The 72,089-nt window shown below is 37.5% G+C and overlaps 3 protein-coding genes across 7 annotated transcripts in view; 2 read left to right on the top strand and 1 right to left on the bottom strand.

The window, feature by feature from the left end:
* Positions 1 to 18,488: 18,488 nt before the first annotated feature.
* On the top strand, positions 18,489 to 33,804 carry LOC129746791 (SET domain-containing protein SmydA-8). Its single transcript, XM_055740670.1, has 3 exons — positions 18,489 to 18,750; positions 32,172 to 32,925; positions 32,982 to 33,804. The coding sequence occupies exons 1-3, from the start codon at positions 18,613 to 18,615 to the stop codon at positions 33,764 to 33,766; spliced, it is 1,677 nt and encodes a 558-aa protein (XP_055596645.1). The 5' UTR covers positions 18,489 to 18,612; the 3' UTR covers positions 33,767 to 33,804.
* Positions 33,805 to 35,089: 1,285 nt separating this feature from the next.
* LOC129746658 (serrate RNA effector molecule homolog) lies at positions 35,090 to 41,796 on the bottom strand. Of its 5 annotated transcripts, none has more exons than XM_055740451.1 (8): positions 41,694 to 41,796; positions 41,244 to 41,413; positions 39,442 to 39,885; positions 38,558 to 38,624; positions 36,474 to 38,488; positions 36,299 to 36,412; positions 36,029 to 36,067; positions 35,090 to 35,221 (listed from the first exon to the last, which is right to left on the bottom strand). In XM_055740451.1, exons 2-8 carry the CDS (start codon positions 41,378 to 41,380, stop codon positions 35,146 to 35,148), a joined length of 2,892 nt encoding a protein of 963 aa, XP_055596426.1. In that variant the 5' UTR covers positions 41,381 to 41,413; positions 41,694 to 41,796; the 3' UTR covers positions 35,090 to 35,145. The 5 variants fall into 5 exon arrangements, with proteins under 5 accessions (XP_055596426.1, XP_055596428.1, XP_055596425.1 ...); XM_055740450.1 differs by lacking the exon at positions 35,090 to 35,221 and adding an exon at positions 35,352 to 35,620; XM_055740453.1 differs by lacking the exon at positions 36,029 to 36,067.
* A 20,615-nt stretch (positions 41,797 to 62,411) lies between these two features.
* Positions 62,412 to 72,089, top strand: part of LOC129744686 (bromodomain-containing protein 4-like) — a 104,653-nt gene continuing 94,975 nt past the window's right edge. The window contains exon 1 of the mRNA XM_055737331.1: positions 62,412 to 62,946. Coding sequence (XP_055593306.1) covers positions 62,847 to 62,946 — 100 coding nt within the window. The 5' untranslated portion in view covers positions 62,412 to 62,846. The remainder of the gene's footprint in view (positions 62,947 to 72,089) is intronic.

Here is a 72,089-nt window from a genome sequence, read left to right as displayed (position 1 = left end):
CTTTCAATCATGAACTAGGTGTTATTGATGGTATTGTGGTACGCCAAGGCCGCATCGTATTGCCACGAAAACTCAGACGTAAAGCGCTGGAAATAGCTCATCGTGGACATCCAGGTATCGTAGCTATGCGTAGAAATCTTCGACAATATGTTTGGTGGCCTTGCATGGACCGAGACGTCACCAGTGCAGTCGAAGAGTGTATTGGATGTGCAGCGGTTAGTAATGAGCACCCACCCGAAACGATGATGAGAAAGGATATGCCAGAAAGAGCATGGCAAGAAATAGCCATTGACTTCTTTACAGCTAAAGAGTGCGCAACGTTTCGGGTTGTTGTTGACTATTATAGCCGATTTTTACAAGTTGTTGAAATGAGAAGTATCACAGCATCCAAAACAATTGAGGCCTTAACAAAGATTTTCAACGATCATACCTTTCCTGAGAAAATTCGATCCGATAATGGCCCTCCTTTCTCGAGCGAAGAATTCGGACGATTTTGCACCAACAGAAATATCAGGCTAGTCAGAACCATTCCCTATTGGTCCCAGATGAATGGTCTTGTTGAACGCCAAAATCGTGGAATACTGAAAGCCCTACGCATCGCAAAAGTATTAAAGACTGATTGGAGGAAAGCTCTGGAAGAGTATGTTTTTATGTATAATACAACACCCCATGCTGTGACCGAAAAACCTCCAATGGAACTTCTTACCGGTCGTCCAGTAAAAGTCTTACTGCCATCGCTACGAATTGATCCTATGTGGTACAGAGATGAGAATACCAGAGAAACCGATACTATAAAAAAGTTTCAAGGCAAGCAATACGCTGATAAACGCAGGCACGCTCAAACCTCAACAATCTCAGTAGGAGATCTTGTGATGGTGAAAAACTTCGAATCCGGAAAATTGGAACCAACGTATAAGCTTGAGAAATTCAAAGTTTTATCAAGAGATGGCAACGATGCTGTAATTGAGAACAACGATGGAACAAAATACCGCCGAGCGGTATCCCACTTGAAAAAATGGCCTTCACCTTCTACCTCAAACTCTTCTGGAGGTTATTCAGAAATGGACATCGACAGCCCGAGTATTTCGATTTTCCCATACCTATATTCACAATCTCTAGTTCAAACTTTAAAGATTCTTCTACAGGTCATTCAACAGCAGAAATGGATATCGAGGCTCCCGGTACTTCATCAACAGACACCGAAGATCCAAGAAGACCGCAAGCGCAACCCACAGATGATGCACCAGGAAGCTCGTATATGGAATTGGATGCCAAGCGATACAATTTACGGAGAAGGAGAAGGATGTAGAGTTGAACATATGATAAGAGCGAGAGGAGGCTTGGTGAATCCAAATATAAGTCTTTAAACTGAATGAGAGAGACAAACTACGGAGAATCAATATTGCTACGATGACGGGAGTTAGTTTTCTACTGTTGTAACGTGTGGGTTAAATAAAGTGTCTTGTTATACTGTGAACGGTGGTGTCTTAATTAGTGGAGAAAATCATCGAACCTTTTGAAATCCTACACCGACAAAAGCGCTGTTGGCCCCATAGTTGTTCAGACGAATAGGGACGTAGAGCTGCAAATGCTGGTTTCTTAATCCTCGGGGTCGTACACTGAGAGGGACAGCCTCCAGCAGCGTGGGTGAGTCTATTCTCGATGTCAGCAGGTCAGCCACAACCAGAGCTCGAGTAGCGTTCCTACGAACTTGAAGCGTGTCCAAGTCTATAAGGCGGCAACGATTTTCGTAGCTTGGCAGACGAAACGGATCGTACCAGTTCAAGTGACGTAGGGCAAACCGCAGGAAGCGCCGCTGGATAGCCTCGATTCGTTCAGCTCCGTTCTGATAGACGGGGCACCAGACAGCTGATGCGTACTCGAGAATGGAACGAACTATGCAGCAATAAAGACTTTTAAGGCAGTACACGTCTTTGAAGTCTTTGGCCATGCGAAACAGGAATCCAAGGTTTCTAGAAGCTTTGTCAACAACATAGTTCGTGTGAGTCTTGAACTCCAGCCGTTGATCGAGGATGACTCCTAGATCGTTGATGTGTTCTACTCGGGTGATGGTTTCGCTTCCAAGTATGTACTCCGCACGAAGAGTGTGCCGCTCACGGGAAAATGATATAACCAACGGCAGGCAGCTAATGTCGCACCAGTGAGCAAATACTGAAAATTGCTGCTGTAAAAAGTCGATATCGTCTTGGTTGTTTATGGCGTGAAAAAGTTTCAGGTCGTCAGCATAAGCAAGTTTTGTGCCTTCAAGGAGCGAGAGTGCGTCATTGAAGTAGATTACGAAAATTATCGGTCCTAAATGGCTTCCTTGGGGTACTCCTGAGGGGGCAGGGAATTGCCTGGAAAAGGATTCACCAGTTCGAACGGATAATTTCCGTCCCGTTAGATAACTCCGGAACCAATCCAGTAGAGATCCACAGAATCCTAAGCGTCCGAGCTTTGCGATAGCAATATCATGGTTCACCTTGTCGAACGCAGCTGAGAGATCAGTGTAAATGGCGTCAGTTTGAGTCTTCCTGGCAAAGCAGTCTTGAACGAAATATGTGAAGCTCAGTAAGTTGGTAGTTGTGGATCGTTTAGGCATGAATCCATGCTGGTCGTTGGAAATGTGAGGTTTGCAAAACGAGAAAACAGGATCCATAACGACCAGTTCAAAGAGTTTGGATATAGCGCATAGAGCTGATATCCCACGGTAGTTGCTAACATCTCTCTTGTCCCCTTTTTTATGGACAGGAAACATATGAGCTTCCTTCCACAGTGAGGGAAAAATTGCGTTATCCAGCGATGATTGAAAAATATATTTGATGGGAGTCAGTAAAAGTGGCATAAAACGCTTCAAAAAAGTTGCTGGTATACCGTCCGGGCCCGTTGAGGTAGAATTTTTCAACTTTGCTGTTGCTTTCAAGATGGCTGCATCTTCAATTAGGAATCCATTCAAAGATGAACCCGGAGGTAAAATATTCCGAACAGCCCTGGCTAGTTGCTCTGAAGAAATGCCCACGGTGGTAAAAACGCTTGAGAATTTCCCGGCGAAGAGCTCACAAATTTCGGGGTCGGAAGCGGCTGTGCTGTTGTCCAGAAACATGTGGGACGGAAGCCCTGTTTCTTTCCGCTGATTTTTTAAATAAATAAATTAAATAAATACTTCATGTTTGGATAAAGTAAACTGGTTTTCTATTTATTATATATACACATTTCAGTCGTTTTTTTTTTTCAATAAACACGTCTGAGGTACGGTTATAAAAAAAAAACTTAATTATTAAATTTAATTGATAACTCAAGGGAACAGAATTTAGTGCTAATGTTTTAATGATTGATTTGGAAGATTTGAGCGCCCTCAGCTCGAATCTTTTGTTGGAGGCCTTTTTTTGTCTATTTGTTATTTGTGAGAGGACTTTTTTTTTGTCTATCTATTTGGTATTTATTTGAGAGAAGATTTCTCGGGTTATGCAAAAAAAAATTGTATAGAAGCCCTTCTCGACCAGAAGACTTGTTACTTTTATTTGGGAGACCCCCTCCCCCTTCCAGTGAGAAAGAGGTTCAAAGCTATTATAGGAATCTTCCCCGGCATCCAATACCTCCATCAGCCTAGTTTCACACAAATAGTTTTAGAGTCTAGTTTTAGAGTAGTAGTTTTAGAGTCTATAGAGAACAGACGGCCAGAAATTAATTTTTTTTATTAAGAGGAAATCACTGTTATTTAATTTCTCCTTAAAAAAAAAAACCTTTAATCCGTTGACACTTTTAACCTTCTTTAAAAGCACACAAATTTCCCGAAAATGGTACCCTCAGTCCATTTTTTTTACCAAAAATAAACTTTTAACACAGGTTTGCAGCCAAACGGAAAGCCAAGTGTCAGATTCGATAAACTTATCACCAAAATAAAAAAAACCCTTTTTCCCTCTAAGCGTGGCTATAGCCGACACATTTTCCTCCGACACCCGACAGTTTCCACTTTTTGCTCCTATCAGATAAGGTTAAATGTCCCACCCGCTCGAATGAAAAGTTGAATGAACATTAAATTTTCTGGGAAACATTTTCCGACGAAGGCCCAAATTAAAGACTTGGAAGCTGTTTCGTATTTTTTGCTTACGTTTTCTGCTTTTAAGGGTTCTTGAAAAGGGAATAACGAAATTTGTTTAAAAGTGGTGTTAGCAGGATTATTGGCAATTATGATCAAAGTTTAAACATTAAACAAAAAAATAGTACATTTTATAGAATAACAGAAATATAACAGTTTGAATTCTTTGAACATTTCATTACAATATCGTTAGTTAGTTAGCTGGTAATTTCAGCGAAAAATTCAAGACCTAGGTAATTTTCAGGATTTGAAAAAACCCTAGTCACTCCAACTTCAACATTTCGCGAATCCTCCGGAGGATAGGCTCGGGACTAAAGTTTGTTTCTGTGACCTTCGAGATGTTTTTCCTCCACCCCCACCAAAAGGAAAAACACCCGCACATTTTCGTTGGTTTTTTTTTGCCATCATTCCGAAATCGTAAGGATCAAGAGGAGGCATTTCGGGGGTCGGCGCGGGATAAACACTGTATTTAGAGTGGCAGCGTGGCGCCAGCCAGCAAAAAATAAAACACCGTTGCACGATGTCGGAACATCAGCATGGCGCTAAGGTACACAACTTTTGGGCAGGACCTGCTGGAAGTAATTTTGCTCCCTCCCCTCCATTCGATTCGTCCGCCCTCCCTTGAAATAGGGCGAATGACGAAAATCAACAGTGACGTTGAAGATGGACTGATGCTGGAAGATTGGTTTGCTTCGTTTCGGCTTAACGTTGTTTGGTTCTGTAGTTTTTTTTTCTTGTTGTCGTCGTAAACTAGGTTAATCATCAGGATGTTGCAATGTATCGGAAAGATACACATCTTGTCCATTTTCAGAGATTATTGTTTTCCATTGAAGGTGTTGGCTGATGGATTTCAAGATAATTGAGTAAAGGTTAAAGGTGATAAGTTAAGAGTCAATAAGGGATTTTGGAGTTGTTTATTTTTGGATTTTAAATTGGAGTTGCTTATCGAAAAGTGAAAGGAAGTCTTGCATTTATTCATGCCATAAGATTTGGCATGGTGTTTGGATAAAAAAGTTGTCAAACTAAATTGCATGTTAATCGATTATTTGTTTGTTAAAAAAACAGAGTATCTTTCTTTTAAAAAATTAATATGTATAAAAGACGGAAAAATACTCAGTTGATATTCCGGTAAACCTAGTGCAAATTGGCGAGCCCAATATTTTTCGATTGTGTGAAGTTCTGATGTGTTGATATGGTTCTTTTCCTTGGGCACAACCTGAATATTGCCATGGCCTTTTTCCCATAATGGCAGGCTGCCAAATCACGCTTCACTTGGTCTAACCAACTCGCTCGTTGCGCTCCTGTTCGTCTCGTTCCTACCGGATTCGTAGTGAACTCCTGTTTTACCTGGCAGCTGTCCGGCATTCTCGCAACATGTTCTGCCAAGCGTATCCGGCCAGCCTTCACCACCTTCTGGATACTGGGTTCGCTGTAGAGTCGCGCGAGCTCGTGGTTCATCTTTCGCCTAAACACTCCGTTCTCCTGCAACGCGGCAAAAGATGGTTCTTAATACTCGTCGTTCGAATACTCCGAGTGTGCATAGGTCCTCCTCGAGCAATACCAACGTCTCGTGCCCGTAGGGGACAACTGGTCTAATGAGCGTCGTGTACAGGTCACACTTTGTGCGAGGGCTTAGTACGTCTCGGTGGTCGAGTGGTTAGCGTGGTAAGACGGTAATCGCTAGGTCTACTGATGGCATGGGTTCGATTCCCATCTCGGTACTGGATGTTAAATGTTAATCTTAAGTTGTCCACGTCATTTATTCAGTCTGTAAAGCCTAAATCAGCTAAGACGATGTATGTCTTTTAGTCTTTGTAACAAGTGCTCGGTTAGTGTAGTCAGTGTTTATTGGAACTTTTATCCGCGAAACCTTAAATGTGGCAAGAAGATTCTTTGCTTGTGGAGAGTTTGCCTACGTCGAAGTTCGCCCCGAACCCCTAGGCAACAAGTCGACTGCAGAGCTCAACATCATGCTTCGTAACCTCACTACCAGATGACGGTGTTGTAACGCGGCGAAAAGGCGAAGCGAATTGAGGACCGGAATGGGGCGAAATAACGGTGACGTCATAGATCTTTCTACGCGGCTTCGAGGTCAAAGACCGGTCGCAAATCAGCCATTTCACTACCAGCGACTAGAACAGAAAATCGTAGACAACGTGTCGAAAACAGTAGTGAAGAATAGAATTCCGGTATACACCGATTATCAGGATATCCAGGAAAACACTAACCCCTACCTCTTAAAAGCATTTACCACCGTTTTTCAACGTCAACGTTAAACCCCATTCCGATTTCTCCAGGACCCCGAGATCTTACCTTGAATCGAATAATCGTTCTCCCTACCAATCTGTGGCCTAGCATCCGCCATTGCAACAAAGCCGTGAAAAGACGCAATAGTGAGACTCACCGAAGAACCACTACTCTACGCACGAGCAATTGGTGCTCAGGTCCGTCAACATCCCGATCAGGAGGGAAAAACTAAATTATATCAAGAGGAGATATTTTTAATACTAATATTTTTCCTATCTAAATGAGTTATTATTCAGTACTCGTAGGATGTTAAAATATCTCAAATTATATCAAAAAGTCTATGCGATCATAGCTGAATTATATCAATTTAAGATATGCTCCTTACAAGATTATATCTCGTTCAGATAGCATAGTTTGATATTGGGCAGAACAAAACCTATCAAATTTATAACTTATCAAGATATGAGTGCTTCGAGAAAATTTTCTAGTGGAATGTCAATAAACCACATTATTTGCTAAAACCATGCCCCATTTTTGGTTTCCCAAAACTTGGATTCAATTTTATGAATCTGTTGAGCGAAACTCATAAACGTACGGTTTGGGCCGTTAACTTCGATGTCCGTGTTTCAGAAAAAGTTGTACGTATATCAAAATAAGATATAATCATTTTATTTAAGGACAATCCGAAAAAAATCTTGATCACTGAAAATGAGCTCAACCCCATTCAAGTCTGTCAATCAGAATAAAATATAATTCAGATTGGAAAAACTTAAAATCGAAAATTTAGAGTACTTAATTATAACTGAATCAGATGTAAATATCTTATTGAGATACGATTGAGTTATTATTTTGATATGCTCTCCTGATCGGGATACCAAGCAGCCGCCAGCTAGAAACCACCGAGTAACCTGCCGTACCGCGTGAGCTTGTCTGACCTGCAACCCATGTCCACAGGCCTACAACCAACCTAATGTTGTGTTGGTGAACCAACAACCACTCTTTTGCTGTCCCTGAACCCCGGTATAGCGAAGGATCGCCGAGCCGGATTAGGGAATTGTAACCATGGGAATGTTCTAGCCAAGATTGTCAAGATTCGTCGCGTAAATTTGAGTGCTGGTGATTGAGTGTAGAGTGGAGCGGACCTGTCTTCAACTCAAAAAAGCCTCGAACACTACCCCCCAACATATGCGCGCAAGGATATTGGCACACAGCACCAGATGGCAGCATCTGTCACGCCTAAGGAATCAAAGTTGAACACGCCAGCAGATCATGGAGGCTGAGTTGCTGAAGAAAAGCCGGAGAAAGGTATACAGGGGCAAGAAGGGTTAACGGTTGGGTACGGAACGCCTTCGACCTTCAACAAAAACAAACTACGGTTAACTACGAGAAAGCGTAGTTGCCGTTTGTTTGTGTGTAGGGATCTACCAGGACCCCGTAATTTACCCTCGAGTTCCGATATCGGTTCCCGAGGAAGCTCACCTGGACGCCAATCCCAGCTTCCACCCAGAACGTGGACAACCCGTTGACTTCTATTCAAGGGCGTCGTGACTTACCACCACGAAGTTATCGACGTGCCGCACACCATCCATCAGCGCCGTGTGACTCCGCTGAAAGTCATCAACTACCGGAGACACAGAATTGGGACCTCAGGCCGCAAACTACTTCTGGCTAACTGAACCCACCCTATAAATTCGGTAATTTCGCCGCGCAAACAGGAGGTCGTGATTTCCAGTTCAGAACGAGGAGGGGGTGCACACAAGGAGAAGGGCCCAAAAGCAGACGCGTGAGGTAGGAAAGTTTGTGCTACTATATATTATATTGCGGATCAGTCGACAAGTGCCTTTTTGTACCATATAGCATATTCTCCCACAGCCGGGTTGAGTATAAAGGCCAGTAGTGACACGACAGCTTACCAGGTAGGCCGCAACGAGAGGCCCGGCGTGGTGGGTGATCTCTGCTGGTTAGCCAGCCTGCACAGCTAGTGACTCAAACAGAGGTCACAAAACGCGGTGAGCTTAGCCTTGGTGGAATTTCACGGATGTTCGGCATCTGAGTAACCCCGTTATACAAAGTAGGATGTAGTCTAAGGAGTGAGACGAACTCCATTGTGCACTAAACCAAGACCCAGTTAACCGAAAGTTTAACTTCAATAAACGTGGGGGTTTCAAAACGAGTGTTTTCTTGGCTAGCCGAGTCGCTATTAGTATAAGCCAACCCTGAGACATTTTAAGGGGTAGTTTCAACATCGCTGAACCCACTAGCTTCCGCTCATAATTCGCCACCGAATCTCACGGCTGGTGCCATTGTCTGCCGTCACCAGTGAGTCGAGATAGACAAAGTCTTCGAATATATCCAGCTCGTCACTCTTAATCGTGACCTCGTTACTACTGGACAAGCGGGCTCGGTTGGTCTCGTATCCACAGACCAGCAAATACTTAATCTCAGAAGTATCAATCATGAGCTCAATCCTTCATGTTTCGCGTTTCAGTTTGCGAAAGATCTCTCTCACCGCCGCAGATTCCGACTATATCAATGATTCTAGAGCCACGTTAAACACCATGCAGGATAGACCATCGTTTTGAGATTCGAATGAACTCGACAATTCACCCGAAATCCACACACAGCACTGCGTTCCATCTATAGTTGCATTGATTACTCTTATCAGCTCCCCGGAAAAGCTGTTTTCATCCATGATTTTCTATAGCTCGTCAAGGTTGATCGCGTCGTATGCGACTTTGAAGTCGATGAATATATGGTGTGCAGTGACTTAGAGTTCACGACATTATTGGAGGATTTGCCGTAATGCGAAGATCTGGTCCGTCGTAGACCGTCCCTCCACGAAACCGGCCTGATGGATCTGTTTGCTTGTGGCATCAGGCGGCGGAGTAAGATTCGGGACAGCACTTTGTAAGCGGCATTGGGGACATTGATCGCTTGGTAGTTCTCACAGTCCAGTTTTTCGCCCTTCTTGTAAATGGGGCATATAACCCCCTCCTTCCACTCCTCCGGTAGCTGTTCTGTGTCCCAGGTCTGATTTGTTGCTATTCAGCTGGCGAATGGCTTTCTTAACTTGACTTATTGTTGGGAGTGGCTTTTCTACGTCTTTGGCAACGCCGGCGATGTACCTTCCTCCACCGTCTTGATCTCCTGCATGTGCACCGTTCAGGTGTTCAACGAAGTACTGCTTCCACCTTTTGATCACCTCACGATTGTCCATCAGGATGCCTCCGTCCTTATCCCCGTGTAGTATCGTACTAATGATGACAACCCTGTGAATAGCACCCCGGTGAATAATCACCTCGATACAAATGTAGGTGTATGTGCACAAGGAACAACGAGTAAACGATGCCGAGCCATCGGGGAGTCAGTTGTATTCTGTACGAGCGACGAGCAAGACGTGGCTCTTACGAGGGATACTACACCCGGCACATTTCGGCTTGCGGCATGAAGCCTTTACTCGATGCGTTGAGCTTTTGATAGAACTTTCGTGTTTCCTGAGAACGATGCAGCTGCTCCAGCGTTTCGAATTCCTCCTCCTCCAGGCAGCGCTTTTTCTTCTGAATAAATAGGACTGCCTCTTCCGCTGTTGGTGATTTTCCACGTTTCGACGGGTGCCTCTTGTACTACTGCCGGTGCCGCCCGCGCGGCGTTCTCCTCGTCCATCACCCTTCTACACTCCTCGTCAAACCGGTTGTTCGGTCGAGTTCGTTCCACAAGCCCGATGATGTTCTCCGCAACACTGTTGATGGCTGCCTTGATGCTATCCCAACAGTCCTCGAAAAAGGCTTCGTCAAACTCGTCTTTGTCGAAAGCGCTGCTTTGAGTGATTGCGCGTACTATGCCACAGCCTCACGTTGCTTCAGTCGTGCGATATTTAACCATGGCGTGCGTTGGTTTCGTATGTTATTCAGTACAGAAAGTTTTGGGCGCATCTATAACAATCTGTGTTGTGCTATACGTTTTGCTATTGAAAGTGCAATGGCAGACCATTGACCCCGTAGCCGCGTAGATTGACGTATAAGACGTCACCGAACACGACATCTGGTGGTGGGGTTCCCAAGCGTTGCTGCGTAGGTTGGTGCGTAGGAGGTCTGGGGTGAACTTCGACGCAGGCGATGATCTCCGATGACGATCTTAATATCATGCTTTAAGCAGCTGTTGTATTTACGCTGCGCGTAGAATTCGTCATTATCGACATTGGTATTTTAGAGGTAAGAGTTGTCCACGTACAGGATCGAATAATACTTAGAAAAATTCACATTCACCAAAATCACCCTGGAACTAGCACATCTCTGATATTAATCAGAGCTAACTCTATCACAAAATAGGTATATCGTTTCTAAATTGCTACGAATATAAAGATTTTTGATTCCATGCCAACGATCAAGATTTTCTAAAATTTCAAGGCATTTGTTTTGAAACACTTGTAGCTTATTTCGGTGAAACTTGGTGGCGCAATTAGACCATACTGGGTAATCATAAGTTGATAAGAATACAGCTTTTTATAATGCAGTACCCGTATAATAATCGGACAGGCCTGATGATTGGACGTGTTTGTAACCTGAGATATTAATATATTGTGTACATATTGGGACATCTTGTTCAAATAATATAAGTTTTTATTCAGACCCCACTTGATTCTGGCATGGTTCGATTTTGGTACTTGCTTCATAGGATTCTGTATGGGGCTTCACTAGAAAATTTCAGGCCACTATCTGTAACGCCGATGACCGTTCGAAGAATGCGAAATGTAATCCATTGCTTCAAATGGCTTTGGTTGTATCTGGAATGGAAACAGAATACTGGCTTTTTGCACAGTCTATTAATTAAGCCATCCCTTCCGGTTAGATACGACTGAAATCACTCCTGCAGGCAGTTTTCTTTGATTTTTTTAAATTTAACCGTAAAGTTCCAACAATTGGCATAGCACTTTTCGCGACGAAACCAACCAACTGAACGAATTGTTATTTTGTGTCCTTTTGCATGCACGGCAAAAAACGGCGATGAAAAAATTCGCAAAACCAATTTTCACTCGAAAATAAAAAAATAAAGTTCTGATACGTCTTAAATTCAAATCATTTTGTAAAAGTTGATCAAACGAAACCAAGTTTTTATCAAACACAGAACGCATGTTTATCAATCATTTGCATCCAATAACTCAGTTTTGTTTATATTGATTCATACGACCTAATCAAAACAAACTCTAGAATTATTCTCGGATTTTGCAGGACCAATATAAATTTTTCTCCACAAAAAATATGCTTTAACATAGAAAAAGGGACAAAGTACTCAAAAAAACAGAAAAATAATAAAAATTTCATAAAATTCAAAAACAAATATAGAAAGGCTTAAAAGACAAAACAACCAAAAAAGTATAGTAAATCTTAATGACAAAAATTACAAATATGAAGAAAATTACAAACATTATTAACAACACAGAACAATATCTTCAAGTGCCCAACACATCATGGAAAACAATAAAAAACGACTAAACATTAACAAAAATTTCCGGAAAATGGCACTAATGATAATACCAGTTGTTTATTTTTTTTAAATAAAGAAACAAATTAAATTAAATTAATTTTCTTCTAAATATTACCATCATTTCCTTCTCAAGAACTATTTCGATAAAAAAAAATGGTTTTTAAGATACACGCATTATTGACTGCCCCATTTCAAAATTACTTAGCTTTGAATTTTGTCGCAAGAATAGTTGAGGGATTCAAATAGCATGAGATCGCAGACTTCTAATTTTAATTTTTAATTCAATTTCAAAATATTAAATTTTAATCAAAGTCAGTTTGTATTCACACTTTAGCTGAAAATTACAAATTTTATGTAGAACTAGCTGATCCCATACGAACTCCGTTTCGCTTTCAACTTGGAATATGTCATGAACAGTTTGTATGAATGTCAATAGCCAAATATTTTCCAGATGCATTTCCGAATTAATTGTAAACAATAATTGCAAAAATATTTGACGAACACCTCTTCTGTCGTCTGCTACTTCATTTAAAATCAGAAATTGATTGCCCGAGCCAAAAAAAAACCCCGTGTAAAAATTTCGAGTCGATTGTCGCATAACAACGCAATTATTGCCAAAAAGTTAAACTCCTTTTGGTGGCCTCTTATACAATCTTTGATATCTGAAGTCGATTGTCCGTCTCTGAAAACTACCGTGTGCAAATTTTCATCCCAATCCGATCTATAATAACGACGATATTTAAAAAATAATGTAAGGTTAATATGGACGAACCCATTGCCGGCCCCTTACGCTGAATTCAATACCTGAAATCGATTGATCGTCCCTCAAAACTCTCGTGTACCAATTATCATCTAAATTCGATGTATAATAACGACAATATCGCAAAAACAGTGAATAGTTAATATGGACGACCCTTTAGGCCGACCCCTCACTTTAATTTGGATAAGTGAATTCAAATGTTTGTCCCAAATAACTCCTTTGTGCCTATTTTCAACCCAATCCGATGTATAAAAACGGCAAGATGACTAAGATATTGAAAACTTTATATTATAGACCCCTTTAGCCGGCCCCTTATTTTGAATTTGATACTTTATTTTTTTTACAAACATAATTTCTTAGGAAGCTTGAATAGATTTGGCCTAATAGTTTTATCTTCAAAAGATTAAACTGCTTTTTTATCTTTTCCATCCCTTATCTAATGAAAATATCTGTTGAAGATTATCCCACTTTTCAATATGGATGATTTTGTTGAGCATGTTGGAAACTCACTTTGCATGTTTTTAATTGCATGTGTGTATTTTTTTCGCTTTTCAATTTCGCACTGTTTTATTATTAGTTTTTCTTAAATGTTGGAAGTTTTACTAACAGTTTTTTGAAGTTATCGAAAATAAATCATCTCGAAAACACCATTTTTATATTATGTAAAAGGTTTTTTATGAGTTCTGTTTTTTTTTTTCATGGGCACAAACATCCCATTAATAGATGGTAGAATTGACCACATTGGTCATCAATGGTCACTCAAAAGTTAGAAATTGGTCAGTGAAATCGAATTGTATTAAAGAAAACTAAAAGCTAAAATTTTTTTATCTTATCAATTTTCAATTCCCCCATCAAAATTCCAATTGAAGCGTTAAAATCGCAGCCTTGAATTTATAACTCTAAATCTAAAAAAAAAATTCTTTCTCTATGAGGAATTCCAAAAATATAAAATGGTTGACCCTTAAAGCCCCCAGCGACGGTAAAGAGCACTTTGAAAGCCACTACTATTCTAGTCAATATGTTCCTAACAGGCTAGTTGTATTTTTCGATCAAAATGTAGGCTTATAATTGTATCCAAATATCTCGTACCGGTAGCATGTGCTTTGAACAGTAGAAGGTACAAAAAACACCCGCCAAAATTTTCACTTTCAAATTTTTAATGCTCAGCAAGCTTCGATTTGCTATCCAGTACATGTGAGCTCTGAAAATAATCCCGCCAACGAAACGAACGGAAATGAAAGTCGGTTCAAAAAATGGGTGCCATGACTTTCGGTTCGGGGGAATAAAACCGTTGTTGTATGGACGACCGGCTTCAAAAGGGGCCATCCGAAAATCTAAAAACATTTTTCATCATTCCTGGTCCTAATGAGCACTCATGCCAAATTTCAGCTCTCTAGCTCTTAAGGTAGCTGAGCCTATTGAAGACAAACATACAAACGAACAAACAAACGGAAATTACTTTTTATATATATAGATTTGAGTTTATTTTTCAAATTTTGTCTAGTGGAAAATAATCGCCACTAAATGTCAGTTAAGGAATTGATTTTTATAAACAACATTTGCTGGAGTGTTTGATCTGGCTAGACATTTGGAGCTGCGGCCGAAAAACCCCGGTTTTTTTGTGAAAAACAAGACCATGGACTCCGAAATGTACAAGGAGGAGTGCCTGAAAAATGTGTTTTTCCTTTTGTTAGATCTCACAAAGAACCAGTAAAGTTTTTGCTTGATTTAGCTAGCTGCCACTACAGCGAAGAATTACTACAGTGGTATCGGGCCAACTGGTGGATTTTGTCGAAAAGGACGTGAACCCACCCAACTGCCCTCAATTCCGCCCTATCGAAAATTTTTGAGCAATTGTTAATCAGGAGATGAAGAAGAATGGTAGGACGGCTCGGGATGCAACAGAGATGAAGAGATTGTGGAACAAAATGGTCGCTGAGGGCAGTGAATAGGGTGCCCAAACTTCGATGAGTGGTTCTCGACGAAAAGTACGAACTTTCATCAAAACAACATCGGAATATTTTTTTTTATTATTTTTCCTTAAAAGTGCAGTAAAAACCCTACAATTTGAGCACAAAATATTTTTATTTCGTTTACATAGCTCCGAGATAGACCCCTTTTAATGCGTCCAGATTTGTAGTGATCCATGCTTTAGAATACGTCTTTTTTAAAGAATGTTTATGCTCAAATCAAATCCACATAAATCTATCAGATTATTTCAACCACCGATGAAATATATTTTGTTATTAAAAAATAAAGGCTTTGCAAATTTAGTTAACGATCCTAAATAATTTAGGACGTATTTTCAAAAGTTTCAATTGAATTTGAAAAAAATGATAATATTAAAGAACTTTAAAATCTATATATATAAAAATGAATTTCTGTCTGTCTGTCTGTCTGTCTGTCTGTCTGTCTGTCTGTCTGTCTGTCTTTCTGTCTGTTCCCTATAGACTCAGAAACTACTGAACCGATTTACGTGAAACTTGGCAGATGGGGGTATTGGAGGCCGGGGAAGGTTCCTATTATGATTTGGGACCCCTCCCTCTCTCATGAAGGGGGGGAGGGGCCTCCCAAACAAAAGACAATTTTTTGCATAACTCGAGAACCAATCACGCAAATGGTATCAAATTTGGCATGAGGTGGTATTTGGGAACGGTGAATATTTCAATGAACATGAGGTACCCCTCCCTCCTCTCAGTGGGGTGATAGGAAGGGGGGAGGGGGGCTACCTCACAATTTTTCATATAACTCGAAAACTAATAAAGATATTGGAACCAAATTTGGCATGGGAAGGTATTTTGATACGAAAAATATTTCAATGTTTATTTGAGACCCCTCCCTCTTTGCAGTTGAAAGAGGGCGGGGCTTCTTTCATATTTGTTTACATAACTCAAAAACTAATAAAGCAAATGGAACCAAATTTGGCATGAGAAGGTATTTGGATACGAAAAATATTTCTATGATTATTTGAGACCCCTCCCTCTCTCCAGTAGGGAGATATAAAGGGGGGAAGGAGATCTCTTTTTAATTTTTTTACATAACTCAAAAACTAATCAAGCAAATGGAACCAAATTTGGAATGGGCGGATATTTGGAAACGTGACATGTTCTAATGATTGTTTGAGATCCCTTCCTTCTTCCAGCGGAGAGAAAGGAAAGAGGGAGAGAAGTTTCATACAATGTTTATTGCATAACTCAAGAACTACAATAGCAAATGGAACCAAATTTGGAATTGAACGATATTTGAGTACTAGAAATGCTTCTATGAATATTTGGTATCCCTCACTCCTTCAAAAAGGTGAATTAAAAGGGGGAGAAGAGGTCTCCCTTACAATTTTCAGTATAACTGGAGAGCTGATCGAGCAAATTGAACCATATTTGGCATGTGAGGATATTTGGATACGAGAAATGTTTCTATTATTAATTGAAGCCCCACCATTTTTCAGCGGAAAGATATAAAGGGGAAAAGGGGAGCTTCCATACAATTTTTTTTGCATAACTCGAGAATTAAAAGAGCAAATGAAATAAAATTTGGTATCAAAAAGTATTCGAGTACAAAAAATACTTTTATGAATATTAAGTTCTCACCCCTCCATGCAATGGGGAGAACGGAAGTGGGATGGTACTTTCTTTAAAGTTTATGCATAACTCAAGCATTTACAACGCAAACAAAAACAAATTTGGCATGGGATGGTATTTCAATACGAGAAATTTGTTTATGTCAAACAATTCGTTTCTTGCAGTGGGATGACGGAATTGGAAATAAAGGAAAGGAAAAGGAAAGCTTACATTTAACTTTTTTTTTAAATAAAATCCGAGAAATGGACAAAACTTAACTTACAAGATATGTTTCTACGATTGTTATAGACCCTTACGCTTTAGCAGGGTGGGGGTCTCTATTATCAGTTTTTTAGCATAAATCCAGAACATATCAAGCAAAAACAACCATTTTTCATCAGTTGGATTGTTTGCGTACGATTAATTTGAGGCCCTCCTTTTTTAGGGCGAAGCTTAAAGAAACAGATGAAAATTATCAGATCTTAAACACAAATTTATAGATCAAGATTCAGAATAATAGTTTAAGTATTTTTTTTGTGTTGCAATCCAAAACTACAGGTGCAGCTTTCATTTTATAGCGGTTGCTTATGAATTATGTTATAATTTGATTTAAAATAATGCCATCAAAACAATAAAAATTTGAATAAGTTCTGAAAATTTCATTCGATTTTGAAAGGTGTAGCAAAGCACACCGGGCCAGCTAGTGATAATATAAAATGATAATAATCAAATAGGAGGTAACTACTAAAATATGTTTTAGAGTTTCTTTTAATCATGCATTTTTTAAGCGAAAAATTTCATAAGAAAAAATTAGTCGCCAAAAACCCCTCACTCTCCTCATCTGAACCCCTCATCCCATCTCAAGAGGCGGTTGCTCCTACGGCCCTTACCATAGCACCCACTAAATTATAAATATTTTCATTTTCTTCTATTTTTTTTATCTAGTAATCGTCTAATGAATAGGAAATGTAAAAAATGGTGGTAGTAGAAAGAGTGTTTGGTTCGGTAAAAAACTAAAAATAATTGCAATTAGAGTTTATATGCCTTATTGCCTTTAGAGATGAATTTTTAAAGTTTTCATTTATTTTTTCTTGAATAATTAAGCTTTATGGGAAAATCATTAATTATTTCAACTTTCCCAAAACTTTCCGATTACAATCAATTTTACATCAGTGTCAGGTCATCGAACATCTTAAAGTACCTACAACAAGTTCATAAAAGTTTTCACGAACGCAATTAACAGTGCTTTCTATGAAAGTCTTTTAGAAAGACTCTTTGATAAGAGATTAAAATACTGTAAAAAATAAATTCAACTACGCACAACCTGTCCCCAACTCCACTCCACTTAGCTTTGATTGCTGGCTGTCCTGTGCAGGTAAGCTTTTCCTTTATTTGATTCTATCGCTTTGATCGTTTCATGCAGCCCCACCATCTACTTCCCTCTATGAATGTAGACAGGAGTCGAATCGCGGGCGATAAAATATAAAAGGATACCGGCGACCCCGCGAAGTTATGAATGGCGTTGCGTGGGCGTGGGCGTAAGCTATATTGCGGTAGATTAGGCGAAAGCCATAAACAAGTTCATTTGTTATTCAGCGCTACTGCTGACTGCCTCTGGCTGTGAAGCATGGACTCCATGGAGATACCTACTACTAAAATTTATGACTCGATGTTATTCTCTATCGTTAAAGGTGAAGGATTCAATTTCTTACCGAAATTCGGGGTGATTAGACATTGGGTGCTCCTTTATTCGCGCGTTCGTTCTTCAGAATCAAGTTAGATAGCTCTTTATCGATATTGGATATCTTTACTTCAAGTGAAGGGTAATCGACATTTATTTTCTCGGGTTTCACGATATAACCACTTTATTATCGGTCCATAGAAAGGTGTCGAAAATGAGAGATAAATAACGGTCGTTTATCAAATAAATTACCTTCCATTTCTTGCTATTACCACGATAAAAGGTGTATGTAGAGTAATCTATCGATAAAAGGATTTATTAACGCTCATGAGAATGTTAATACATAACAAAGTATTGTTATGTATTAACATTCTCATGTCAAATATAGAAATAAATAATAACAAAGTGTAGTGTTAAATACACAATAAAGTCTATTTTTGAAACAGTTTGAACATTATCCTATCATTGAAGTTATTAAAATTAGTATTATTGTTCATGAAAACAAGGAAAAGTGATTAATGGTTCTGAATGAGTACAAATCTATGTTTGTGAAAAACTAAAAACCCAAATGCAATGAACGAGCACCCCAAGTCTCCGATACGCATGCGCAAGCTGCAGGCGTAAAATTTTCATCTCGAGTATTGCTCAGTATTCATTCAATCGGCTCGGAACATTACCTTTTCTGCGGTAAAGAAAAACGTGGCGTTATTCAATCGAGTTAGAATTTTCCCGGGAAAATCCGTTCAATTAACACCGCCTTTGATTAAAGAGTTAAAGCTAGAAAATGAGTAGTTGCGAGCTTTGCGGAATTCCGTCGAGCCTCAAATGTGGAGGCTGCAAAGCGGTCGTGTATTGCAGCCCGGATCATCAGAAGAAGCACTGGAAGCAAAAACATAAAAACGAATGCAACAAACCTTATGAGGTAAAAAATTTACAAAATCCTATTTCTTTATTAGAAACTGTAAGAAGAGGATCTTAAGTTGATTTTCTGGATTGTTCCTTTTCAGCAAAAGAAAATAGGTCATTGGTTCAATAGAATTTTCTCGTTAGAACATAATCGGCATATGCATTTCTCGTTTTCGGTTAAAAATAGCATTGGAGCAGCTGAGAGCCCTAGGCTTGAGGTAAACATCTCTATCACCGAATGCTCTCTTGCAACAGTGCCGGTTTTTCTGTTTGCCAAAACATGACGGCGAGTTGTATTTGGAGTCAATCAAATTTAAATAAAAAATCTGGATTCTTATTTTCTGGCTGTGGTCCTGACTCCTGTGTTCAAAGTTGTAATATGGCGTTATAAGGATGTAAGAGTTCGTATTACAAAAATCTGAACTGCAAACACCAAGGTACAAAACAAAAAAATGGAAAAAACTGGAATTAAGAATAAATTGTCAATTCCAAAAGTAGCTAATGGACTAAGTAGAGCTCCTAAGCATTGATGTAAAAAGCTTCCTCAGAGTGTGAAGGCAACGTTTTAGTTACTTGTAAAATTTAGAAAAAACCTTCGACTTATTTTAGATCATCAATTCTCGCGTGATCTTTCATTACGTCGTATAAAACATTTTTTAAATTCACAGAAAACTGCTGGGAAACTTATCAAAACAACTTAAAAATTGGTATTACATATATAGAATATGTTTTCCAGGCTACAAATATTCAAAAGGGAAAAAAGTTGCGACCAGTTTATGTCAGTTTTTGTTTTTTTCCGTAATAAAACTGATTGTTTACATTTTGTTTCATACGCGCGACGTAATGAAAGCTCACGCGAGAATCATAGTTGAAGACACAAAAAAGCTGTGCTTCTAATTGTTTTAGAAAAGAGGTTCTGTGAAAATATCCGATTTAAAATATATTGATAGAAATACAAACAAATTAAAATTTCATTTTATTCAAATGTTCAAGGACAAATACGTTGTACCTCTTCGGGTTGTGATATAGTTCAGTTCAAGTTAGTTGCTTCCAGTGTTCTGAATATCACTCATTTTCAATGAATGTTTCTGATTGCACTTCGCACCTGAACGTACAGCGGTCGGGTTTCGTTATTGATTGCTACTGGACCTACCCGATCATCGATCGGTCAATTCATCGCTAAAATACAGATCACCTCGCACGATGCTTGCTGTCAAAACAGTGCAGCACCATCATCAAATTGGAATATCACCAATGCGCAATGCATATGGCGAATCTTGTTGGTCTTCGATCAGGAGTGAATGGATCAGGCAGTGAGTGAATGATACATGAAGCCGATCATTAGCGTATTTTGTTTGATTTGATATAAAGCAAATTAATAAATTTATTTGTTGTTATAACGTTTTTTAACATCAGTATGATCAAAATCAAATTGCAGTTGTGTTTGTGAGGGAAAGATGTTCACTTTCGCCGTGTTTTTCAATTTTTACAAGTTCTCTTATTAAACTGTCGTCCGTCACGTTAAAATTACTGAGAATTTATGGTGTCCCGCACAACTGTTTGGTTTTTCTCGTCCTGCAAAAAATAATTTTGAATTTCATATAATTCAGGCAGATACTGAGTGAGCTACATTCAGAATGGATCAGTTTGTATCTCACTCATCTCCGATATGCGATGTTTGCTGAACCGATGATTCTGAATGATGCGACTCGGTTTGCATAGCTGATAGGAGCGCTGATCGAGATTGCATACCAGCCAGGCGAAGCAGTAGCGAGAGGCGCTATCCCATTATACAATCGGAATGTTTCCAACAGGAAACGCATCCTGAGTGTTTGTTTTGATTGATTTTCGGACCATTGGTTGCTTCCTGAGCTCATGTCCGTGAGTTCGAGCCCAAGAGTAAACATCGAACACAGTTGTACCGGATAAGTTTTTCAATAATTGTACGCCAAATGCAACGTTAATATAAAGTCGCGAATGATAAAACGACTATAATCGAAACAAAAAAAGTTCTACCTATTTACTTCGAATTAGAAAAACAAATAAACAAACCCCACTAAATGCAACTTCACGCAACAATAGAGATGTTGTAAGGACTGATTTTGAAGGAATTTAAAAACCTAAGTTCAAACTCGACGTTTCAAGAAAATCTGGAGATTTTGTTTATGACATCTATTCTTGGTAATACAGCAGCGGTCCAAAGAATGAAAACGCCTCAGTTTTACGCCATTCGATAATGACGGAGTACAACAAAACAACCATTAACAAAACTGATTTTGAATTTGAAATTGATTTTGTAACCGTCCATATTTGAACGTTCACTCGTTTATTTGAAATTCCTCAATTTTCTTAAAATTATTATTTTTAAATATAAGGTAAAATCACACTTCTACCGAGTAAGATAAATAGGGTAGTTTTAAGAATAAATAGCCAACCAACAAACTAAAAGTGCATTCAAAAATTTACTAAAAATAAAACAATAAAAAATAAAAATCCAAAATATAGAAAAAGTAAAGAGAAGGTTGTGGCACAACGTTCTTTTCAAATTCAAAAACACAGTACACTGCTAGGTTTGTAGACAGCAGCAACAACATCACACTCTCCACAAACACCGGCGAACTAACACCAAAAGAGGTATAATATTGCCCTATGGTAAAAGTTCGTCAAAAATACTGAAAAACGGAGTTGGAAAAAAGGAGACTTCCGCTGATCTTCCACTTCGTTTCGGACCAGCAAGAAAGCAACATCCTACGCTACAAAAAGGTGTTTGTTCCAAAGTTTACCTATAAATCGTCCCTTAACTAGTTCCGGAAGTTTTTATCCGCGTTAAGTGACTTCGTTGATCAAAACCTTTGGCTTAATCCGTGGGTAGCGCCAATTTCTACCAGGATAAGCCTCGGTAAACTGTCTGGTCTCGAAGAAGGCTGAGGTAGCATTCCTCAATTTTGGGAATTCCGAAAGAGCGTTCAACCAACATACGTTCTAACAAACCTCGTGGTCGGAAGTTCCAAAAAGAGCGTTACAACAACCTACGCTCCGACGGCGCTGTGGTCAGACGCACTGGAAGCTCTGGTGTGGGATCCCCCATTGGTGGCCGAACCGATAAAAACCTAAAACCACAGAGAACAGACGTACAAGCTAGCCCACGAAACTTGTGTAAAAATCCCAACACCCTTTTTGAACTAATTTTTGTTTTTTTGTTACGATTACGCCTTTTCGAAAACTGGGCACTTTAAAGTTGATTTGTAACTCTTGAACGGCGCAATGGATGGCACTGTTTGCAGTCAGTTTCTAACGTATTTTTTTGGTGATAGCATTTGAAATTTTACACACTTTTTTGACGGTTTTTTGTTCGAGCTTGTACGTCTGTTTTCTGTGCTAAAACCTCCGAAGGCAAAACCGATTTCCCGACGGCCTCGTGGTTTCGTTTCCAAACCGAAGAAACTGGTCCCGGATTTGGGCGAACTCAAGCAGACTCAACCCTTCCGAACGGTGTATCGGATCTCCCAAGCAGACCTCCCGGCAGCGGTGGGCCCAGACACTAACACCACACACATAAAAAGTAAGTGCTCAATGTTAAAACTTAGCTAGGGACGTTAGGGCATGTTAGGGATTTATGTGCCGAATAAAATCATAAAATTCGGTAACTAAGTGTGATTTCTACCTCCTCTTATCACTATCCTAATTACGGCAAGCTTGAGCCGACCCTGGGAATCTTGGGGAATCTCTTGTGACTGAGCGGGCGTAACGAAAGGAGAGTTACAATTTTAACATATTGCCTACATGTTCTAGTTCCCAGAATATAACATCAAACATTCGTTTCAAATATGACAAGTTAAAGAAAATTTAACAGATAAAAGCATAATTATTTGTGCGTACCTTTTACCAGAGAACGATTCAGAGTTTTTGATATTGAAGATTTTAAATTATTTGAAACAAAGTTTTGCTTTTTTAGATGAAAAACTTGAATCTTAAAAACTAGAACTGTTAAAAAACAACTTGATATATTTTAAAAACAAAATTAAAAAACCATATTAATTCCTATAGGGGAGAATGGGGATACTTGATCCCATTTTCTTATTTATATATCTTTTTAAAAAAAACAAAAACTCGTCGTCTTTCGCATTTTCCAACAGCGTGTAATTTCAAGTTTATATGCTCCAAAAGTAAGAATGATACACGAATTCGTAGATGAACTAGAAGCATTTTCGTGGGACTAAAAAAATTATGATATTTTTTAAGTTACAGAAGACTTGATCCTTTACTAGAGGACACTTGATCCTTAATTCAGGGTGCCCTGACCCTAGGCAAAAATTTAGTAAAATTCGAAGATAAAAGGTCCGTAACGGACCGTCCGTTGACTATTTTTTGCCACATTAGTTCTCATTTCACAGTTTTTAAGTACCAGACAAAGAAAATTCTAAAACTTTCTTTATAAAATATGTTTATCAGGATTTTTGACCATAAATTAAGGTATTTATATGCAAGTAGAACGTGTCAGGGGACTTAATAATTTTTTTTAAATTTTATCTTGAAACTCAAAGGTATGGTCAGTATGGTCAGTGGTAATACGGTGAGGAAATAATTATAGGCCCTAATCTTAACCGAAAATGGTTTTTTCAACTTTATTTATTGTTATTTTATTCTTTTCAGTTTTTCACACCATCTTCGCCTATAATTTATAAAGGAAAATGCTTTGTTCTTATTATTTGTATAAGATAAATTATAGTTTTTATATTGAGCCATGTGTATACTTTTAAAATTTTAAGTTGAAATACTGAATTTTACTGTGGAAATCCTGCTTCTGAGTTCTAGATGCCTGAATCTATTTACCTGAATTCTGGTAAATTTATCTTAATTCTTAGCTTGAGTTTTTAGTCCTATCTCAAAAATGCATGTTTTCATTCGATTCCTCAATTCCTCAAATTTAATTGAAAAATGTATACAGGATTCACACAAAAACTTGGTAGCTTGTCACACATTCGGCCTTCTGTGCGTTTACTAATAAACCAAATAAAATTAATTTTTTTGTTCCCGGCATTTTTCTCGCATGGGAAAATTCTCGATTCTAAAAAGCCAAAAATGAACTAAATTAGAGGAAAATATTTTCGAAACCAAATAAGATAAGTTCTTCGAGGGAATGTCGTTCGTCAGAAATTTGATGTTTGGTTTTTGAACTTATGTTTTGATACTATTTGACAAATTGTAGTGGGGTGGTACATATAACACAAACAAAGAAATGAGATTTTTTATTTAATATGTTATCAATGAAATGAAAACTTGAGGTAGTGTTATGATTATTTTTTTAATTTTGATTAAGGTACCGTAAGCTCAATTGAAAACAACTGAAAATAAGTAATGTCACGTCAACTTCAATTTTCATAGTTCAATTTTACATAAATTGAAACAGAATTTGATCATAAGATCTTTGTTCAAAAAAGCTTTTCAGAAAATTAATTAATTGAGTTAGGAAGATTAACTGAACTCTTATGTCTCTTTTAACGTTCTATTGACATTCAATTTTTTTCATCAAATTAATGCGATATTTTTGCCAGACTCTTCCAAATAACTCCCCCAGTTTAAATGTGTTTGTTAGATTTCTGCCAATTTTTTCAAGCTTCGTTTCAGCATTACGTGTATTTCTGAAAAAAAGAGCTCTTGATGCAGATTCGAACATTGTCAATTCTGAATTAATGTATAATAATTCCATTTATAAGATAGATGTTAAGCTTAAGTAAATCATAGTTCTCAAGAAGTGGGTTCAATCGAAAATTGCCTGATTTCAACGTATGAATCCACATCAGAACTAAATAGTCGCATTTGAAACGTTTGAAATTTTTGTAAATTCCTTCCAAGACTTAATGTATTAAAACTTCACAGTTGTGAATAGTATTTTTAATTTAAAAACTTTGTTTACATATGTGAGCTAATAAGTGGATGATCGAGAAATTTTTCTAAAACGATTCTTTGACAAATGTATGCGCTGTGTTCAAAAATATATTTTTTTTAATGAGATCCCTGGCATTTCCAGGCATTTTATTCATTTATCCCGATTTTCCCGCTCTTGCTTCACAGTCCTGAAATAAACGACTATTGATTGTAAAGCTTCAGAGACAAAGTTTCGTCATGCTTGAATGAAGGAATTTCAGGGTTTGATAGATTTATGTATGGGAAAAAATAATCCATGAATAATTTTCCCGGTTTTGATTTGAAATTCCAGGTTTTTTTCCAGGTTTTCCCGGTTCGTTGGCCAGCCTGATACCTACAGGCACAATTTTCTAATTTTTAGATCAAATCAGTTTTTTTAGTTCTCTTTGTCAAGTAGTTGTGGATAAATATTCAATATTTTACAAATATTAGTAATTAAATTCTTAGCTTTGATTATGAATAATTCAGAAGAAAAATATATCTTTTTTACTCTAGGGATCAATTAAACCCATAACATACATACATTTTGGAAAACTTTTACTTAAAAAAAAATTAGAGTTTATTATATTGCTTTGAAAATATGGCATCATGAAGTTCATATTATACTCTAACGATTGACATAGAGGAGATCAGGGCATAATGGCCACCTTAAGAAGGACGCTAATTCAACCATAGAAAACAGCAATAATTTGTGAGTTACTTCATTCTTTCCTGTTCAGCCACTAAAAAGTCTATTTCCTAACGGGCTAAAACCTAAAAAAGTAAATGAAATCGTTTAAAAATGCATTTTAAAAATTTATGCCAAAAGCTGATAATCAATCACTGTAGTAGCAAAATGAGAACCTTCACTGGGGCAGTAATCGCCTCGACCAAGAATCGAGCTCGAGTCCCTGATTACCTTTCCGACACCTAACCAACAGGCCAAACCGTCAGATGTAAACTAATCAAGCTGTGGCTCTATAATTAAGATAACTTCATCGAGTTGAATTCGCCGCTCGAATTTTGTTAATTTTTTCAAGCAAAGTGGAATAACTCAAAAAATAAAACATTTAATTTTTTTTAGATAACATAATTGTTGCTTGGTCCTATTTGGCAATTTTTTTTAGAACATTTGATAATTGTAAGACATTCCGGTTACGAGACATAGCGAAGGAATCAAGTACCCTCAGGGATCAAGTATCCTCATTCTACCCTTCGCTGATGGACATACGTAAGCTATTCGACACCTTTAGGGTTCTGTTTAAATATTCGTTGTTTCAACATATTCTTTCTTTTTAATGGAAGAAGATTTGAGTATAGGAAATTTCATGTCCTTAGATAGAGAACATTGCCCAGAATTTATTCACACGACGTGAAAATCGGTGTGGAGAAGTTTTTGAGGCCGGGAATGGTTCCTAAGAAGATTGAAGCCCCTCCTCCTCCTAGAAAGGGGACCATAAACATTTTGGGTTTCCACAAATTTAGTATGTACATTCAGGTGGCCCAAAATTGCAATTAAACCATAAACCAATTAAAAATAACTTTTTGATGCAGTTTTATGAGAATTTTAGAATCATTGGGCCAATAAGATTAATGTAATCCATTTTGTTTTTAAATTTTATTGAAAAAATATTACTTATTCTAACATTACGAAAGGACGTTTTAAAAAATTGGATTTAAAAAAAAATAATTTAAATAATACCTTAATTAAAGACTGCAAATTTCATTTAGGTTTGAAATTTCATCAAATTCTGGTTTTTCTTAGAACTGGAAAAAATCATAAAGAAAACTAATGTAAATTTTTCTCAGAAGTCGAAATAACTTGAAGTCATCGAGAAAGTTGACTATTGACTTGAAACGAGGGCACTAATTTATTAAATGAACTTTTACCTATTTCTAATGATTTAACTCAAGAATCAACTTTTCCGAAGACTGCGATAGATTTTCTTCTGAGAAAAAAGTTATTGAAGTTTTTTTCTAGGAATATCTTTTCAAATTATTTCTTAATGACTTACCTATAAAGGCATTGCATTGAAAATTGATTTCTGATTTATTCTGAATCGTAACAGTAGAATTTATCATTATTACGAGTTGTTGAGATAGTCATATGTAGAACAATGATTTTGAAATCAATTTCCTTATTTATTGTGCATTTTTTGTATTGTTATTATCTCTAGCTGAATTTGAATTTCGAAACCCCACAACCTCCCCTCCCCCCATTGACCCCCCTATGTACGTGTACGAAAAACGTTAATCAGAGAAAAGAAAAAAAAAAAGATTTAAGGAATAATTAAGTCTCAAACACTGATTGCTGAGCTAGAAATGAATTATTAGTCACGATTGACAAATTATATTTAGTTTTGAATCTTATATTGATGATAATTTTTAAATGCTTGTTAATTTTCTAAACTTTAAGATTAAGTTTTGAAATAAAAATTAAAGTTTTTCAACTCGATTCTCATAATAAAGAATATTTTTCATTTTATATATACCCCAACTATGAATTTGTAAATAGCGATCGAAAATAAAAATAAATATTTAGAAAAATAAAGCCATATTTTTTTTACGTAAAATAGTAAAATCGTTATTGAAGAAATCAATAAATTTAAATATTTTCATTCGAACTTCGGACTCCAAGTGTTCAAAGAGGATTATGTAAACTAAGTTGAATAAAATTTTAAGAAAAAAATCAATAAGGTTAATTTCATAATCATCAAAATATAATAATCAACAAAAAACGTTTACTTACAGTTACACTACAGTTGAATTTAAATGCACTAAACAGATTTAAAAAAAAAACGAGCGCTGATGTGGTCTAGTGGATAGGCTGGCGCGAGTCTGGTAACCCAGGAGTACTGGGTTCGATTCCCGGTATCGGCAAGAAAAACTTTTGGGTTCGAATCCCATAAGTTGCCGACAGGTAAAATGCGTTTCATTGTATATTAGACTAGTTCACTTTTCGGCTTTTTTCGCTGATCACAACGCCACTTACAGGGTTTGATCCTCATTCATTTTCAAGTACTCTGGCCGAATTTGAGCTCATTTGAGTATGTTTCCAGCGTGCGCTAGAAGTTTTATTGAAAAAAGTCAATTTTTCTGGAAAATTTTCTTAGATGTGCTCTAGCAAGCTGTTGTTAATATAAAATGATAATTTTATAGTGCTCGGTGATTGGTATGACAAGCATTCGTATAGACCTGTTTTAGATAATTGACTAAATCAAACCGAAAAAAATTAAAAATTCATAAACTACCAAATTCATAAACTACCAACACCAGTTACAGAAAATTTACTTACAAGTTAAGAGCTTAAAATCAATAGTAAATAGAAAAAAAATATTTTCGATATAAACTTTTCATAAAAAGATAGCCTTATTTATAACCTCTAATTTGATATATAACACTTAATTATCGCAACAGTACAAGCAAAGATATTCAAACATTCACATCACATTCTTTGAATCATAATGTTGTCTCCATTCAAGTTTTAGCATCATGCAACCTGCAAAAAGTGGCATCAAGAGGACTTGCTTACAACTATAGATGTACCGAATGGTGGTATTCGGCGAACGGCCGAATACCGAATAGTGACCTTTTCAACTATTCGGCCAAACGAATATTCGGCTGAATATTCGGCCGAATATTCGATCGAATATTCTGTTGAATTTTCAATACAAAACAAAACAATAAATTCGTTTTTCTTCTTTTTCTGCGATCTTAATGCCTCTCATGTTTTTAAGTCGATTATTTCCAATTAGATGTATAATTCATCAGATCTTTTTTAAGTAGAGATCTCTTATATTTTCAAAATGTCACATCAGACATCAGGACATCAGATGACTTGTCGTTTCAAGGACGTTTATCACAAAAGAGATTGGGTTTCAGTGAAATCGTGGACAAAACATTTAAAAACAGGTGTCTAGCTATTTGATTTTTTTTTTTTATATCGAATTTGATAAATGTCTAATTTTTGATAGATGTCTTAAAAATATTTTCCAAAAAGACAGATGATCTTTAACCTTAAGCATACCACACTTTCTACGACACGTATCCACACGGCTGGGTCGGGTCTTAACGATTCTTTGAAAAACTTGTAATAAAAAGGAGAATCTAAACAGAAACTACAGTGAGGGGCAAAATAAAGTGTCCAAATTATTTTTTTTCAATTTCTTTTATTTTTCTGGTTAAAATTCAACGAAAACACATCGTAATCATTTTTAAAATATTGTTTATTATGTTCTTTTCAATTTTTGTTAATGTTGCGCTGGACTGATAAAAAACGCACTGATAGATAAAAAACAGTTAATATTCCAAAAAAAAACAGGGGCAAAATAAAGTGTCCAGATCAGTACAGCTTCAAATAATTCAAACTGAAGGCAAACAAGAACGATTTAATAATGGGTATGGCCTCCTTCAGCCTTCAACACCTCCTGCAAGCGCTTCGGCACACTTTCAACAAGGTTGTGCAAGTGTTGTGGGTCGAGTTCCTCCCACGCATGCTCCATGGCATCAAAATAAGTATTTTTAATTTGTCACACCAGTCTTATCAATCAGAGCATCGAGGATGGCCCACAGATTTTCGATGGGGTTCAGATCAGGACTTTGTGAAGGCCATTCAAGGGGTTTGATGTGGCAGGAACGGGAAAATGACGTCATCAGATTGGCCGTATGCTTCGGATCGTTATTCTGCTGTAAAACGAAGCGCTCTCCGAGGCCCGTCTTGATGAGGGATACCTCGAGGTTTTCCGGCAGGATATTGCAATATGACTCAGCTGTCATGATTCCGTCAATTTTTACCAAATTGCTCACCCCACCCCAAGAAAAGCACCCCCACACCATCACGTTACTTCCTCCGTTGCTCCGTGCTCGATACCAATCGAAAACGCTTACTGAAGAAGATAGTAAGTTGCTATCGAAATACCGGTATCTGAACTTTTCATTTACCGTGGTTGAATTAAAAGGAATCTTTCGATTGCTTTGATTCAGAGGAAAACATTGTTGTGGGCCGACGAATCCAAATTTGAGCTATTCAACCGGAAGAAGCGGGATCATATGTGGCGCAAGTCGGGTGAGGAGCTCCAAGACCGCCATATCCAAGGAACAGTCAAGCACGGAGGAAGGAATGTGATTGTGTGGGGGTGCTTTTCTTGGGGTGGGGTGGTAAAAATTTGGTAAAAATTGATGGAACCATGACAGCTGAGTCATATTGCAATGTCCAGCCGGAAAACCTCGAGGTATCCCTCATCAAGACGGGCCTCGGAGAGCGCTTCGTTTTACAGCAGAATAACGATCCGAAGCATACGGCCAATCTGATGACGTCATTTTCCCGTTCCTGCCACATCAATTCCCTAGAATGGCCTTCACAAAGTCCTGATCTGAACCCCATCGAAAATCTGTGGGCCATCCTCGATGCTCTGATTGATAAGACTGGTGTGACAAATTAAAAATACTTATTTTGATGCCATGGAGCATGCGTGGGAGGAACTCGACCCACAACACTTGCACAACCTTGTTGAAAGTGTGCCGAAGCGCTTGCAGGAGGTGTTGAAGGCTGAAAGAGGCCATACCCATTATTAAATCGTTCTTGTTTGCCTTCAGTTTGAATTATTTGAAGCTGTACTGATCTGGACACTTTATTTTGCCCCTGTTTTTTTTTGGAATATTAACTGTTTTTTATCTATCAGTGCGTTTTTTATCAGTCCAGCGCAACATTAACAAAAATTGAAAAGAACATAATAAACAATATTTTAAAAATGATTACGATGTGTTTTCGTTGAATTTTAACCAGAAAAATAAAAGAAATTGAAAAAAAATAATTTGGACACTTTATTTTGCCCCTCACTGTAGGTATAATTCTCAAACATACAAAAGGAAAAGAAATAAAATTACTTGAAATTTAAAGTTTTTATCGAATCACAACAGCAGTGTTCAAATCGTATCTAACGAATAAATTTACTCTAAACAATCGTTTTGTAAAGAAAACTTAAAAATTTTCAAAAATTCATTTGATTAGCATGATTTAGCAAAAATCTCAATAAAACCGGGAAAAATTCGGAATGTTAAAAAAAATATGTGTCCATCCCGGTCAGATTTAACTTTTCTAGAATTCTTTATTTGGTTTATGAACAAGCCTGAAAATATCAAAAAATATAATCGATATATGTATAAAGCTATCTACAGTGAAAAATACACGGGTACACCTAAAATGTTTTACTGAAAACATAAGTTTTTGGTTATTTTAAAGCTTTTTCAACATTACTTATGGATATTTTATAAATAATCCAACATCAGTTAAAAAATTGAAAAGTCTGTATTTGTTTAAATTTAAAAAAAAAATATTCGGCCTATTCGGCCTATTCGGCCGAATACCTAGCTCAACTATTCGGTGAACCGAATATTCGGCTTAACGGTTTTTTTGCGGTATTCGGCGCCGAATATTCGGCCGACCGAATATTCGGTACATCTCTACTTACAACTTGATCAAAGCGCGCGCTTTTTTTAACTCCTGGCCCCGTCATGGGGTACTTGATTGAATAAAATATCCTTTCTTGTGCACAAGTTGGTGTGGAGCAAACTTGAATGAAAAATATTTTATCAAATCAAATTTGTTGCATAGATATTTGAATAACTTTGCTAGCACTCTTGCGATCATTAAGTGTTATACATCAAATTAAAGGTTATAAATAAGGCTATCTTTTTATGAAAAGTTTATATCGAAAATATTTTTTTTCTATTTACTACTGATTTTAAGCTCTCAACTTGTAAGTAAATTTTCTGTAAAAGTTGGTAGTTTATGAATTTTTAATTTTTTTTGGTTTGATTTAGTCAATTATCTAAAACAGGTCCATACGAACGCTTGTCATACCAATCACCGAGCACTATAAAATTATCATTTTATATTAACAACAGCTTGCTAGAGCACATCTAAGAAAATTTTCCAGAAAAATTGACTTTTTTCAATAAAACTTCTAGCGCACGCTGGAAACTTACTCAAATGAGCTCAAATTCGGCAAGAGTACTTGAAAATGAATGAGGATCAAACCCTGTAAGTGGCGTTGTGATCAGCGAAAAAAGCCGAAAAGTGAACTAGTCTATTGTATATATAATTATATATTTCAGAGGGAATGCATCTGGGGTAAATCTGAAGAGACAATTGCAAGCGTAGTGGATTGCCAACCATTGTAGGTCTCTGAAGGTTGGATGCCTTCCTTCGACGGATCATCGGCCGTGGAAGCCTGAGAAGCAATTCGAAGGCCAAGCCACACAGACATAGGCTGGACCTTGCTACCGATGGGGGAACCATACATACATACATACCATACGTACTAAACAGATGTAAAAAAAAAAGTAACATTTATCGCGCAATATAAAATTTTTAATTTTTTAAAAGAAATTTTAATTTTTGAAATTTAACAGTTAAGATCTGGATCAAATCAGAATTTTATACTTTATAATAATAAAATTTTAACATATGTAATCCAACTTTTTTGTAAGGTTTTAAAATATCGTTAAAATCCTCGAAATCCATTTCAGCTTTCACGAAGTGCGAAACTGGGCCGCTACTTCCAGGCCACCAGAACGATCCCGAAAGGTACGGTCCTGTTCACGGAAGCCCCCCTAGTGATTGGCCCCAAATGGAACCTAGCCGAGTACGAACAGCGCTCGATCATGGTACCATGCGTAGGTTGCTTCGCCGATTGCCAGCTGGGTTTGTATACTTGCCCAAGCTGCCGCTGGCCGGCCTGCAAACCCGACTGTCCCGGATTGGAGAATGCCAATTTGCATGGACTGGAATGTGGCATTCTGAGGATTGGCGGAGGTCCGAAGATGAAGGATGATACCGAGGCCTTTTTCGATTACTATCGGTATGATACGCTGCTGGCATTGAAGTGTCTGGCTCTTCAAATTAGGAACCGAGACATGTTCGATCAGTTGATGCTACTCGAGAGTCACTACGAGGCTAGGAAGGGTACCGTGTATTTTGAGGAAGCAGATCAACGCACCGTCCAATATCTGATCAAGAACTTTATCACACCGTTGAAAAGGCTGGAGGAACAGCAGGGTAAAACAGTGCTCCCGATCAGTGATGCCAAAACACTGCACAAAATTTGTGGAATTCTGGAGGTCAACGCAATGATCATTCCGCTTACCAATGGACGGGAGATTTGTGGACTTTATCCTACCGGATGTATGATGGAGCATTGTTGTCTGCCAAATTGTTTCTACACCTTTGACTGCACCAAAGGAATGAAGCTGACATTCAAAACTGGAAGAGAAATTCAGAAGGGTAAGGCGGTATGATTGTTTAAACCCTCGTGATTTTCAACAATTGAATTTTTGCAGGTGAACACTTGTCTACGACCTACACCCATTCGCTTTGGGGAACTCAACAGAGGCGTGAGCATCTTAAGGCCCAGAAATATTTCTCGTGCACCTGTGTCCGTTGCTCTGATCCCACCGAAATGGGAACCTACATCAGTGGTCTACGTTGTGTTGGCATTGAAGAAGGTGGTTGTGGAGGTATCCAACTTCCGATCGACCCCCTGAAGGACACGAGTGACTGGAAATGTGACAAATGTCCCGTTCAACTTGAGGTCGATCAGGTTAACTTCCTGCTGTCAAAGATCGGCGAAGAAGTCGATTCCGTTATGGAGCGTAAATCATCGGCCCGGGAAGTTGAAGATTTGATCTTCAAACTGTCGTCGTTCTTGCACCCAAATCATTATCATCTGCTAACGCTGAAGCATTCGCTCATCCAGCTATACGGACATCTCAAAGGTTACGACACTACCCAGCTATCGGATAGGCTTCTGGATGAAAAAATTACAACCTGTCGACAACTGACAAAAGTCATCGACATTCTGGATCCGGACTCGTTCCGGCTTAGTTTGTACTCGGGTGTCATCTTCTATGAACAACAAACCGCCCTTTTGGAAATCAATGCTCGCAAGCTGAGAGCTGGCGTTTCGAAGGAGGACGCAGTGGTGGTCAAAAATTACAACGAGGCGTTGCATTGTCTGATGAGAGGCAAACAGGTGTTGGCCAACGAGATGGGAACCGAACAGGGCAAGAAACTGCGGGAGAAGATTGTGGAGGCTACGACACGGGTTGAACAGATGATGGTTTGAGGAGACTATTTCTTTGGATTTAATAAAGTTTTCGATTGATACGCTACGAGATTATTCTTTTCATCAAGGGAAACTTCGCATGTGGTTCATGCCTTTGATTACAAATAGTACGTACAACTCCATTATCGTACGACATATCGTACTTCTCACACCTGGTAAAAATGGAACCAGCAGATCGAAGTGACTTTCTAGAGGTAACATGAATTCTAGAGGTAAAAGATTTCCATCTACTGTTGACGATCCAGCGCCAGCGTCTGCACTTGATGCTAATTGATCACCTCGTCAACAAATCGTATTTCTACGGTTAGGGTGAGCCGCCACCAGTTTCTGGGTCTGCCTTTTCTTTATACACCAAGGTTTTTTTACACGGCTTTTTTACACGGTTTTCGGGAATTAACACGGTTTTTTTACACGGATTTCGCGAATAACCATGGTTTTCGAGGGAAAATATTAGTCCTTTGCAAAGGAAAACACTTAGATTATAACCTTTTTGAAGTTGGGAAAATCTTAGCTCTGAGACTAAGAACGTGATACCTGAGACCGGAGACCTGAGACCTGAGACTTTCGACCTGAGACATGAGATCTGAGACCTTAGACCTGAGGCCTAAGACCTGAGACCTGAGACAAGAGATATGAGACTACAGAGCTTAGCATTGAGTGGAAGATTCGGATTCATACATGTTTGCTTTAGCCTTCTGAGTTTCGCCTTTCTCCGATCATCGAACATCCTCCAGGTTTCATCCGACATCCATTCACTTCTTCCACCCACTTTCATGGCTTGTCGCGATTAAAACATTCTTGATTACACCACCACTCGGGGTTCAAGCCGTTCAACATACGCCCTTTTCTTTCTATCTCACCAAGGACGAGGTGATGGTCAGATGCAATGTCTACCTTTCGTTTGTGGCGGACATCGAGAAGGCCCCTTCTCCATTTTCGGTTGATGCAGATGTGATTTACCAGTTCGAGTTTTGGTGTTCGGTACGAAAGTCTAGCTTACTCTAAGAGAATAATTTCGGATGAATAAAGCTTCCTTAAAAAGTCCATTTAGGGGTTGTGAGGATAGTAGATCTTTATTGCGACATACACATTAACACCCCACGAATACTCATTTTGTATACCTAATTATGTTTACTGTTAGAATGGAACCCAAAGAAACCCCCTACGCTACGAAGAGATGGATGGCTCGAAACCTTACATTACTGGTGATGAAAAATGCTAGCCATCCATAACACATGAGAATACAGATTGTTCAGAAGTCAAAATACTACAAAAAGCTTACGACTGCAACAGTTTAGTCAGACACTAAGCTTCTTTCACCTGTTCTTTTTTTGAGGTGGCGTTCGGCGAAATAATATAGGTGGTTGTCATTTGCTGATTTAGATGAACTCATCCGGTTCACGCGGGGCGTCCAAGTCGCGGTAATGGATCACCGGACGATACTCGGGTGCCATTCTGTAACAGATCAAAAGGTTGTAGACATTGGTTTTTCACGCAGCCAATGAAATTTATCATGGAATATTTTTATGTTTCAAGCGATAGAAGATAGATAGTTCGGACTAAAAGGAACAAGATAGTAAAGATCTTCTCTCCAGTTAAGTGTTTTATTGACTTTCTTGAAATTGTATGCGATTCTTAGAAAACCTGCGACAACAGAAGGGTGGAAAAATGTGTCTTTGTCTTAATTGTACCGCGAGCTGTACAGTTTGCAAATCGCTTGTCAGCATGAATTGAAACAAGAAGGGTCAGCGAACGGAAAGCCAAAATCCGATTTAAAGAAAGCTATCATTGAAATTCGGCATATCCAAATCACTGTACGCCACAATCGGTCGCCGAACGTCAGCCATTGGGTCTCTGCAAAGACGGAACACGGAAATCAGTCGGTTGTCTTTGGGTTTTGATGGTTTGGTAGAAGGAAATTTTTTTTTTGGATCAATAGAACAGTAGTTTCCAAGATACACGCAATGCAGTCAAGTGGAAGTACAACAAAGCAAAACTGTGTGAGGCTACTCGGGACGTCTAGAGAAAAGTCGGAAAAAGGGTGGTGATTAGAAAGGCCGACACAAATAGAAACTACTCATCTAAGAATCCACCGAGATAACTTATGTAAGTGTACCAAGGTTGATGTATACTAGGTGTTTTTCTTCGTCAGAAAGGCGAAGACACGCAATCTCAAAACTTAAATATCAACACGCAATAGTCTACGAAACAATTGATCAACGATTTCAAACATTCTTGGATTAACATAATCATTCTGCTCACCTTGACATATTTAATCTTCCTCTGATGGGAATAAATGGTCTTTGAAAGAAATTGATAAATAAAGTATTAGTTTCAAGGAAATAACTTTCGGCATGGAACATCAAAGAAGATCTGAGGTGCTTAGAAATCAAGTAAACTGTGAATTTTTATAGAATTTAGGAAAACTTTAACGTGGTATTTGTGATTATACAAAGAATATCAACCACCGTTTGGTACATTTACACTTAAATATAGCAAACTGTACGGTATAATGCATTCGTAGTAACTTACCTTCCACCTCTTCCGAAGGTTGGTCTGGGTCGACCAGCAGGGGCCATCATGGGACCTGAATACGGAGCATACATTTGGGCGTAGCTCTGGGACATTCCGTATGACGGGCGATATCTAAAAACGATAGAAATTTTTGAAAAAAAAATGCAGAAGAAACAAAACTAACTTAGCTTACCCAGCGGCTGGCGCAGAAATCTCTGCCGGAGATTTCTTGACGGTGTTACCCGGATGTTCGGGTAGCTGTGGTCGCTTCGGATCCTTCAGGTAATTGTTGAAGTATTCAACTTCCTTCCGAACTTCGTCCACTTTTTCGCCATGCTTGTTGAAGATGTGCTTCCGGATGAATTCCGGACCCTTGAACTTTTTACCGGACAGAGGACAAAGCCATTTGTCTTTGGCCAGTTCCTGCGAGTTGGCTTGAATGAATTTTTCAACCTCGGCTTCGGAGTCCTTGGAGCCAAGTTTTTTCATCTCTTCTTCCTCCAGCTCAGAGGCTCGAGCAAGGAAGGATCCCATCTTGCCTTCGAAGGTGCGGATGTATTCCTGGATTTCGTTGACAGTAACTTTGTTTTGCGGTGGTGGACCTCTAGCGTGGATGATGCCGCAGCGGTTGGGCATCTCATCTTCGTAAGGATATTCACAATGATTGTAGAAGTCAACAGAGTGGACAATACGAAGGTACATAATCAGCTTGTCTAGAACTTCGATCAGTTGAGGGTCTCTTTCCACTAACTCCCCGTCGTTGTTTTTCTTAGTTTCAGCATCGGTTAATCCGAGTAGTTCGTCTTCTTCAGCGGATGCCTCTTCGATGAGGTAGTCTGTTATATTTTGTAGAACCGGATTCCTAGAGCGTAGTCCGAAGGATTCCCCATTGTTGTCTTCACTCGGTCCGTCGGATTCTTTCCAGAGTGCGGCCTTCTCATCCAAGTTATGAGCAATTTTAGCACACAATTTAATGTCACTACGTACAATAGTTTTGTGGCAAGTGATACCGTTGATAGGACGAACACGTCTGCTCAAATCTTTATTAACAATTGCCCCAAGTTCGCAATCTCTCAAACGAATATTGTTGAGATTCCAGCAAATCTCCTTGATGTTAACGTCTCGTCGGAAGGTAACCCAACCTCGGCGGAACCACCGGCGTTCAAGCAAAGGATCAGCAATGGCCACACGAAGGAATCCTTGATAGCGTTTGCACATTGCCTCAACCTCAGCTTTAGTGATTGCAGGTGCTAAGTTTCGAAGGAAGATTGAGCTGGTTCTGTGCAAATAGCGAGGAGCCGTTGACTGGTTTCCATCTTTAACCAAATCGATGGTCTCAGTTTTATCACTTTCATCCTCGTCCATCCGAGTTTCGCGAGCTGAATCTTCTCGAACCGAGTCTTCTCGAGCCGAGTCTTCTCGATCTTCCTCCTGCTGTTCCTTATCTTCCTCGTGCGATTTTTCAGCAGTATCTTCCGTTTCCATATTCTCTGGTTCCTTATCATTCTTTTCGGAAGATGGCTCGTCTTCATCTCCACTCTTATGGCCATTGCTACCGGCTGTCTGTTCCTCTTCCGCAGGGACAGGACTCGTTGGCGCTTCTTCGCTGTCTCCCGGCTTCGCTCTCTCCTCATCATCTTTCTTTTCTTTCTCCTTTTCGTCTTCAGAATCGCTAGAGCTAGAAGACGAAGAAGAAGACGAACTGGATCCCGAATCGGAACGACTCCTTTTTCTACGACTCTTCTTCCTTTGAGTATCCTCGGTACCCTCCGTTTCCTTCTCAGCCTCCTTCTCCGATGACTCTTTCTCTGCTCCGTCCTTTTCTGCACCATCTTCTTCGCCCTCAACCTCCTTATCAGCGGTCTCGCCGTCAGCGATCACTCCGCCAGCCTTATCTTTATCCTTCTCCACTTTGGCGACCCCATCATCGACCTTTTCCTCCTTGATGGTAATCTTTTCCTTCTTGATACCATCGTCCAGGGGTTCCTTCTTAACTTCCACCTTCGGCTTCTCGGCCGCCGGGATGATCTTGGGCGGAATCTCGACCGGCTTCTCGTCCAGTACCTTCAAATCCTCCTCGGTTCCTCCTTCGAGCTTAATGACGGCCGTATCCAAAAGTCGGAGCAGGGCATCCGAGTTGCTCGTATCCACCGATATCTTGGTGATTTCGCCACTATCCAGCAGATCCACGAACACATCGCACCGGTGCTGGAATGGAAGGAAATAAATCATTCATAAGATTGCAAGAATTGCGTTCATGATTCAACACAAACTAACCTTCAAAAATCCTTGCTGTTCTTCTTTTCGCTTCAACGATTCCTCCGGATGGTACTTGATCTTGAACCTATGAGTTTAGAGAAAGTTTTAAGAACATGGAAAAGCCGAAAAAAAATCAAAGATTAGAAACATCATTTGAAAAATTTACAAATCAAGAATGAGAGGAATTTCTAAACAAGTATCCGGCAGTAATCAAAGTGCCGAATAGAGACTGCAAACAATTGCTGACTAACCATTCAAGTTATTTTCAAAAAAAATTGTATCACATATCAATGAATCGATTGATTGTAACCATTAGTTAGGAAATACATAATATACCTCTCTCTTTTTCGCACACAGTTCATTCAAACGTACCCGGTAAAAATGTTCGAAAAAATAACCTAAGCTATAATCTCGCATCCCGAAAAGAGCTCCCGGCATTGCTCGCCGGAAGCTCAACGCAAACGCAAAAGTCCCTAGCCAAGATGGTTTACGCGCGAGGGGCACTTGTTCGAGTTAAAGTAATTCGCGGTTGTGATTCAGATTCAAATTGAGGGGGGGTAGCCTAACTAAAGTTTCTCTAAGCTGAGCGTTGGCCTATAACTCTAACCACCAGCCGGAGCACCGCAATCAGGAGAAAGCAGTAGCATCGCTAGTGATCGATTGTTGATGTGATTGGGTTCGCTTCTAGAACAACATTCGACAGCATTGGACCTGGGATTCGGAACAACAGAACCCGGCCACGGCTGTCCCATTCTAGTGCTGTTAAGGAGAAGAATCAATTATTAAGATATACACTCGGCTATTGAATGCAAAAAAGTGTCCACATCTGAAAAGATCCATCTCCAGGGGCCTAGAAAAAACAAACAAACATAAAGACCCGCTAACGAGGTCTCGATTCTCACCATTCCTCATCTTTGTGTGCCACAAAGAATTCGTTCAACTGTTGCCGCTTGAATTCCAGCTTGTAGTCGTTGTACTTCTGGATGGCTTCCGAGTCCGAGATGGCATCGTCCTGGGTGGCCAAGAACTGCTTCAGTGTCATCATGCACGGTTGCGTCTGCATATCGCCAGCGGCTTGGGCTTCCCGTGCGTGCATTGCCGCATGATGCCCATAGCCGCCCGGATGCATACCGCCACCTCCGCCTCCGCCGACTCCTCCGTACGGATCGTGACCACCGTAGCCTCCTCCGTACATGCCGTAGCCATCGTGGCCCATGAAGCGACCACCCCGGTCGTCTCCCCAATCGCCGCGCATCCTCTTCATAGGAGGGCCTTCCCGGCCCGGGGAATATCCGCGGTCCCTTGCCGGAGGCCGGTAGTCGCGGTAGTCCTGGCGGGGTCTACCTCTGGAAATTGAAGATCAGATGGAAAATGGTTTGATGTTCAGGTTTAGAAATTGTTACCTCTATAGTAAGAAAAATCTGTGACAGAACACCAAATTCGGTATGAGAGGGTATTGAAAAACGAGAAAAGATTCTATGATTTTCAGACCCATAACTTCTTCCAGTGGGGTGTAGGAAGGGAGGAGGGGAGCTTCCATGCCATTTTTATTGCATATCTTCACAACTATTAGAGCATTTGGCTTGAAAGGGTATCTGGATACGAGAAATGGTAATATGAATGTTTGGTGCCCCTCCCTCCTTCCAGTGGAGAGATAGAAAGGGGGAGGGGTCTCCTTTACAATTTTCGGCATACCTCGAAAATTAATCAAGCAAATAGAACCAAATTCGGTACGGGAAGGAAATTTAATACGAGAAATGTTACTATGATATTTTGAGAACGCGCAGCGCAGTGTTTTTAGTGAATATTTTGAAGAAAGTTGTCAGATTGTTTGTTTGGGCCTGAACAACGATTTCTAGAAGAATTTGTTTTTTATCAGAGAAAAATTGAATGTTTGCACTTGCCCAGGTGTACCTTTTTCAAAATTTGCCTTACAATGAATTTGCACAAAATTTGGTTTACAGTTGGGCCAACTACCGAACTTAACTGAAAGCTGTTTAAAATTTTCATTTTTGAAGGCAAAGATACAGGCAGGCAATTTGCTTCGGTTTAGTTTTTTTTTTTTTTAATATTTGGAAAAGGAACTTCAGAACAGGTGTTTACTTTGTATAAAAAGTAATCTTTTGGTGTTATTTTATCATAGGAAAAGCTCATTTCTGTGAAGAGTTCGTTGTTTTTTTTTTGGGTTGTTAAGGCAATTATCGCACACAGTAAGTTTCGGTCAGAACCAAAGGCAGATTGAGATTTCTGGAAAATTTCACATACAAAAAAGTAGATATCTGAATATGAAAATTGATTTGGATCTTACTGTTTCAAACTTACTGTGTGGGTGATTATAGCCTAAAATACAAAAAAAAATATAAAAAAGCTAAAATAAACTATTCCTAAAAATGAACTTTGACGAATTTTGAATATAAATGAGTCATTCCATATAAAGTTATCTGTTTCGTCCCTTCTTCCCCGTGACTTTTCGTTGGAGATTTCCATTTTATTTCTACACGGAATGTCTGATACTTGGAATGTTGGTAAATTTCAATCAATCCTGTTTTTCTTGTGAATTCGCAATAATTCAGAAATACATCTAATTCATCAATTTCCTACTAAATTAAGATTTTCTCGATTTCCCGGGAAAGTTTTGAAATTAGACTTCCGGCTCCGCACCTTATGTAAATGAAAAAAAAAAAAGAAATAAACCCAAAGTTACCTCTCAGGCCAATCTTCCCGGCCGCCGCGGGGGCGATCGGATCTGTCCGCCCCACGGGCATAGCTATCGCCGGAGCTGCGCTCTCCCCGGAATTTGTCGCGCCGCTTGCGATCGTACTCGTCATCGGAATCGCCCATTGCTGTGCTGCGGAAACTTTCGGTGGCGAGGTCCTGGAAGGAATAACGTAACATTAATTGCTGTTTTTTATGCAGCTGAAAATGTTTGAACGCTTGTTAGGTAAATAACGCGTAATCGTGACATATTTAGATGAATTTAGGAATTAACCTCAACACTGGAACTGTAAAATTTATCGATTACATGCTTCTATAGAGAAAATTTAAAACTAAAAAAAACTGCGTCAAACGGAAGTGCCGTCTCAAAAATTTACCCTTATTTCAAAGCTTATATAATGAACTACTTGCTTAAATAAAAAATAACGATTATACTTACGATTTAATAAAATAATTTGACGATTTTTTAACTGTTAAAGGGAGGACGCGTCCACATAAACTTTCGCTGGTTCACACGATGATGGCGGCTGTTAACGTCAACTGATGTCAAACCCCGTCAATCGACAACGTGTGTACCAGAATACCACTACGGATTCTGGCTGTCGGTTCATGTCTCGGCTAGGAAGCACACTGATGCCACTTTGCCAATCTTTAATTGAAAAAATCAGCTTTGAATTATTGTGTATACAGGTTGTTAGATTGAAATAATTGCTAATAATGGCATGAAAAACGATATTTTTCGGACCGTTTTGTAATTTTACTTTAATTTAAAATAGTTCTCTCTGTTAGATCAAGTTAAAAGTGTTATATTGTCGAGCATCCTTTAAAGTTTTTATCCAACTATACGCAGATGGGAAGTAATTTAATTTATCAAACAATTATTGTGTTGAAGCTGCATTTCGTTCATTGGTTATTGAATTTATTTGGCTAAAGCAAATTTACTGATTTAAGACTTCACAAATTTTCCGTCACTTTATTAGGAGTTGAGTTCAAAGCATACATTTAGGGATTTTCCCCGTAGTACAGAAGAACCCGGCTTACCCATGATTTGCGTTATCTGAGCCACCGGATTCATAGTCCTATTTGCCGCTGGTAGTGTTAGTGATATTATGCTGGTTGCTTCACCAACACTTTTCAGTTTTGGGACAATCAACCTCAAAAACGACCATGTGCGTCGACCGGCTGCCCGTTTTTTGTACCGAGAGTTTTTTAGGTTAATTGTCCCGTCTCATCTGTACACGCTCAGCAAGTGTGCGTAAGAAATGTCAAAAACAAGTTCCTACTCGCTAACTTTCAGCTACTCAGTTCAGAGTGACGGCTACTCAGTTGTCGCCAAAACCGCACCTACTCAGTTCTGACTAAACGGCTTTTACTCAGAACTGACTAACAGGTCCGAATCAAAAATTCGGAAAATTGTGTTTGTTTACATTTAACAACCTGACGATTTTTTTTTCTTTTTTTCATGCCCTTTGACACCTCATTCACGCTCATTCAAGAATACCTATTTCGGTTTTATAGCGAGGTTTTAAAATTGCTGTAAAGTGGACTTGAATGCCAATAAATAGACGGTTAATTTAATTAATCGTGAACTAGATAGGGGTTTTAAAAAAGGTTTTATTGTCGTTTTGTATCCGTCTCGCAGATAGTTTATATAACGATCTGCGTAAAATAAGCTTTAAAGCTATCAAGGCTTTTTTAAACCCCCTTAAAAACATCCCCCTTTTCTTACAAAACCATAAGGAGTTTAAAATGTTGCTTGGGATAGTAACCACTGTATCCTTAGTTACCTAGTTTGTTAGGAAAATAAAACTATTCAATCTTTGACGAGCATTCAACCAAGTTGGTTCAGCTGTGTTTCACTCTGCTCAATTAATTTGGATGCTGAAAATAAATGCAGCTATCTCAAAATTAGATTCTAAATTAAGTAAAAGTGGATGAAAACATCAAAACCAAACACTTTCTGTTTTTGTTAACAAATATCAGAGAAACGGGTGGAGCCAACAATTATTTAGTTAAGTTAATGCCAGCTAAGATTTATGAAAAGATAAATTCTGCGCTTTTATTATTATTGTGTGGGTCATCAACGTGTCCGTTTGGGTGTTTTTTTTTAGATTTATACCCTCAAATAAGAGATACAACGCCTGACGGTATACTATATTTCATCAGACATTTCGATATTTCGGGCCTAACGTTGGGTTGCCATCCGTCTCGCAAATTTTATTTTCTAGGATCTTAACTCTCTCGAGTTATTCATCTTGAAATCCGTCTCGCAAAATATTTTTTTCCTTTTTTATATGAATTCGTTGAATAAGTTAGCAAAATGCTGTGTTGACTTTCACAATCCTTCATTTCGAGTAAACTACTGAGGTAAATGCCGATGGTCTTTTTTTCTAGGATTTTCATCCTTATGGATGAATCATCCCAAAATGCCAATAGTTTTATTCATAACGCTTCTTGTGTTTTAGGTTTTTTTTTCTCACAACCAACTATGAACAAACTCCGGTAGTCCGACCTTTGTTTTGCTATTTAATTGACGATTCTGTGAGCTTAAAGTCTAAACTTGCTAAAAATGTCGATTCAATCCTTGTGTTCTGTCGTGACTGGTGGGTTTCTGTTCTCATTTTTTTTTAACTTTCACTCTTCGAATTCGTATTTTCTTTTTATTTATTTCCACTTCGAAAACATAACGCGATTAACATATTAAATGAACTGCTCTACACAACAACTCTTTACTAACTACTTTTGACACGGTCGGTCAGACTTCTCCTCTCTTCTGAGAGAGATTCTCAACCTTCGTACAATTTTCTCATTTTTACCGATTCGCTCCCCGTTAGCATTCTCTTATATTTATTCTCAAACGTTGTTGCTGTACACATACTTGTCCACATTTTTGTATTGAACTGAACCTTCAAAGAGAATTCACAATTCAAGTACACACTAAATAGTTTAGTCACAGTTTTTATGAATATTTTTCTTTCAATTTCTATCAATTTCAACTATCATATCATATCATATCATTCCCTTAACATTTATCACATAACTTGAATCTCAATCCAATTAAACCCATATTTATTATTCTATATCCAATATTCTCTACATGTTCATCGAGTCATGCGCCTTGATGGTATGCAATATCATAGGAAAAGTTTGGTCAGTGGGAAAAGTATAGGGTTTGTCAATGTCAACATCGTGTAGTCCGAGGTTACACTTATCCGAGCATTTCAAAACATGAGATTCAGCTCAAAACTACAGCCGATGCAAATACGGTTGAACAAGAGAAAATATTACTGAACGTTAATTGACGAAAATTTTAAATACCGTCAACTGGGGCAACATGCAACAATTTTAAATTTCATTGGCTTCTAAAAACTTTATGTTCACAGTTAATCATACCTTTTTTGCATTAAAAGTTTCAAGGTTGACGGGACATCAAATTGGCGTAGTCAGAAAAATTATTGGTTTCTTCAGTTATTTTTAATTTTCTAAAAACATGCGATTTTCATCCTCCTCAGAAAATGGGGTAACTTGCAACAAACTATGTTTTTGATAAGAAATCTTATGCAAACGTATGAAAATGTATAGTTTTTAATAAATTTTCGATGAATTCAAGATCATTACGCATGAAAATACTATTTGCAGGGATTTTTTGTTTTGTGAAAACTTATTTTCACATTTTTCTGAAAATTAGGGTGTTGCATACATTTAGGGGTAAAACAATAGTACTAAAAATTGAAAAAGCCGAAATCATTAAAAAAAAAATGTTTGGATGGTTGAAATTTCAGTGTTAACAAACGCGTGATGCAAAACAATCATATTCCAGCATTTGGATATGAGATTTACAAGGTGTTTCTTTGATTTGCATTTTGTTGCATTTTACCCCACACTGGTAACTGAATTATAAAAATATTTATTTAAAAAAATTGAGTGATTTTACGAAAACTATTTTTACATCAATAGTGTTGGTATAGGATGAGGAAACCAGTATAAAGTTTGTAGGTGATACTATCAAGCCAATCCTTCGTACTGGGTATAGTTTTTTACGGCATCGAAAAATGTTGAAAATAGTACATTTATTGTTCAATTTTTTAAATTTTATATGAAAATCAAAAACTTTAAAAAACTATCTCAGGATGCTTGAAATTATGTCATCAGCATGTTGTAATCATTAAAAGATATCTTTATCTCATTACATTAAATTAAAAATTGAATCAGTGTGGTGTTATCTAAATGTTGCATCCAACCCCGCTATTGCATGATGCCCCGTTTGACGGTACCCATTATTCACTGGAATTTGTATAAGTAAAAAATACCTTTAAATTGGAAGACTTTTAACCCCTGAATCTCTGCACCATAATAAATCATTTCTCAAATAAGAGAGCAAGAAAAATTCGTAATATTTGTAAAAAAAAAACAGGAATTCTGAACGAAGAAACATGTACACTATTGATACTTATATGAATATATGAATTATACGCTTTATTGTTCCAATTTTTTTCAACATTACCTAATATTTTCGTTTTTTTATGAGATTGAGTTTTTTCGAATGTTATAGTGACAAACATTTCACGCGAACCTGCACCTTGATAAGAGTTATAATGGATTCAAAATTTACATCACTGTCTTCGTTGCGTCACATCATTCCATTTACCTCGATGGGATTTTTTTATTTCTTAACCAGTTTTAGTTCTGGTGGTTAAAAAAATTTGAAGAGAATACGAATTTTCATTACAATATATCAACAGAGTACGTTGACACGCTAAATAAACCTCCAAACTTCGTTGCTTCGTAACTTTAAATATTCCCCTTTTTCCACCCTCTATAAATTCAAAATTTTAAAAATAAGTTTCAAACGCCTTGACATATTGGAAGAAGTTTACATGCGCCATCCCAAGTAACCAAAAGCTACTTAATCGTGTGCATTCAAAGTTCACATTTGGCTGAATAAAACGTACTCGAGAGAAATAACCTCAATTTTTCGTAAGTGCTCAATTTTGACTTCTGAACGAACGTGAAAAGTTCATAGAAGTATCATGGAACTTTTTTGTGCGTTCTACGCGACGTGGAAAATTTGGAAATTATATTTAACTATCGTGCTTCCTGAACTTATTAGTTCTATGCGGAATTTCTAAGAAACTTTAAAGTTCCACGTGGAACTTCTAACGAACTTTTAGTTCCATGCGGAACATCTATGGAACTTTTGTGTTCTTGGAGTTTTGGCGATAGTTTTCACATGATTGTTTAGCATTCGCTTGAAATTTTTTCAAAAGTTGTCTTAATTGATAACAGTAAATTCTATCATGATCATCTAGACTTTAATTGATAACAATGCACATGATAAATATGACGCTTTCTCTTTACAGTCGATGGAAATTTCAACAGAAATGGGTGGAGGGAGAAACAGAACCGAATAGATTAAGTGAAACTAATAGGTTGGTTTCATAATATTATTCTGATTTTGGTATAAAATTTCATTATATCTAACAAACTGAACCACATGTCCTCGTTGACATTCAGATTTTCCATTTTTTTTTTGTAGCAGGTAGTAGATGTCACAGCTGAGGCAATAATGATGGCTCCTACAGCACTTAGAGCAATCCTAAATCGGCCGTGAGCTACCGCCACCAGAAGCAATTAATTCTTCAATATCAACTGGGCTTCAAATTTTTAGATTCCACTGAGAATTAAAAAGAAATAATAAAAAATAATACAAAATGCTAATAAATTGGAATAAATTGCACGAAAGCTTGTAAGCAACAAAATTGCATACTATATTATTGCACAAAACCTATAAATCAAGTAATTTTTTATCGAAAAATTTAATAAAACTAAGAATATAATGACTGATAAAAGTCTCATCTTCCACAATTTGATTTTTGCTCTTGTAATCTTTCGGATATTTGATAAATTTTTCAAAATTTCCATACTTAAAACTTTATTTATTTCCCCCTACGTGTTTGTAACCGGTTGGTTACAAATCGTTTGATTTTTGTTTTCATTTTTGTAGTATTGTATATTTAGCTTTAGAAAATTCATGTTCCTTGTCGAGTCTCACAACAAGATAGCACCACAGTAGGCTACATTTTACTGCTAGCTGCTGTCAATTCACAGAGGAGGAAAAGGAGGAAAGAAAAAGAGAACATGGAAGGCGAAAGAGAAGCTTGCTTCAGGAAAATTCGCTCTCTTCTAAATCAGGCGTCCGTGTGTGAAGTCATAGTTTCCGTTTAGTGTCTGTGACATTCTAAGGAATTCACCCGATAACGCCGGTTGGCTTTCTCACAGGTCGGCTCACAGATCCCTTGTGGTCTCGCGCCTTATTGTAAAGGATCAGCATCAACAACGTTCTCGGGGTCTGAGGACCTCTAAATATAAAGGAGAACTTCCCTTCTCGGTCTGTCCGGATACGGGGCACTCTCGTGGGCAGACCGATTAAAAGCCTATGAAGGAAGACGCCTGCAACGACCGAGTCCAGCAACGCCCGCTGGCGCCGACGGTTTCGGCACCCCGTCGATACGCCCTTAAATCGACGGCCCTCCTGCTTCCGGAACTGGGATTCTGGAACCGCGACGTCGCGACGCTACAGCAACTGCAGCACAATCACGGTTAGTGAGTCAAATACACGCCACAAATAACACAGAACATTGTTTTATACACATAGACAACACGCCACAAGAAATCTTTAATAAAATAACAAGTAATATGAAATTTCCGATTTCTGTATTTTATCCGTAAGTCCTTGGTTACCTGTGGAGTCCCGGTTCTGAACCCTATTGAGGTCCAAATCCAGACTGCCGCACAACTGACTTGATTGCTTGCTACACTCTACAAAGGTCAGTTGTGCTATCGATTGCTAAACATCGTCGTCTGGTCGTATGGTCTGTATGATGGGAGCGCAAAGACGATTTATATCAAGATACCACATTCTCCCCGTTCTCAATAAGGCTGGAACAAATATCAATTTCTTCTTTTGTCACCCCCCGCTTCGAAATTTCCAAAAACCCGAAGGGGGAAATAAATAAAGTGTTGAGTATTTCATGGAAACTTCGATGAAAAATTCAAGTATTCGAAAGATTACGAGACCAAAAAACAAATTTTGGAAGGTGGAAGTTATTTTACCATGTGTGTTCATGATTTTATTGAATTTTTCGATAAAAAAGTTACTTGATTTATAGGTTTTGTGCAATAATATACTATTTTTTTTTGTTGCATACAAGCTTTTGTGCAATTTATTCCAATTTATTTTTTTTTCACATTATTTTTTATTGTCCCCCCCCCCCCCCCTCGCGATGTTCCAACTCCGAGTGACAAAAGAAGGATTTGAAATTTGTTACGGCCTAATTGCTTCATTATTATTATCATCATATTATTTTTATATTGCCATGGGCTGAACCCGGCTCTTAACAATATACCGACGGCCATGGGCTAAAACCCGGCTAACTATCGGTTGCCATGGGCTGAAACCCGGCTCTTATTCTTCTACCGATGGCCATGGGCTAATACCCGGCTTACTATCGGTTGCCATGGGCTGAAACCCGGCTATTCATCTTTTACCGATGGCCATGGGCCCAGTAGCCAGCCGGCCCTGAGGTTCCGTACTCTTAGAGTACCCTGCCTTGGCTGGTCTAGCCGCTGCTTATCTAAATGTAACAGGTTTTTTTTTTGGAAATTTTGAAGGGTGGGGAGAGAAATTTAAAATTGTTTCGGCCCAACTTCAAAATAAAAATAGGTGGTTATCAAATTTCAAAATCAGATAAAATTTGATCCTTTTTTTTAATTCTTTTATTCAAGGTCTCACGTGGAGGCTGAATAACCTTTTTCTCAGCTTCTATAATGGACTTTGAAAGTATCGATAAGAACTTAAATTTTCCGCTGAGTAGAATGCTATAGAAGCAAAAAGCAGAGGTAAATAAGTTTTGAAGAACCCGTCCTATGGAACTTTTGGTTACTTGGGATGTTCTTGAGTGCAGTTAAAAATATCTTGAGTATAACCCGTGTAGTAAGAAAATTTATCAACAATCATCAAGATAATTTGCTTTCAGCTAAAGGACGAAATTTACGGGTGGTACGCAGTAGATTGCAAAAAAAAATTAAATTCCTTTTTGAATTACTTAAAAGTGTGGAAAATTTCTCCTAATGCTTCCAAAACTCAACTTATTTTATTTTCCCATTAACCAAGCTGAATTTTTAAAACCTAATGAAAATCATTCCATAACTTTTAATGGGGTTTCATTAGAATGGTTTGATCACGTGAAGTACTTGGGACTTACACTTGATCGGAATCTTACTTTTAAAAATCACATTGAAGATATTCAATCTAAATTTAATAAATACACTAAATCGCTTTATTCTCTCATCAACAGGAAATCCAGACTGTGCCTGAGAAATAAGATGCTCATCTACAAAAAGGTGTTCCGACCAGGGATAATGTACCGTCAACTGGGGCAACATGCAAAAATTTTCAACTTCAATGGCTTCTAAAAAACTTATGTTCACAGTTAATCGCATCCTTTATACATCAAAAGTTTTAAGGATGCTGGGGCATCAAATTGGCGTAGTTAAAAAAATTATTGGTTTCCTCAGTTATTTTTAATTTACTAAAAACATGCGATTTTTACACACCTTAGAAAATGGGGTAACTTGCAACAAACTTTGTTTTTAATGAAAAAGCTTCATAGTTTCATAGTTTTTAATATATTTGCGATGCCTTAAAGACCATTCCGCATGACAACACCAATAGCAGTAGTTTTTGGGTCAGTAAAATCAAATTTTCACATTTTTTCTGAAAATAAGGATGCTGCATACATTTAGGGGTTAAATAATACTACGAAAAATTCTATAAGCTGAAATCATAAAAATAAATGCTTGGATGAATGAAATTTAAATGTTTACAAACGCGTGATGCAAAACATTCATTAACCAGCACATGGAAACGAGATTTACAAGGTATTTCTTTGATTTGCATTTTGTTGCATTTAACCCCAGACACCTAACTGAATTTTAAAAATTTTCATTTAAAAAAATTGGGTGATTGTTCGAAAAATATTTTTACACCAACAATGTTGGTATAACATGAGGAAACCTGTAAAAAGTTTGTAGGTAATTTTATCAAGCCGATCCGTCATACTGGGTAAAGTTTTTTACGGCATCAAAAAATGTTAAAATTTGTACATTTATTGCTCGATTTTTCAAATTTAACATAAAAATAAAAAACTTAAGACAACTAGCTTAAGATGCGAGAAATTATGTCATCATCATTTTGTTATCATTAAAAGATAACTTTATTACAATACATTAAATTAAAAATTTATTCAATGTAGTGTTATATAAATGTTGCATCGAACCCCGCTGTTGCATGATGCCCCGTTTGACGGTATGTAGTTCCGATTTGGTCTATCCAACTGCTGTGCGACGAGGAAGAAAGTCATCCAGAGGATTCAGAACAAGGTTCTGAAAATGATTTTGCGGCTTCCACCTTGGCACAGCACCGAAGATCTTCACCGGATTGCGGGCATTGAATCTATCGAAGAGATCACCAACAACATAATCTCCAACTTAGGAGGTAAATCGATGCAGTCTTCCATCGCAGAAATTTGTTCACTTTATAATAAGTTTAATTTTAGGATAGCTATAGTTTTTAGTTTTAAGTTTAAAATATTTTTGACATTACAGGATGTTCTCCTACATTAAATACTTGATTGCGCTCAGCAAATTTAAGTCTTATAAGTATTTTTTTATTATCTAGTAAACTATAGGGCTCTGAAAAGTTCATTATTAAGCTGAACACTTAAATTAATGTAATAATGTAATATAAATGTAATGATGAATTTATACAAATAAAGACATATTTAAAAAAAAATAAAAATAAAAATAAACAAAACAAAAATTAAAAATCATCAAAAACTACATTCATGTTATTTAAAAGTCGAATTTATTTTTATTAATGCAAAACAGAAAGCGCCTTACAAATGGTGTATTTGATTTTGAACAAATAAGAAAAATAAAAGAAATACATATTTTGTTGTTGAAAGGCGCGTGGAATGGGTCATATTCCATAAAATTTTAACAATGGTTCCTAAATTTACGGAAATAAATGATCAACTGGGATCGATCAACTTTAAAGTATTTTTTTTTTCGTTTAACATTATTTTATATGATAATAGTGAGTCCTGGAAACCGATTTGCACATTTGCCAATTAAAACTATGATAAGATTTTGTTAAAGTGTGTTACCATTCGAAGCAGTTCGAATTTTTTTATTTCTTCCTTGTATCACCAAAATCATATTAGAAATGCGTTTTTACCACAAACCAAACCTGCAGATGTGGAATAAAAAAAGTATTGATCTCAGTTGTAGATTTTGAAAGTAAAATCGAAATTAAAAGGAAAAATACTTTCTGTTGCTTTACGCTGAAATAATTGAAATTTCGGAAACTACGCCCAATCGATTTTGCGGACATTTTCACTAATGGAAAGTATTTTTTGATAGATTTGTTTTGTGTAGGAGGGATGATATTGATTCTCTTCGTGGTTTATAAGCTTTTTCCTCGTTGTGCAATGTTGTTAAATTTTACTATTTAAAAACAGCCAATGCTCAGAAACAAAGTTTCCACCTCTTGCTCTTCAATTCAAATAAATATTTTACAAAAAAAAACAATTATGTATTCTTTTAACCCATGATTATAATTTGATGACTGATTCAAATTATAAAGAGTAGGTAATCTCAGCTAATGAGTAGTTTTGTTTCCCTTAAGAAACCTATCCAACCCTATTAAGATAGAATCAATCACAGGCAGATCCTGCTGAGTAATAGGAAATTCCCGACTGAAATTAATTTATTTCACTTCTCATCCCGCATTGCCATTGTGGTTAACACAATCTAGCCTGCTAGCCGATTAAGCTTGTGCGTTGAACTTAACCTCCAAGTAGAAACCCAAAAGGTCGACCTGTGTGGGATTTGAGACATCTTATATAGAGGCAATGTGTCGCGGTACTCTTTGCGTATGTACGTATGTACCTTACTCCAGATGGTTGCTGCCCAATATTTATTAAAAGCGGAGCCGGCTAACTAATCTCAGGTGCTGGTGAGAGGTGAGATGAATTATTTTTATGATGTCATACCGGCATCATTGCGCAAAATCCGCTATTCCTAGCAGCTACAATTAATTCTGATCGTGAAAATGAGAACCCACGTACCGGCTGCTTAGCTATGTGTCTATAGAGGCAAAACGTGCAATTCCTGAAACAGAACGGTTGAGTCGAAATAAATCATCACCGTAAATGACTTTCCTACAGTTAGGTTAGGTGGAGCCTCTATCTTCTCTCGTTCTGAACCGTTCCCTGCAATTTTGGAACGGTGCTGCAACGGTCGCAGGTTGGCTACCTTTGAGCTCATCCGAGTCATCTTAATTCCTGAATTGGCAACAACAACGAAAAAAACTTATAGGTAGGTGAGTTATTTGTGACTCGTAACGCCTTCGTGTTCGGCATGATGGGATGGCAAAGTTGTTTCCTTGTGGCGCTTCTGATGGAGCATCTTGTGCGACGCCCCGTTTTCAGAATATTGACGAAACTTCGAACCAATCCCCAAAGCGTGACATGATGGATCTCTTTGTTTGGAAGTCAATCTTTGAAATTGTTTTTTTGTTAAAGTTGCTTTGTCAAAAATTCCTATTTAGTATTCCTCCGAGAGGAACAAAAATGCTAGGTCATTTATCCATGAAAAGTAAACCATAAATCTTCGTTGACCGCTGCTTGTGGTCCGTTGTTGTTTTTTAAATAGAACTATATGGATGGTTAATTGATAAAAGCAACTAAAAGTTGTGAGAATGTGATGAGTTCTTTGGGGAGGTCTAAGTCACAAAGCGTTACTTGAATAAAGAAGAAAAAAATCAATAAATCACAAACGGTTGATATTCAGACCATTGATCCATAAACTGAAACCAAAAGTTACATAAAAACAGGTACGAAAAATCTTAATCAGTCCCATCGTTGATATAAAGTAGGTTCTATGCAACCCAGAATTTAAGCTCCTATCAACACTTTTAAGTTCCAAAACAAGCCTGAATGACCTTTTATTCAGCTATCAGCGGCCTTCTAATTCAGCTTGCAAAAAATCATAAAATGAGTAAAAAAAATTCTTTCCATTTCAAATTCACTCTAGGCATTAGTTCATTTCATCTTCTCTTCATAATTAACTATGTTTCATGGTGCCACCATGATGCCGTGTTTAGGATCTCAAACTCGACAAATTGCGATGTTGCTGAATTTGTTCCTCGATTGTTTCATTCTTCCATTATACATATGTATATGGCATCAGAATGGTCAATCTAGTTATGAAATTACTTTAAAAAAAAATTGTCTGGCTTCGGGATCGAACTCCGATCTTCGTTTTGAAAATCGAACACGCCACCAAGAGGCCACGTCTAAATAGTATGCTGGTTCAGTGGTTGGCTACCTTTTGAATCGGAAAAGCAAAAATTAATCATTTTTTAAATTTCAAAGTTTGAAAGAGCCGCAGTTTTATTTTCTTGACAAAATAAAGTGTACATATATCGTGTCCTGACTGTATAATCAGAAAATAATCTTTTCAGTCAGATAGTCAGTTTTCTTTTTGCATTAGGGGAGAAGCGGGCCATATGCGCCTATTAAGAAGAATACTGATTAATCAAATATTACATCGAATATGTGTACAAAAACTATATACACATGAGCAGACATCTGTTTTCTATACATTGGAGTAATTTTTATGTTTAATTCTCCTTCAGTTTTTAGGAACGGATTTATTATAACTGTTTTAAAAATTGCCGAACCTCAAACCGTGCGGGCTAAATTCACCTATTTATGTTTTAAGCAAAATTTCTGTTTTCTGGCAATATTTTCGAATAATTTCATTAGAAATGCTGGAAACTGATAACTTTCATACGACAAAGCTGAAGTTTTATAAAAATGTATTTCTTTTATTATTTTATAGAATGAAACAAAATGATGCCATATTATGAAGGCAGTTCATCCATAAGAAAAACTTTATCAAAACTGTTTTGAGATCATCAATTCTCTCTTACGGTTATTAGAGCTAAAATTCGAAGTATTGATGATAAAAATCATATATTTATTCTATTTAACCTGTTATTTTATTACATACAAAAAAAAACATTTTCTTATTCCACTATATAATCGTAAACCTCCCTAAATGCATAAATGTGTTTTACTTATAAATGTTTTTCAAAGTCAAAATATTACATTGAAATGTATCAAAACCTTGTATGATTTTTTAATTATTTTTTTTGAGTTGCTTTATTCATAAAATTCTTCCTTGCTTATGTTTAAAGCGTATCAGGCCGATGACATAGTGAGTGCGATGCTATGCGAACCGGCGAATGCGATTCAATGCGGCGAACCACATTTGATGAAAATGTATGTGAATCGCTTAAACCTGGCATACTCAACGCGGCGAAGCAGATGTCAATTTGTTCCGCCGCACACAGGGGAAAACGATGTAAAAAGGTGATCAAAATTGTTTACGCCAAAACGGAGCGTTTTAGACCCATAGTGCCTTCGGGACATTTTACCTACATTCAAAGCACTTTAAAATGAGCTTTTGATAAAAACGATTAAATTACCTAGCAGTGAGATAGAAAAATTATTTTTTGTATTTTGCATTTTAGAGCACTTATGTCTTTGGCAAGTTTTTAGATTGTAAAAAATGTAGCAATTTTGTTGAAGACGTCAACATCGTAGAAGCTAACCCAAAAAAGTTAGAAGGGTTCAAAATAAAAAAATATTTTTTTATCAAAATTTTCAGTATTTTAACGATATCTTTCCAGGCCGAGCTTATTCGAGCAAGATATGTTTGAAAGAGTTTTGAGTCACTTAAAATCAAACAGTTTTGTGGAACACACTTAATAAAAATATTTAGACTGAAACGAGTTAGATCGGAAAAACTAAGAAAAAATAGCTGTTTTCGAACACCTGTATCTTTCTAGTTCGGTTGAGTTCGGTTCATTTTTTGGTTGCATTTGAATCAGGCAGGTTTCAACGTTATAAAAACATGAAGTTTATAACGTTAAGTTGTTTATTTTGTAGCTTTATAAGTGATTAAAGTTAGCTATTTTCAAGGAATCTAGAGGACAAATTCCAAGTTTATTTATACTGACAATTAGCAACCGTTTTTATTTTGGTGAAACTTTAGCCAAATCATTCTCTCGCTCGCGTATGACGTTTTTAAGCCTGCATTGACGAACCTTATCATCTACCTTTCCACTTACAATACAATATACTTGATGAGTTTTTTTTCGATTAGCTAGTTTTAAATGCAAAAAAAAATTCCTATAGAATTCCTTGAAAATAGCTAACTTTAATCACTTATAAAGCTACAAAATAAACAACTTAACGTTATAAACTTCATGTTTTTATAACGTTGAAACCTGCCTGATTCAAATGCAACCAAAAAATGAACCGAACTCAACCGAACTAGAAAGATACAGGTGTTCGAAAACAGCTATTTTTTCTTAGTTTTTCCGATCTAACTCGTTTCAGTCTAAATATTTTTATTAAGTGTGTTCCACAAAACTGTTTGATTTTAAGTGACTCAAAACTCTTTCAAACATATCTTGCTCGAATAAGCTCGGCCTGGAAAGATATCGTTAAAATACTGAAAATTTTGATAAAAAAAATATTTTTTTATTTTGAACCCTTCTAACTTTTTTGGGTTAGCTTCTACGATGTTGACGTCTTCAACAAAATTGCTACATTTTTTACAATCTAAAAACTTGCCAAAGACATAAGTGCTCTAAAATGCAAAATACAAAAAATAATTTTTCTATCTCACTGCTAGGTGATTTAATCATTTTTATCAAAAGCTCATTTTAAAGTGCTTTGAATGTAGGTAAAATGTCCCGAAGGCACTATGGGTCTAAAACGCTCCGTTTTGGCGTAAACAATTTTGATCACCTTTTTACATCGTTTTCCCCTGTGTGCGCCGCTCGAGTTTGCATTGGCCGCGTTCGCCGGTTCGCATCGCCTCGCTCTCACTACACGCTAGAAATTATTAAACCATTTAAGATTCAAAAATAACAATTTTATGACATTTGCCTCAAAACTTCCAATATGGTTATTTTTTATGAATTTTTCCATAATAAATTTCAACCATTTTGGAACTTCTCGGGTATAAACCAGAAAATGGTTGAATAATTTGACGTCTTTTCATCGCCATTTTGAAAGCGACCAACATCGCAGCCGAACGCGTATTTAAAAATCTATTTTCCCTCGTAACTCAATCAAGTTTTCGAGTTAATCATATTGAATCCTTAGGAGATCATGAAAAGTAAGTAATTTGCTGTAAATTTTCGTCATAACAATATTCTTAATAATCAACAATTAAAAATTTCAGGGCATCGAATGGACATCGCTTCAGGTGGACTAACTGCATCGAAACAATCAGATTGCGAGGACTCACTAACGTTACCTGGCCACAGAAGCAGCAGACCAACTCGAAGACTGGGAGATACTTCCGATGATAACTATATTCCCATTATTTTTAGAAGGTGATAGCCCTTCTGCAGGATTGACAAGGTTGGTTACTTAATGATTTTTTTTTTGTTTTTCAGAACATGTCAGTTATGCCAGATGATTCCAACCTCAACAAACTAATCAAAACGCTCCTTCTAAGCCGCTTCCGTTAGGGCAATCCAACAGCACAGATCCTCCGGCAGCAGCAGGTGGTATAAAAGTGTTTCTGTTACGAACTTTTTTTACAATCCGGAAGAACGGGCCATCATTTTTGGAAACACATCACCTACCGCTCGTAGATGAACCTCCTCAAATAACAGCAGATTAGCAGATTCCGCTAGAGCTACGACTCAGTCATCACTCAGCTATGGCTCACTCACCAAGGTACACGAGATCACCGCTTCCGTCACGGGGGAACTTCTGCTACCGCGGGTGTTAAGGCTATTAATTGTTGCTGTTCTTTCATAGCTTGAAATTTTGTGTTCACGCTTGAAAAATCATATTTTTTTTATTAACATACTTCGGTGAAAATATTTTTATTAAAATGGACAATAGTATTATGTATTTACAAGAAATAAAGAAACAAACACGAAAACCCGTTTTTTTCCTAATTATGTAGATAATTTTAAAATATGCAGGTCGCTAAAAACTGCCCTGTAGAATACGGTTGAAAAATAACCTTTTTTCAACTTCTCCGCTAGAATCCCATTCGGTTGAAAACTAACCATATTCAAACTTCTCCTTTAGAAGTCATTTTATGACTTCTCATGGAGAACTCATAAAATGACATTTCCCGGGAAAAGGTGAAAAATGGTTATTTTTGAATCTTAAATGGTTTAATAATTTCTAGCGTGTATGTCATCGGCCTCACCCTCTAAATGCATTGATTTGATCTGGGGGAGGAAGACTGAATAAAAATAGAAAAAAATCTTTCAAACGTCAAATTTCTCTCATCAATCTACCGAGCAGTGCGAAGGTTCAAAATTTTACTTTCTTATTTAGTGATTTTTAATTAAACTTTTTTGATGCTGAAAAGCTCTTGTTTTGCATAAAACAATTATTTAATTATGTTTTGTTTTGCTCTGGCAAATTCTTGTATGATTAGGCGTATAGAGTCGCTCAAATTTTGTTAAATTTTTGAAGCTGATAGATAAAAATGGTTTGATTAATGGTTGTTCTAAAAATAGCTAAATCTAAATTTTGCACCTAAACAACTGAGTTACATGACTCGCTACACGAAACTGATCTTCTAAAGTTAAAATTTGAACGATTACATATCTTTTCAACAATTGCTGGCTTTTTGCCGAACAGTAAAAAACGATACAGCAAATTTCAGTCTTCCTCCCCCAGGATTAGATATGTTGTCTTGTCAGTCATATCGTCAAACGGCGCATTTAATCCGATAGGCCCATTTAGGAAAACTTTCCTCTACGTACATAGATACATCAATGGATTATCCGGAACTCTTCTAGATTAGTTTGTAAAAGTGAAAGATATGAATAAATTTAAACTATAACTATAATTTAATATTAGAATATTGTAAAAAAATCTGAATATACAAAAACTGTAAGTTGGATTAGGTTTGCCAAACAATAACGTTGAAATATAACAAACATCAATTTTCTCATTATCATCAAAATTGTCTATGATTTGAGCTAGAGGACCAAAACACAATTTATCTCCTGATGATAAACATTATAGATGTGATAAACATATCAGCACCAACACGTGAAAGGGGTCTATGTTCATTTGTTACGTTTCGAGAAAAACGCGTTTGAAAATTTGCAACCTTTTTTCAAGCGCTGATTAAAATTCACAAGGAATTTTCCAAGTGTACATGGTCAAAACGGTGCAAAGGATGATTCTAAATATGTTTTTATCGATACGCAGATATTATCATGGAAAAATTGCTCGTCATTGTTTTTGGAACCTAGCTGGAGTATGAATTTCGTCTAAACGTTTTACACACCCTCTGCTTTGTACTGTATGTCTCATATGTGTCAGTGCAATGGAGATAAAATTAAAATTTCCCCTTTTTTTACAAAGGTTTATGGTTCTCTCTATACGAGTTAATGAAAAGCTTTCCGCATTATTCCCATTTTAATGTTTCACATCTAGACTAGACCGTTTGCTTTGTTTTGGAGTAAAGGGTGTATAAAACAATTTGTATGAGGATAATGTCATTTTATAGCTCTAAATTTTATAGATCCTTTGCTCAAATTGCATTATGAATCTAACGAAAACTGATAAACTAAAAACGGTTTTTGTGTTAAGTTGAGCTCATATAGGGCTATTTGAATCCGCTGAAAACGGATTTTGCTCACCTACTTTGTCTTTACACCCTTTTCACATGTTCGTGCTGATATGACTTCTCATTGATTTTAACTGAACGAATGTATTTGAATATTTGTGAGATCAGATGAAATCACGTGGTCGAAAATTTTCTTGTTCTAAAATTATGCCTCAAAAACTTATGCCATTCAAAATGTTATTCAAAAGATATAGGAATTCAAGTCGCTGAGAAGCTAAATTCAATTGATCATTCAGACTACTCCATCAAAATAATAGCAATGAAATATGGCGTTCTTTGCCGAATAAACAGACTTTTGACTTTCTGGTCATAAATTATTTATTTGTTCGTTTTTCAACCGGGAGTAATTTCGAGGTTATGTTTTGCTTTCGGTCAAGAGTTACAACACTTTTTGTGTGCTCTTCATCCAACGTATCGAATTTTTATTTATTTTTTGAAAGGAACTAAAATAAAGCATAAAACATATTTTTTGTGAAACGAAAAAATGTTCACTTTATTACAATTAGATACAAAATTCTGAGTTGATTAAACCAACCTAGCAAACATTTAAGAAGGTATTTCCCCACTATGGGGAAAGTGGTGGCCCAAAATCGAAAAATTTACTTGCTTTGAATGACGTGTCTTGTATACCATTTGATAGCCAGATAGTTCAAACCTAGATTCCCAAAATTTCAACCGTCTGTGATGAAAACTCATTGCGCCACAGACATCAGACTTAGCAAAATTGTGAAAATTGTAGAAAAAATGCATTTTAAACAATGGCAAGTTTCTCAGCGAATGATGGTCCAATTTTTGAATTTAAAACACCGTTGGAAAGGTAATCCAAACCCATCGTTGACCACGCGCCAAATATTGGCATCCTCGCACATCCTCCGCACGATGTTTTCCGCTGTCGTGTCTGGTCCGCAAGCGGCAAGCATGTTTATGCGTACCCCTTCGAACCTTGGACAGTTGAACACTACGTGTTCTGGTGTCTCAACTGTGTCACCGCAGGTTGGGCAGAATGGCGAGGCCACGTGTCCAAACCGATGGTGGTACTGCATGAAGCATCCGTGATAAGTCAAGAACTGTGTCTTGCAGAAATCCACCGGCCGCGTTTCGAGCTGTCCCATTGGTGCTGCCAGCTGGACATCGAGGCCTCTCTGGCGTGCTTCCGCACATCGGACATGTGCCTGTGCTCGTAGCAGAAGATATCTCCCTCTAGCTAGACTGAGATGGGCATGACCCCCGCCACAACATCAGGACACCTTCCGGTATGCGCTGATGACTCGCAGAATCATCAGCCGCTGTACGCTGCCGAACTTTTGCAGATTGCACTGCTTGCTCAAGGCTGCCACTTCTTACCGCAAAATGGACGAGGTCTCACTCTCCAGGACCCTCCTTCTGCTGCAGCGGATTACCGGATTGTTTGACATGGCCCATAAGAGGGCTGCTGTCGCCTTTGCCGCTTTTTTACAGGCGTAGTCGACGTGGGCCGTTAAAGCTCAGCTGGTCGTCGATCATCACCCCCAGGTACTTGATCGCGTGCTTGAATTCGATTGCGCACGGTCCAGCTGCAATCGTCCATGATTGTGCTGAAATCAGGTTGGTCAGCACCATCTCGGTCTTGTGGGGAGCCAGACGCAAGCTCTCAGAGCACATCCAACTTTCCACCTTCTCAATCGCTACAGTGGCAAGTAGCTGGACCTCTCCGGTTGATAGGCCCGATGCCAGGAGAACCACGTCGTCGGTGAATCCAACAAGTCTCACTCTACTGGGGAGACCCAGTCTCAGCAGTTTGTCGTAAACGATGTTCCACAATACCGGGCCAAGTATCGATCCTTGTGGAACCCCTGCCGAGACCCTCACTGTTTTCAGTCCCTCACTGGCCGGAACGCACGTTCTGTAGAGCTCTTCCAGCATACTTCGTGCAGCGCTACGATGTCGAATATGCGGTTTTTCAACTCGTTGGAGAGCACGCGGGTACTGTCCAAATAATTTAGAGATCGGCAGTTCCATGTCCCAATCGCTGCACTGGTCCTTTTTTGTCGCCTAGGTCTTTGCCGGTTTCCATCCGAAATTCTTTGCTCACTATGCCCGCAGATAATCCCACTATCCCGTAGAATGGCCGTCGTGATGTTGCTGTTTTGGATCACGAACACCACCAGGACGTTGTTGCACTCCGCATGGGCACCCCTAACATGGAGAACAGACGCGTACAAAGCCCCCTTCCTGAGCGAGCATACGTTAGGTTAAGAACACAGTTTTCATGTCTATTGGATTTAATGCTTGTTTCAACTTCGAAAATTTTAACAGCTTATCGAATTTGCCAAGTTTTTTCTACACTGAATTACAAGAATTTGTTTTCAATCAAGCCCCCACTTAACGCTAAACAGGCCAATATTGAAAATAAGAATTTGTTTTGCAAGATCATTCTAAAAGTAATTAAAAACCGTATTTAATTCCAGAAAACATGTGGTCTTAAATACGAAAAGAAGTCACGATTTAATACAACAATCAACCGTTTTTGCTGATCAATAGATTCCATTTACGTAATTAATCGATAAATTCACAAATCAATCTAGGGAGAGGGTTTCCGCCGCCAAATCCCCAACCAAACAAGCTCTAAATATTCACTTTCAATCATATAGTTATTAATTATAATGTTCGAGGCGCAGATAAGCCGCTGCTGCTGCTGTATGTGATTAATGCACACAGAAACAGACAGACACTGAAAATGCTCTTGGCATGATTTATGCAAATTGGCACACATCTGCCTTGCCTTATAGGTGGGTCGATGGAATCCAACCCGGGGTGGTGGCGGCCGGCGTCTAAATATTGATGATTTAGAAAACTGGATGCACTATGGATGGACTGACTACGTGAGCCTTTGTAGCTAATTAGCATGATAAGCTTCTCCGGTCCGGTCATGATCATGACTACCTAACGTGAAGCAGAATATGTGAAGTTGTTGTTTTTTCCCCTAAAACTAAGAGATTTGGAGAACAACAGACTTATCAACGAGTCAGAACCTCCGAAAGTCGCCGGAACCATCTCGTGAGCATTGCTGGGGTGAGTTTTTCTTCTAGTCAGCATTCAGCATCTCAGTCAGGCAGGTCACTGGAAGTTGTTTACTCATGTTGGTTGCTCCACGTGATGCTGTGATTTAAATTCTTACCGGATCGAGAGACTTTGGAAATCGAGAGCATGCGCTTACTGTAAGTAGGATAACAACAAACCTTCAGGTGCAGACGACTCTCGCGAAATCTCTCGGGAGATAAACAAGCTCAACCCAGCTACAGAGACAGAATACGAGTTTGATTAAGATTTCGAGTAGACACAGACTCGACACATTCGAGTTACTTGAACTATACAACCTACCAAAGACGAACGTCGGGGGCGCCAAATTGAAAATGTTTTATATTTGAACATGATTGCGACATTGCGAACCGTTCAGTTTGATTTTGCACGTCGCCGGGAACACAGGTGTCGTGGGGTGTTGTGGATTTGCGAGAAGAACTTTGGAGTTGAGTCGACTTTTTTCATACGAAAAAGTGGAACCTCGTCGTATACGGGAGCATCTGAAGAGAAGTGCGTCGCAACAAGATCGATAATCATTTTTGGGATGGTGTTAACCGTTTAGTGAATTGAATAGTGCAACAAGTGGGTGATAAAAGATCAAAGAAGGAAAAACCTAGTGCTCATAGGTGACTCAGGAGTTGTGTATTTCTTATCGTGATTGCGCTGACGTTGAGGCGTATCTATACAGTGCTTGAGGCGTGAAAGCGGCGACACAACAATGAAGATCCGGGAGCCGAGGATGGCGTTGTTCTTTGTGCTATTGGCGGTGCTGCTGATGGCGAATTCGGTTCCTGCTCAACAGTACACGGCTGTCAAATGTAATTAGCCTGCCTTTATTAGTTTTTTTTTATCTTGTTCTGTTCATTCTTGTGAACAACAGCACATCTTTCTTGTTCGTCATTTCATTATTGGGATCATGACTTATAATCAATGTGAGAATGGTGTGGTTAAAAACCGGGAAAAAAGGTTCATGGAGTTCTTCTGGAGGAGGCCGGGTATAGCAAGGGGGAATTTTTAATTATACGAGACACAATTTTTCATAACTCTTTCTGCGCGGAACAGAATCAAGAAGATATCAGAAGAAACCATAATAAATCGTTAATAACTTCCTGCCTTCTATCAATCTTATAAAGTTGACTTCAGCTTGACTGTTTACTTACTTGAAAGTGAAAAAAACGAAAGAAAATAAGCTGCCAAGAAATAAAGTTCAAGGTGGGAAATTATTTTATAAGTGATTTTGAATTTGAAATATGGGTATAATAAGTTATTAAAAAAAATGCCTTCAAAAAGCAGAAAACAGTTTTTTTTTATATGTGTTGCGAATATTGCGATATTTTTGAAAATTTTAACTTCATGAAAAATTTATTAAGAAACAAATGAACCTGGTTAAACCGCTGAAAGTTTGAATTAAGTTAGCAACTACCAACGCAATGGTTTACCGACTTCCGGGGTAAGATAGTCCCGAAATTGACGCTCTTTGTTTTGTTGATGTTTTTTTTCATTCAAAAGTGGTCAGATTTCAGATTTTATTAGGAGTGAGTTTAAGCGGTTAGAAAAAATAAAGATAAAAAAACATGAAGTCTAAATCGTTTATATTTTGAATAGAGAGCTTGGTGGCAATAAAAATGATCATCTTATCTCTTGTGAATATTACGCCCTTTTTTCCTCATAGTATGAAAAATGAGAGTTTATTTGAATTTTTACATATTTTGAAGCAAAAGTACCTAATAATATTAAAATTTTTAACTACTAAAACAATGAATTGCTGATACTTTGAACTTCAAATATAATGATTTTTAACAACAAATCTTTCTTGTACCTTCAGATTAGAGTGTCCAGTTCCCGGCCGTTTTTGTGTTCCCGGGAATCGGTAGATCTGAGCATCCTTTTCTCGGGAATTCCCGTGTTCCCGGGAAAAATTTAAAAAGGATATTTTGAGCATCTGCGAGTACAAATGAAACCAAACATATGTACATATATTATTGTATATTTAAGGCATTTTTACATTTTTATTAATAGTATTTTTACAATTTTTTTTCCAGATTAAGTATTATTATAAAATTTACTATATTTTTGGACCATTGAAATATCAGAACTATTGACTTTGATTTCGTTTTTTTATATAAACTTCTTTGAGGGAAAAAGGTATTTCCATCGATTAAATTTTCATAACACATGCTGTAACCGGTGAAATCAAATATGGTTTAGCTACAAGCTCATTATTCGAAAAAAGTGCAGTAAGTTAATTAGTGTACTCAGAAAAATAAGTATCCAAAAAAAACAAAGTGTATGATAACGACCTACAAAACTGGTTGCTTCTTGCTGTAAAAAAATTGAAGAAATAGAAAAATATTTATCATTACCGATAGAAGTTGGTTGGATAGAAGCTATATTTTATCCATTTAATCTTGTAAATTTTCAGGTAACTGCCCATTTGTTACAAATAGTATTTTTTTTCACTGATAATGTTGTCCTAATCGGAAATGTTAAACAATGGGTATTGCAAACGAACCATTTCAATTTTTCTTATTGTGTTATTTATTTGAGGCCCTCAGAGCCAAAGGGGTATAAGTGACAAAATGGTCGATTTTGAGTTAATGATGCCAAACGATTTTTCATATTTCAAACTATATTTGGTGATTTTTTCAGATTTATCGAATTTTATTTACATACTTTTACGTTCGAGAGAAAAATACTAAATTTCGAAAAATATATGGAAAATGGCCAAATACAACAACTTTAAAGCGTGTTTTCTCTAAAAAGGCTTTCATGCACTTCTACCCATGCTTGGCAAAAGTCATCGTCATGAGGCGTGAAGCTGTGACTGTGAAGCCTGTTGGTCCATCAAACTCAATTGACTGTTCCTTAACGACCAGTCACTTCGTTTGCCAGTCATTCATTCCCCATTCATTTGAAGCTAAAATAATAACCTAGTCAAGCAATCGCATTCAAACGACCGGTGACGAAAAAGAAACGCATTTATTATTATTGTTGCTCCTGCCAGCAAGCCGAAGACGACCGAAGACTAAAAAGAAAAGAATTTATTATTATTGTTGCTTCTGCCAGCAAGCCCGTTTTCGGTTTTTTATTGCTATTGTTGCTCTCTGCCAGCAAGTCGTTCAATTAGTTGTACATCTCGTCAGCAGCCGATCGAAGTGTGAAGAGATTTGCCAGTCACTCTCAGGAGAAATTCTGACCATGTGTAGGAGCTTCGCCAGTCGATGATGGAGAAATGTTGATTGTTGTCGTGGTTTTTCCGTCATGCGAGTAGTGAGGCTCCGTCAATTGAGAACAGTGCCAGTCGTTTGATGAAACAAAACTAGTCGGGTCAAGCGTGACGGGCGAAATTTACCATCACTGCTTCTACCTCTTTGGGCCACATTTGAAATCATTTTTTGTTTTTCACTTTTAATACTAAGTTTTCGGACGAATAAAATCATTTGTTTTATGTTAACGTACAAACCACCTAGCAACCAAAATTCCCTTAAAAAGGGTTCATAGAAACTTAATCACCTTTCATTGCTGTCTGAAGAGAATGCTAATCAGCCCAAAATTTAAGTTCTTAGACGAACTTGGAACTTCATTTTAGTGGCAGAAGAGAATGCTATTAAGCCCCTAAATGAACATCTAAAGCTTTCAACGCGCCGAAAAAAAAAGAATCAGTTGACAGATTACTCTGACAACCAGATGACAGATTGCAAGATAGCTGGTCTTTCTTGGTTTATTTAATTGATTTCAATGTTAATTTTTTTTAGAGATTTAACAACAAACCTACTTAAATTTTGGGACTCGAACCACTGCTTTCCAGCTCGCAATAAAATTCACCAGCCTCTCAACTAAAACAACAATACATTTTAGAGCTGTATTTAAACTTCACAATGAAATGAATATAGTCATGAGTGAGCGAATTTTTTGATAAAAAGGACACAGCATTATTTCCTGTAAAATTACGCAAATGTCCTGTAACAAAAAGGAGCAGGACATTTACCGAAATTTTACAGGTCGAAAACATGATTACGTGACATTTAATTTTTATTGTACAACTTTTTTACAGGATATTTGCTGTAACAATGAATGAATCTTCTTTAACTTTCAAGGAAAACTATTTAAAATTATAGGTTTAGTTAATTACAGGTGATTTATTTTAAAGGTTGCAGTTTTCAGTGACACGTAATAGTCAAAAAATTTTTCTGTGGTAGTTCATGGCATTTTTTTTTTGTTTTTTGAGTTTTTTGGTATAGTAAATACAATAATTACCGAGTCAGGGCCTGTCCATCGCTGATGCTCGCCAAGAGCTCCAAGGTAATTTTTTGTCATCAAGAAGCTGAAAATTTTGTGCCATTTATCTGCCTTGGCTAGCAAAAACTCCAAATTATCAGATGAAATTGAATGTTCTGCCAATGTAGGTTCTTTAAAACACCAAGAAGTATATTAATGGCGCGTTAGAAAGTGTTAAGCGTACGTTATCGACCTTCTTGAAAGAATTGGCATTAAAAGCACTTAGAAATTCCGTTATCGATAATTTAACCTTTCGAAGGGCGATGGAAGTTCCTGAGTAAGTTTTACGTGATAAAAGTCACCTGAAGCTTCCGTAAACATTTTTTCAGCCAAATGTGAACTTCGGAGTTCCGTCTTTAAGTAAAGAAGCGACTTTTGGTTGCTTGGGATGATTGCCTTTAAGAAGATGTCGCATAGAAAGTGCATCGAAGTTCCGTTTTCAATGCTTTAGTCCTTCAGAAGGCGATGGAAGTTTCAAAGTAATAACTTAACATAGGTACTTAGAAATCCCGTAAAACCTATTTGCAGCATGAAAATTATAATGCGGCTTTATCGGTGAGAAGAAAATTCTAGGGTGCCCTTCGGAATTCCGTTTTTAAGTTGGTATCAGAGCTGCAAATTATCAGTGTCAGACATCCAATGTCAGCCGACTTTGATACTGCTTTACATGTCTATGTCATGCAATACTGATTGTTGGTCAGCGACATATGCTTACAATGTCATGACCAAGTAGAATGAACGACATCATGCTTGCTACGACTTTTTTCTTCTTACGGCCAACAGCTACATTTTTTTCAAATGTTGCGCAATTTATAACGTAAAATCCCTCCAAAAACAGCCAGAAAATAAAATAGAAATATGATCGTATGTGTGATGCAAGTGGAATACAAAAATGTCGTTTAATATTGACATTGCTGCCTGACCGACATTGTAGCTTGGTCATTCAACTCGTAGATGACTATGATATTCTTTCGATAACATTGACTACTAGACGTTGACGTTGGTCGGGTCGAACGAAATTGACTTAAATTTATCAGCCTTGGTTGGTATGCGATTTTTGGTTGCTTGGGCATGTTTAGGGAAAAATCAAAATGTTATTCATATATCAAGGTAGAACAATAATTCCCTTGCTAAATCTTACTTATTTTTCTAATAAAGATTGAGTAAACGTCTAGAAAGTACACTGAGAAAATATGTACCTATGAATTTTGAGTTTTCTGGTGTACACGGATGTGCAAAATACGGTTTAAAAGTCACAGTGGGGAAAAAAGTCTATCGTGTGAGAAAAATTCTAGAAGTTGTACTAGTTTCATAAGCTTTTATACATCATATGTGTCTTATCATCTATAGCAGCAGGTTCAGCTCTGTTGTTTTAGGTTCGAAAATTAACGGGATTTACGATCGTTTTCTGGGATTCGGAAACTCCCGATTTTTTTTATTCCCGGAAATTTACGACCAAGATTCCGAAATTTCTAATTCTTTACAATTACAGAATGACAATAAAGTTCTCGCACTTTTGAAAAATTCTTCGTAACCCTGCTTAGTAACGAATTAAGTCGAAAAACCTAAATAACAGGTAACATTCTATGGAACCTTGGAAACAACATCTAATGAAAAAAAAAATCAAGATTGGATGGAAATTCCCTTCCACGACTTCAATACATTTCTTTACTCAGATGCGAATGCCTCCAACGATGCTCGCTAGCACTTTTTTCGTAAATTTCGTTGTAGACCCTCCAGTGCAATTTTTAGGTCATCTCCGGTGCCAAATCGTAAAGCTGAGAGTTTTTCCGAAAAGATGGATTACGACGTGAGATGTTTCTTTAGATATAGACCTGTGAGCTTGGCAGGCAAGTTTTCTTCGTTGGTTAAGAATGTCCCTTTGAAGAGTTTTAGTGGCGAGCAGCGCCGAAGGCATATTACCCTAACTGAAAAAAAAATGTATGGAAGTCTTCAGAAGGTTCCATGAATGGTCTGCTCCTCCCAAACAACAAAGAGCCGGGAGGAAATTACACTGTTTTCAGTTCGGTTTCCGATTGTAATCCTCTTTCGCTAATCGTGCTTCACTCGTTACCCGAGTTTACACGAGCTGTAAAGTGACTCGGACGGCAAGCAGGGTTGTCAACTGTTTTTCGAAAAAGTCTGGAAGACTTAAAGAAAATGTCTGGAAATACCTGGAAATGCCTGGTTAGTTAAGTTTTGAAGATGGCGGCCATTTTTTTGGTGGCCAGATCTTAATGTTGTATATAGATAACCAGTAATTGTAAGTTTCTGTCACTATTAGTGTCACGAACTCTGTCTACGAAGCATTTGACATTATTAAAAGGTTTCAAACACTTCTGAAATCATAATTAATGAATTTTAATCATTCCCCGCCATGTCCTAAACAAAAAGTCTGGAATTATCTGGAAGAAATGTCAAAAGTCTGGAAATCTAGAAACCTGAAAAAATGTCTGGCGAAAGTTCAAAAAGTCTGGAAGATCCAGACAAAATTTGAAAGGTTGACATCACTGAGGGCAAGTGTGAGAGCTTCCGCATCTGAGTGGGAGGAAGATAATTCTAAACAAAGAGCGCCGTAGTGTTTCAGTCATACACCTCAGTGTATCTATATGAAAAAAAATTTAGACTCCCACCACACAACGTAGGAAAAATAATAACAATTTCTCCCACATTACCATGCCCGCCCATTGCATTTTGCTGTTCAGTTCAGTTCTGGATTTTTTTTTCTTGCAAAATGTATAGCGTTTGGAGAAGAGGTGCCAGGTGGTTTCGTCAAAACATCTGAACATCGCGAAGAAAATAAAACAGCATTTTCTAGGACACCAGTAGATTGGTTGAAATGAAATCCGGTACTTATTAGATTGCATACATTGTGGCGAAATTACGGTGTTGTATAAGCCTTAATTTATGCAACAGAAGAGATAAGAAGTTAGCTGGCTTGTAGTTTATATCGAAAAAAACGCCTTTCAATTATCATCTGAACCGAAGATTACCATCGGTTTGAGTGGTATTATTACAAATTCAATAATAATTAAGACAATTAAAAAAAATCAGGACGGCTTCTCGAAAAAACCTAAAAATCAGGACACCTCTGGCACCTTTGGTTCAGAGAGTAGCCTCTTTTCTCGTGAACGTACCAAGAGTAAACTGTGTTAGCTTTCAAATTTCTCCTCAACACAATGTGCAATAGATTTGTCCGCAAATGGGAATTCTCTTCATCAGCGGATGTGAATGCTCTCGCTCACTCTTATGTGTTGGCCACCTCACTCTTGATTTCAGTGGGATTTATCTCTCCCTGCACAAATTGTGTGAGCAGACGGAAAAAACAGCTCCCTCTTTCACTGGAAAAGCCGATTTGAGGAGTTTTGCCGTCTATGGAAGGTTCTTTGAGCTGTTCTTGTATTTTTTTTTCGATTCAAACTGACAGCCCAGATACTAAAGAATTGGCTATTGTTTAGTTGAATCGATTTGATTGTATATAAAAAAACTTCTTGGTTGTTGATGTATTTATAAAAACGAAGTACGGGGACATTATTGTCACCCTGTATATCTTTAATTTTCGATATTATTTTCGATTCGATATTATATAAAATCAAAGAACAGTTTCTGAATATAAAAAAACAAACATCTACTGTAAAAGTCATTGTGAAAAGTTTTCCGACTGTTTTGATGATTTTAATATGTTAAAAATAAAACAATCAAGATTTAAAAAAAAATGAATGCATATTTTTTACCTGTCCGTTATTCTTCTGTTTTTTTTTTCAAAGCCAGATTAAACAAATTTTTCGCTTTGAATTAAGAATTTGTAGGTGGTGCATGAATGCAGGGGTAGACAGATATTTTCCGAAACTAGTTGCTAGGAGTTCAGCTGAAGTAGAGGGTTATTATATGTTGGTATCAACCTTTAGATATAATTTCCAGTTACCAATATTTGCTACAGTTGTATCCCGACTTACCCATAACAGTGTGCTTTAAAAAACGAACATACACATATAACAATTTAGTGAAACTTCATGTTTCTTTGAAGAGATTAAATTTTAACTTAGCACTAAGGCGTACATCTTTCGAGGATATGATCGCTGGCATCTCACAAACGCTAAAATCATCAGCCTGCGGAAAAAGCACTATGTATACCGTGACTGAGATTCGATCTCATGACCGCTAGCTTCGAAGTCACTACCTTCCTAGACCACGGTGGTCGGTAGCTACATAAATGTCTCACTAGGTATATAGGGGAGGAGCGGGCTATATGCGCCTATTAAGCAGAACACTGATTTAATCAAATGTCACATCGAATATGTGTACAAAAACTATATACACGTGTGCAGGCATCTGTTTTCTATACATTGGAGTAATTTTTATGTAAAAATTTTCTTCTGTTTCCAAGAAAATGATTTTATTATAAGTCTTGTCTAAAATGCCGAACCTCAAACCGAGCGGGCTAAATGCGCCTGTTTATGTATTGAACAAAATTTCTGTTTTTTGGGCAATATTTCCGTACAATTTCATTGAAACTGCTAGAAAGTTATAATTTCCGTACGACAAAGCTGAAGTTTTATAAAAATCTATGCATATTACAATTTTATTGACTAAAACAAAAGTTAGGGTTGCCATACTATGGAGGCATTTCATCCATGAGAGAAACTTTATGAAATCTGTTTTTAGATCTTCAATTCTCTCTTAAGATGTTATTCAGAGCTTAGATTTGAAGGTTCAATTATAAAAATTATTTATTTATTCTATTGAACCTGTTATTTTAGGATGGAGGCATTTTACAAACATGATGGGGCCATACGAAAACACTCTATTGTTCCACTATATAATCATTATTAAACCTCCACAAAAGCTGAAATATGTTTAATTTCTTAAGTTAATTTGATTAAGAAACAAAAACCATCCTAGTTTTTGTTTTAAGCTTCTTTACGTATAATTTCTAAAAGTCGAAATATTACATCAAAATGTATCAAAACCTTGTATGATTTTTTAAATTTTTTTGAGTTTGTAAATTCATAAAATTCTTTCTTGCCTTATGTTCTAAGCGTATCACCCTCAAAATGCATTGGTCAGATAAGCTGTCTAGTCAGCCATTTCATCAAACAGCCGTAGGGTCATTTAACCCGATAGGCCCATTTAGGAAACCTTTCCCCTACATAAAATTGTTTGGATTTATCTTATGTTCCTTTTTGCCGAGATATATTCAAATTAATTTAATTTTATAATGATTTTCCTTATTTTATTAAAAAGAAAATAATGTAGAATAGATTTCCATCAAATTAAACGCAATAATTCAAGGCATCCTTTGTTTGATTGCAAGCTTTATATTATTTAGAAAAATTGTCATGGTTTTATTTATTTGCGCTGAACTGTATCAGGCTTAACAAAAAATTTCAAATTAACTCAACTAGATTATGTCAATCAATTATCGTTTTCTAATGTCTCAGATTGAATTATAAAAAATTAGATAAGTCAAAAAATGTTAAAACACAAAGGTTTATTATAATTTTAAATTCAAATTAGTGTCCAAGTTTTCTGCTTTGATCATACAGTTTTCCGACAGTTTACATTCGTACACCACAATTATAGAACTCATCTCCCATGACCGGAAAGCAAAAAACCTGCGCCACAAGCGTTTTTGCCGCCATAATGTATTCAAACGGCAGCGGAATTTAAATTCAGCACCCGC

This window comes from Uranotaenia lowii, chromosome 2, assembly GCF_029784155.1.
Source record: "Uranotaenia lowii strain MFRU-FL chromosome 2, ASM2978415v1, whole genome shotgun sequence".
NCBI lineage: Eukaryota > Metazoa > Arthropoda > Insecta > Diptera > Culicidae > Uranotaenia > Uranotaenia lowii.
The sequence above is the reverse complement of the archived record's forward strand: the minus strand, read 5'-3'. Positions and strand labels throughout refer to the sequence as shown.

Bases quoted from the DNA above. Each gene is read 5' to 3' on its own strand.
- LOC129746791 (XM_055740670.1), top strand. From the start codon at position 18,613: ATGAGTAGTTGCGAGCTTTGCGGAATTCCGTCGAGCCTCAAATGTGGA. The intron at 18,751-32,171 runs GTAAAAAATTTA...AATCCATTTCAG, and splicing joins AATGCAACAAACCTTATGAG to CTTTCACGAAGTGCGAAACT. The intron at 32,926-32,981 runs GTAAGGCGGTAT...GAATTTTTGCAG, and splicing joins TGGAAGAGAAATTCAGAAGG to GTGAACACTTGTCTACGACC.
- LOC129746658 (XM_055740450.1), bottom strand. From the start codon at position 41,380: ATGGGCGATTCCGATGACGAGTACGATCGCAAGCGGCGCGACAAATTC. The intron at 38,489-38,557 runs GTTAGTTTGTGT...CTTCCATTCCAG, and splicing joins AACAGCAAGGATTTTTGAAG to CACCGGTGCGATGTGTTCGT. The intron at 36,413-36,473 runs GTAAGCTAAGTT...TATCGTTTTTAG, and splicing joins ATTTCTGCGCCAGCCGCTGG to ATATCGCCCGTCATACGGAA.